General features: G+C 40.6%; 2 protein-coding genes across 4 annotated transcripts in view; both read left to right on the top strand.

Annotated features, from left to right (window-relative positions):
- The first annotated feature begins 12,666 nt into the window (after positions 1 to 12,666).
- zpld1a (zona pellucida-like domain containing 1a) lies at positions 12,667 to 42,177 on the top strand. The gene is made up of 10 exons (XM_028594523.1): positions 12,667 to 12,772; positions 13,114 to 13,334; positions 14,151 to 14,332; positions 16,225 to 16,297; positions 16,769 to 16,866; positions 25,441 to 25,521; positions 25,623 to 25,794; positions 30,679 to 30,781; positions 31,240 to 31,279; positions 41,199 to 42,177. Exons 1-10 carry the CDS (start codon positions 12,667 to 12,669, stop codon positions 41,362 to 41,364), a joined length of 1,242 nt encoding a protein of 413 aa, XP_028450324.1. The 3' UTR covers positions 41,365 to 42,177.
- A 17,423-nt stretch (positions 42,178 to 59,600) lies between these two features.
- The window catches only part of alcama (activated leukocyte cell adhesion molecule a), a 78,209-nt gene continuing 66,872 nt past the window's right edge, over positions 59,601 to 70,937 (top strand). For 2 of the 3 annotated variants that reach the window (XM_028594983.1, XM_028594981.1), the window contains exon 1: positions 59,601 to 60,733. In XM_028594983.1, the coding sequence (XP_028450784.1) occupies positions 60,676 to 60,733 (58 nt within the window). In that variant the 5' untranslated portion in view covers positions 59,601 to 60,675. The remainder of the gene's footprint in view (positions 60,734 to 70,937) is intronic. The other variant, XM_028594982.1, reaches the window with a different exon arrangement.

Here is a 70,937-nt window from a genome sequence, read left to right as displayed (position 1 = left end):
ACTACCGCTCTATGTAATGCTCTTGGAACAGCACACTGATATTACATATAATAATTAAGAAATGTAAACTCTGTTTCAAACTTTGACAAGGTCAAGCATTTTAAATTTGTGTTAACTGTATGCATTTTGTGTCAAAGCAACAAGAAATGTGTTAATTTTATAGCCTACACAGACAGATGTTGTGCTAACTGTGTTAAGAGTTTAGGAAAGTTGTTAAAAGTATTGAAAAAAGTGTCATAGCGATTGTGAAAAACTGTAATGCACACTAGCATAACGAACTGTACTTCATTCATTTAACTGGGAGAATACACATGAATAAGTCAATGCAAAATGCGTCAGCAGTAAGCAAGACTTTAATCACCATAGAAATAAAATTATTTCTATGAGTCTAACCTACATGAAACTTCGTTATACAGTTGCTAATTTTTAGATATTGTTAATTACAGTTTTTTCCGATCACTATGACAATTTTTTCAATACTTTTAACAACTTTCCTAAACTCTTAGCACAACATCCGTCTGTGTAGGCTATACATTTAACACATCTGTTGTTCCTTTGACACAAAATGCATACAGTTAACACAAATTTAAAATGCTTGAACTTCTACACACAAGCTCAACCAAGACCAAAACAAAAAACTTTTTACTGACTAATTTGCAAATGCTTTCACACTGTATGTCAGAACAGATAACATCATGTTCGAAACCTAACGTATAGGCTAAAGTGAAAGTGAACAGCTGTTCACAAATAAACACAAATATACCCCAGTGTGTTAGTGTTTTGTATGACATTGGGCTATGATTGACTAAATGTTCCTGTTGGAAGAGAACATGTGTTAGTGTTTTGGAAGAATTATTTGATTTTGAGACATGTTTGCATTATTTTGGTAGACATAGTGTATTGTGTTTGTGAATTGTTGTATTTTGAAAATTAGTGTTAGAGTTTAATTTACAATGTGAGATTTTGAGCATGAAATTAACTGTTTTGTCAATTGTGTGTTGTAGGTGTGTTGGTGCGTTAAGAGTTTAGGAAAGTTGTCAAAAGTATTGAAAAAATTGTCATAGCGATCGGAAAAAACTGTAACGGCATTTTGCTGACACAAAGTTAAAGGAAATGTAAACCTGGATTTGCAGAACAAATTTTAAAACAAAATTAACATTAGCATGTTTTACCATAAGTGGCTAACGTTACACACAGTTTACACTGTAACTTCTGATAAATGTACTTTACAATATTACTCCCCATATTTGTATAAGGTGAGCAGATTTCTGAGACAAAATCCAAGGACATTTTCAGCTCATAAGCGTTAATACCTCCAAAACAGGTAATGTTTTTATCTTTGTAAACTTAAAACGGGGACACTGCCCCAGGGGCGTCACTAAACCTAGAGCTGCACTAGGGCACAAGCCTCCCTAGGGGGGTCCATGGGCATGCTCCCCTGTAAGAAAATGTTGTTAACGTTTAAATGCATCAATCTGGTGCACTTTGAAAAGAAATTCAGACAACCAGCAGGGGTGCTTCTATGTGTGGAGTAGTTTTGGAGACATGCCTCTTTTTAATTATGACATAAATTAAATTTTTAAATTTCAATTCAATTCAATTCAATTTTATTTATAGTATCGAATCATAACAAAAGTTATCTCGAGACACTTTACAGATAGAGTAGGTCTAGACCACACTCTATAAATTCCAAAACCCCAACAATTACAGTAATTCCCTCAAGAGCAAGCATTAGCAGTGGCTATTGCGACAGTGGCAAGAAAAAACTCCCTTTTAGGAAGAAACCTCGGCAGACCCAGACTCTTGGGCGGTGTCTGACGGGCCGGTTGGGGGCGTGATGAACAGTGGTGATAACAGTCACATTAGAAGTCACAGTGACTTTGAAGGTTATCGTGGAAGTTCATGTCATAGCAGGGCACATCGTGTCATACTGAGTAGTGCAGTCTCCTATACCGGATCCTGACTACTCTGTGCATAGGAACATCACAGCAGGGCGTTGCGGGATGTAACGTGGCGCTGCAGAGCACGGGTGGAGGCTGCGGATGCAGCAGGACGCAGCAGGATGCGGCCGGGAAATGCAGAGAATCGCAGAGCTAAGAAACATAAGGACTCTGGGGAGTAAACTCCCCAGAGCTAGATTAGTAACAAGCATTTCTGGGACAGGATGCATACAAAAGTAACAAGTAGAGATGAGAGAGCAGCTCAGTGTGTCTTAGGAAGGAACAGCCTCCCCGGCAGTCTAGAATTGTAATAGCATAACTTAAGAGAGGCAGGTTAAAGAGAGGTGCCTGGTCGGGCTAGAACTCTCCCCAACCGGATCGGGCTGTACTGGCCTGCCTCCCTCTACTCTCGCTAGATTATTAATTATACAGTATATAAAACTGATGACTACGAGGAGAAGCAGTGGGCCGGGTTAGGTGGACGCTTCCACTCCTTCTTCCCTAACTATAAGCTTTATCAAAGAGGAGGGTTTTCAGTTTACTCTTAAATGTGGTGACGGTGTCTGCCCCTCGAACCCAGACTGGGAGCTGGTTCCACAATACTGGAGCCTGATAGCTGAAGGCCCTGGCCCCCAGTCTACTTCCAGAGACTCTAGGAACCATAAGTAGCCCCGCATTCCGGGAGCGCAGTGCTCTAGTGGGACAATAAGGTACTATGAGCTCTTCTAAGTATGATGGTGCTTGACCATTTAGAGCTTTGTAAGTCAGGAGGAGGATTTTAAATTCGATCCTAGATTTCACTGGAAGCCAATGCAGAGAAGCTAATACAGGAGAAATATGATCTCTTCTCTTAGTTCTCGTCAGAACACGCGCTGCAGCATTCTGGATCAGTTGGAGAGTCTTAAGGGACTTATCTGGGCAACCTGATAATAAGGAATTGCAGTAATCTAGTCTAGAAGTAACGAATGCATGGACTAGTTTTTCAGCATCGTTTTGAGACAGGATATTCCTAATTTTGGCAATGTTACGAAGATGGAAAAAGGCTATTCTTGAGGTTTGTTTTAAGTGGGCGTTGAAGGATATATCCTGATCAAAAATAACTTCTAGATTTCTGACAGTAGTGCTGGAGGCCAGGGTAATACCATCCAGAGTAACTATATCTTTCGAAAACGAAGTTCGGCGGTGCGTTGGTCCTATCACAATAACTTCAGTTTTGTCTGAGTTTAACATCAGGAAATTGTGGTTCATCCAGGATTTTATATCCTCAAAACATGTTTGAAGTCTTGCTAACTGACCACTTTCATCTGGCTTAATTGACAGATATAATTGGGTATCGTCTGCGTAACAGTGATAGTTAATTGCGTGTTTCCTAATAATATTACCTAGAGGAAGCATATATAAGGAAAATAGAATTGGTTCAAGCACTGAGCCTAGAGGAACGCCATGGCTAACTTTAGCGTGCTTGGAGGCTTTATCATTAACATTAACAAATTGGGATCGTTCAGAGAAATAAGACTTAAACCAGCTTAGTGCGATTCCTTTAATGCCAACTAAGTGTTCCAGTCTCTGTAACAGGATGGTATGGTCAATAGTGTCAAATGCAGCACTTAGATCTAGTAGAACAAGAATGGAGACAAATCCTTTGTCTGCAGCAGTTAGAAGGTCGTTAGTAATTTTCACCAGTGCCGTCTCTGTGCTATGATTCTTTCTAAATCCTGATTGAAAATCATCAAATAGACTGTTGCTATGTAGAAAATCACATAACTGATTAGCAACCACCTTCTCAAGGATCTTGGATAGAAAGGGAAGGTTAGATATAGGTCTATAGTTTGCTAAGACCTCAGGATCTAGGGTGGGTTTTTTCAGAAGAGGTTTTATCACAGCAATTTTAAATGACTGCGGTACATAACCTGTTAGTAAGGACATATTGATCATATTTAGTAATGAAGTGTTTACCACGGGTAACGCTTCTTTAAGTAGCCTCGTTGGGATGGGGTCTAAGAGACAGGTAGATGGCTTAGCTGAGGATATCTTTAACATTAATTGTTGAAGGTCTATAGGATAAAAGCAGTCTAAGTATATGTCGGGACTCGTCGTTCTTTCTAGCGGTCCTGCATTTAAAGATGAACCGTTAGAAGTTGAGGGCAAAAGATGATGAATTTTATCTCTAATTGTTATAATTTTATCATTAAAGAAGCTCATGAAGTCATCACTACTCAGAGCTAGAGGAATAGATGGCTCAGTTGAGCTGTGACTATCTGTCAGCCTGGCTACAGTGCTGAAAAGAAACCTTGGGTTGTTCTTGTTTTCTTCTATTAATGATGAGTAATAGTCTGATCTGGCTTATTTTAAGGCAAAACATATTCCCCAAAATAATGCTTATGCCTATGTTTGACAAGTAAATACTGTAGTACAACCAGCAGAACACTAATTATGTGTGAGGTAAGTTTCGAGACATGACTCTATTTAATTATTAAAATACTAAATGTTTTTGCCAACTAAATATTCCCCAAAATTATGAATATGCTTATTTTTTTCAAGTAAGTGCTGTAGTACAACTAGCAGAAGACAAGTTATAATTGAGTTAAGTTTGGAGACACTACCTTATTTAATCATTAAATTAATAAATATTGTTGTTGTATCTCTTTCTGGTGTTGTAGTTTTGAGACGGTCCGTAAGCACTAGTCTTACTGCCGTCTCACCATAGACTGTATGTTAATGGGCAGAGCATGTGTGACGTCACCCATTGGTTCGTGGAGATCTGCTATGAGTCGTCGAGTTTGCCATCCTGGTTGCGGATGTGACGATTTTAGACGAGAGGGAGGAGTGAGGGAGGAGCCCTTACACTCTACGTTACGTTACACACTTTCACTGGCAATTAAAAAAATTAACATCATTCTGTGTTGTAGAAGACTTAAAACTAGCGATTTTCATTATGAAAATGTTTACTGAGGTTATAAATCAAGTGAGAAGTGGGTCACTTTCTCATAGACTTCTACAGAAACCAACCTCCTTTTGCAACCGCACATGTCGCCCCCTGCTGGAATTCAGATAGAATTCAGGTTTAAGGCACTTCCACATTTGCAGCACTTCGCCGAACCGGATGCGTTGTCCATTAATATTATACAGTCTATGGTCTCACCGCCGGGTGCTCGTAGAGACCAATGTTGTTTCTCCAGGTTGGAGGACAGCTCGTTTTGATGAAAATTTGTTTGTAGCTTGTTGTTAACCATACAACGGTAGGAAATATGCGTCATTTGTGATTTTATTACATTTTGCTGTAGAGTAATTGATCCCGGAAGTTTGAATCTGTGAATATCTTTCTAATTTTACCAAAGTTAAGCTCTGAGCAGCGCTTGCTCTGGCTGTCTTGAGCCTGCGCATGTAGGGTGCGATGATAAGTTTGGTCAATGTTTTCTCTCTTTCATTCCAATTTTGGGTCTGTCAGTCACAGTGAAAACCAGGGACATTTCCGGGGACAGCTCCAGCTGGGGACAGGTCACCAAAACCGGGAACTGTCCACGGAAACTGGGGACGTCTGGTCACCTTATATTTGTAGCTATGTATAACTGTTGACATGTATGCAATGAGCTACTAAGATAACTTTAAAACTTAGCTTACAGCTAACTTTATTAGCAGCAGCTGCAGCCAGGTTGTGATGCAAGTGGGTGTGTACAGTGTTCTCAGCTTCAGTCAGATACCTCCCTTGCTCCTTCCCAGCTCAACCATCTCGTCCATAAAATCATCACATCCGGTTGTAATGCAACCAGGATGGCGACGACCGTATCGCCAAACTCAAGGCCTCAAAGCGGCAATCCACAAACCAATAGATGCTCTGTCCACTATTTTTTCAGAACACTCTGAAGTCTCTCTTTAGATGAAGTGTATGGCTCTTTTATTTGTGATTTAGGATCAGGTTTAACCTCCAAAGCCGTACAGGGTGTGGCCCTGCCTCTTCAGAGCATTGTCTTCACTTGGCGTGCTCGGTGTTAAGTGACAGCATCATGGATCATGTTCTCCAGGAACACCTTCAGCACACCGTGGGTCTCCTCGTGGATCAGACTGGAGATTCGCTTCACTCCGCCTTGGCGGGCCACAAGAAAGATGGCGGGTTTGGTGATACCCTGGATGTTATCACAGAGCAATTTACTGTTTCTGCTGTTACTGCTGCATAGCTTTCTGATTTCCCAAACTACGGTGCGGCCTGAGGCGTGCATTCATCACACGTCAAAGTAATGAGTGGCGTAAAGAGGAATTTGCGTTAACTCATTATTATCACGTTCATTTTGACAGCCCTAGTATTTATTTATTTAATATTGAATAAATAGATTCCTATACAAATTGATCAAAAGATGCCCATGTTTTAGTTCATTCTAACACTGCTTTTCCTGTCCTGCGACAGCTATATTGTTCAGGCAGACAATACATCTTACTCTGAAGAATGTATTTGTCATGTATATAATGGCTCATTTCAAAAAGGACTACAAGCTTATACAGGGATACTCTCTGAGGGACACTGAAAATGATGCAAAGACTTGGCTACTTGTATGCATGCCAAGTGATGACATTTTAGCCAACAAAAGCTGAGACTTGCCCTTTCATTTTCTCAAACACGCAAAATGATTTATCTGCCAATCAAACTGTCAAAGAGAGATCAGTGTGAAGGCACCCAGTCTAGATTGATTCCACTCCAGATAAAGGATCCTTAGATCTTTTTCTGTTGAGAGTGATCATCACAAGTTTTATCACAGTTTAAATCTCATACCAGATGGATCAAAAGTCCAAAAAATAATCTTTGAAAAAAAATATGCACGGCATAGAAACTGCAGTGCAAAACACAATCTATGATCAATACAATATACTATTGTCTGTTATATAAGGGCAGACCTGACAGATAAAATAATGCAGTTTCTGTAATTCCATGTGATGTTAGTGTTTTGTATGACATTGGGCTATGATTGACCAAATGTTTGTTGGAAGAGAACATGTGTTAGTGTTTTGGAAGAATTATTGTTTTGGCATTGTGTTAGTGTATTATTGTATTTTGAAATTTAGTGTTAGAGTTTAGTTTACAATGTGTGATTTTGGGAAACTGGGATCCACTCGGTTTTCATCATCACTCTCTCAGCAGTCTTCACCCCAAGTGAAGGAGTTCAAGTACCTTGGGGTCTTGTTTGCGAGTGAGGGGACAATGGAGCGGGAGATTGGTCGGAGAATCGGCGCAGCAGGTGCGGTATTACATTCAATTTATCGCACCGTTGTGACGAAAAGAGAGCTGAGCCAGAAGGCAAAGCTCTCGATCTACCGGTCAGTTTTCGTTCCTACCCTCACCTATGGTCATGAAGGCTGGGTCATGACTGAAAGAACGAGATCCAGGGTACAAGCGGCCAAAATGGGTTTCCTCAGGGGGGTGGCTGGCGTCTCCCTTAGCGATAGGGTGAGAAGCTCAGTCATCCGTGAGGAGCTCGGAGTAGAGCCGCTGCTCCTTCACGTCGAAAGGAGCCAGTTGAGGTGGTTCGGGCATCTGGTAAGGATGCCCCCTGGGCGCCTCCCGAGGGAGGTGTTCCAGGCACGTCCAGCTGGGAGGAGGCCTCGGGGAAGACCCAGGACTAGGTGAAGGGATTATATCTCCAACCTGGCCTGGGAACGTCAAGCTACCTACATCAGTATGAAATCACTGAAGCACCTGTTTGACACTCTTCACACAAATCTTCAATTAGTAATCAGTGTGCAGGCCTTATAGGTGCAGCGTCTGTGTTGTTCTCTGCCAACATGGATGGAAGAGGTCTAAGACACAAGAGACTGAGTATATCAATAGTGGCTATTTCTTATACTCTACAGTAATAGGTGGTTATACTTTACTGTAATAGATTTTATTTTTATTTTCTTAATTTATTATACTCTAATAGATTTTATTTTGGTTTACATGTATTTTGTGTAATATTTACAGTATTTCAGTTTTCAGCCACAGTTTGAAAATAAGAATCAATGGAATCAATAAAATTTACATCAAAGCATTTCTGATTCTGGATCCAATTCTTTGCAAGAAGCCAAATTTGTCAACAAATGGCTCTGGCATGAAAGCTCCGTACAGTAATAGGCTACAGTGACAAGCAATGGTGTACTGATTCACACGGAGTGCTGTATTTTGTATTTTGTTGTCCACTGTGTAATGGTTGATTGGAAGAGCTCATACACTTGTTTGCAAGTTGTGTTGTTTGACGGCAACATTTTGCTTTTGTTGCAAATTTTAAAGGCACGGTTAGAGCCTTTTGCAAACAAAATGTGTTTTGACCATTTTGACCATGAGTGCCACTGTTTTGCCAATTGCGTGTTGGTGCGTTAAGAGTTTAGGAAAGTTGTTAAAAGTATTTAAAAAGTTGTCATAGCGATGGGAAAAAACTGTAAGTGGTAGCAGTAGTGGATATTTCCACCAAAACTGAGGTTATTACAGTTTTTCTTGATTGCTTTGAACTCAAACTCCACATTTTCAAAACAGTTAACACACAGGCCAAAACAGTGGCGCTCATGGTCAAAATGACACATTTTATTTCCAAAAGGCTCCAACCATGCCAAAACATTTAAAATATGCAACAAAAGCTAATTTTGCCTTCAAAAAACCAACTTGCAAACAAGTGTATGAGCTCTTCCAATCAACCATTACACAGTGGACAACAAAATACAAAATACAGCAATCAATGTGAATCAGTGCACCATTGCTTGTCACTGTAGCCTATTACTGTACGGAGCTTTCATGCCAGAGCCATTTGTTGACAAATTTGTCTTCTTGCAAAGAATTGGATCCAGCATCAGAAATGCTTTGATGTAAATTTTATGGATGCCATTGATTCTTATTTTCAAACTGAGGCTTAAAACTGAAATACTGTAAATATTACACAAAATACATGTAAACCAAAAATAATCTATTAGAGAATAAGAAATTAAGAAAATAAAAATAAAATCTATTACAGTAAAGTATAACCATCTATTAATGTAGAGTATAAGAAATAGCCACTATTGATACTCAGTCTCTTGTGTCTTGACGTTGGACCACATGGCCTAACCCTGCAGACTGATCTATGGGGCCACATGGCCTAACCCTGCAGACTGATCTATGGGGCCACATGGCCTAACCCTGCAGACTGATCTATGGGGCCACATGGCCTAACCCTGCAGACTGATTGCTAATTGAAGATTTGTGTGAAGAGTGTCAAACAGGTGCTTCAGTGATTTCATACTGATGTAGGTAGTTTCTAATAGTTAGGAAAAGATGGTTTCTGTTTGGTTACCATAGCTAAAACAATGGAGTTTGGACTACTTGAATGACATCCGTGTTAACTGTTCTGCAAAAGGGTGGGGAAAATGTGTCAATCCAATGAGAAAGGGTTAACACATTTGCAAGTGGTGTCTTCTGCTCTGCTGAGACAGTGATGATGAAAACAGAGTGGATCCCGGTTTCCTTAAGCAGGTCAAAGCAATCAAGAAAAACTGTAATACATCATCATGGATGGATTTGAGTTATTGTCATCTTAATTGACAAACTTACTGTCACTCTGATGAGTTGTCATGAGATCAAGATACAAGGACAAGGACACTCATTACTTTGTACATACAATGCATATATAGTTTGAACAGTGAAAACAAAGTGCTCAATGGGTTTGTTGTCTATATAAATGGATACAGTTCAACCTGTATTAATATAATAAACAATAAATGCAATATCAGGATTCAATTTTGCTAGTCTCTGGGGTGCCAAGGTGGCATAGTGATTGTGAAATTCAACAAAAATAGTAAAAAATAACTTAATCACCCCTAAATAAAACTCAAACTAGGGACTGAATTACTTGACTGTGTAAGTAATTTATTGGCAGAATGACATACCAACTAAAGCAAAGACATTAGTAGTCACCTCGGCACTTTAAAAAGTAGGCTTAGTTTACTTTATTGATTCAGAATGTCTCATTGAGATCAAGAGCTTTTTTGCACAAGAGCACCGCTCTACATGTAATTCACAACAAGATGAGTCAGCCATACAAAGCAGTCATCACACACACACATACACACACACATGCAAAATCTAAATATTCATAAGTACTATTAAATATATATGGGTAAGTAAGTAGTAAGTAGAACGTTAAATTATTCCCCTTCTTTTATCTCATCCTCCTCCTCGCACATACCTGCGCATTTTTCTCACTTATTCTAGTCTCGCAAAGGTCTGGCTAGTCCACACAGCATTCGGGGATGGGAGAAAAATGTGCTCTGGTTTATTGGCATTTCTTAAAACCAATCACAATCATCTTGGACGGTGCTAACCGGGAAAAGCCGCGGTGCCACTGCAAAATAGTCTTGGGAAGGAACTTGTTTTGGTGGAATATGTGTACGTTCAAAAGTTGTACGTATAATTTCCATGATTAGTAGATGTCCTCATAACCAGCCATTAACACACAACAAATGGCCTATAGAAAGCTATGCATTCACCCTTCAATGAGAACTCAGGATTTAGCCATAAGTAGAACGTCACCTGAGTGCTGTGCTTTGACAATGTCTGTTTGTGCAAAGTGATGAAAAGTTCCAAAATAGTGTCTGTGTCATGTTCTATGGAATAAGATGCTCTCAAACTGATAAGACCAACTGAATCTAACTATCAGGCATATAGAGTGATGACATGAGTTCTGGATAAATGAGGTGCTGGGGCACTCTAGATGGCTATCAGTCTGCAAGTGAAGCAATCTCCAGCTTTCGGCCAAGATTCTCATAATTATAATTTATATCTGGATTAGCAACGTCCTTAGAAATAAGAAGTTGCCATTCCCCAACTGTCAGTGCTCACTTTCCTATACAGATCTCTGAATGATTATCAGAGCATTGAAGGAACACCACTGGATGTCTTGAGCTGCGGAGAGTCACTACTGCTCAGTTTGCATTGACCGCTTCAACAAGAAGAACCTAGAGGAACATCACCAGCTTTAACAATGGATACATTAATGGATCCCAATTTTATAAAGATGAAGGCCAAACATACTCTTAATCAGTTGAGACAAACAAGGTAAGGGCAGATTACACCTGATTTAATGTGCTCTGATGATTTCAGAATAGAAAATGCAATGGCATAGTTCTTTTCAAGACAAGATGTCTTATCAATTGTGAAAGCTGATGGTGTTCTGCAGAACAGGGACCTTTGAAGCTAGTGTGAAATGATCTTGGTGATGACAAACCTCTGTGGAGAGGAAAAATACATGTGGGTGGATTTTCAAACAAGTCAGAAGTGAGTAACCAAACAAGTGCCTTTTGTTTTCCACTGGACCTAAAGTGAGAAGTTTGTTCGAAACTGCCACTGCAATGTAATTTCCATCTCATATTCCATATTCACAGGAGCCCTGTGTGTCCTCTGTCTGTTCACACTGCGGCAAGCTCGTCACATATACTGCTGTCCATATGGAAGATGGGACAGCGAGGACCAACTAATCCCTTGAAACTCCATGAACTTTGCTTTCTTTTTCTTTGCTCTCTTTATGTTGTGTTGGGAGTCCTGTGTGCAGGAATCAAAGTTTAGGGATCAGGTAGGAGGCCGGCAGCAGCTCGCAGCCCCGCCAAGCAGATTTCCTGCTGCTGTGCTGACTGAGGACTGCTGCAAACAAAGCATGAAAAGTGTGGTTTCTGGGGGCCAGAACCTGCGTGGTGGGCTCTGCACTCCCCGACCAGCCTCGGGAGAAAGGAATGGCTCAGTCAGCAGGCCAGGGCCACTGGAGCGTTGAAAAGATAATTCTCCCCCCCACCGCTGCTGGACCTCATGCGGCGTCAAACCATTTGTGAGCAGTGACACAGCCAGATTGGGCCGAAAGGATATGAGTGGGAAACTTCAAAACCTGCTCATGTTTCTGCGAACGTGAAAGGATTTGTATAACACATTCAGATTTGATGGACTTTCCCATGTTCACTCTGGACAGCCCTTTTTTGTTGACATGTTCAAATAATGAATCTCTTATGTGTAGGATCCCTTTTTTCCCCCCCTGCTCCCTAGTCCTGTTTCTAGTTGTCAGGTAGGGATGCTGTGCGGACCATTCTATCGTCTGTCCCAAGCTTATGGAGAACCGCTGACTCGCTGGCTTCCAGGATCCAGGGTGAGTGGTTCTACTTCTTGCAGAGCAACCATCTGCCTTTTTACCTCAGGCTGTCAGGAAAAAGCACTATCTGCTGTCAAAGCTAGAGACGCTAACTACAAACTTGGTGCAATTACTCCTTTAATTTAGCTGTTTCCTCAGGACTGAAAGTCTTTATCTGTGACTGACAACGATTATGTGATAACAGGTTTTCACAGAACAATGAGATGTGCACACAGAGATAAGCCATTATACTTGATGAAATAACCATAGTTACCAGCACATTATCCAACATCATTTCTTATAACTTTGCTGCCAAAGCTGCAGGTGTTTAAAGATAATTCCATGTGACATTTGTCTGCTTTGATTCTGGTTGGCAAGCATATGAAAAATGTTCCTCTGAAGTCACAAACTGTTGCGAAATAACTGAAATCACCTGGGAAAATATTCCCCTCTGACATTAGCACACTTTGAAAAGAATATCTTGTTTTTTCTCAGCAAAAATAATTAGATATACAATATGATGGATCACTTTCTGTTTTAGTTTTCTGAATGTCACATGAAGTTCATAGACTGGATTTCTTACATTAAGTGCAAATTCTTGCTCTGTTTCAGGTGCTGAAATGGAACATATATTTCTGATTATTTTAGTGTTTAGTAAGGTCTTATCATTTGGAGCTCAATTCAATGGATACAACTGTGACGCCAACTTTCACAGCCGCTTCCCCGGTGAGGAACTCAACATTATTTCTTTCAGAATTACTGGATGGAATTTACATGTGAATGTCTCTTTAAAGGAAAGTTCTCCTCAAACTAGCTACATATTCCAAGGAGGAGATGAATAATTTTGTCCACATACCAGTTCCTGATTTGTGATTTAAACAAAATGTAAGTAACTTTTACATTTTTATATCTATATCATATGCATCTGTGTGTGTGTGTGTGTGTGTGTGTGTGTGTGTGTGTGTGTGTGTGTGTGTGTGCATGTGCGCGTGCATGTGTGTGTGTGCGTGCATGTGTGTGTGTGTGTGTGTGTGTGTGTGTGTGTGTGTGTGTGTGTGTGTGTGCAGCGGAGAGGGATATCAGTGTGTACTGTGGGGTGCAGACCATCACCCTCAAGATAAACTTCTGCCCTGTCCTATTTTCTGGCTACACTGACACCGACATGGCCCTTAATGGTCGCCATGGAGATGCCCACTGCCGCGGTTTCATCAATAACAACACCTTTCCCACTGTAGTAATCTTTAGTATCAGCCTGGCAACTCTGGAGTCTTGTGGCAATTCCCTGGTGGTAAGAAAAGCAGGAATGGTATAAATAGCTTGTTTTACAGATTTTACAGTATTACTGTAAGCATTACTGATACTGAACATTGCTGATGATGGAGTTGGATTTGGGGCTTTAACTGTTATGGTTATTTTGTTGTTACAGTAATTAAGACCTATCTGAAATAATACCAATAGCTTTGAGAAAATAGCATTAAAGCTAATAAAAATATAGTTTACTGTAAAGAGTGGATAATGTAAGGTTTTAGAAATGAGGCATGCATTGTAGGCAATTCCTGCTGATAATCATATATATATATATATATATATTTTACTTATACAGGCAGAACAACCCAAACTAAAGCTGAAAACTTTAAAACCAGCAAAAAGCCTCCCAGCAGTTTGTAGAAAAAGATCAGATATGTCTTTTATGTATTTCAGCCAGCTTTCTCTTTCACAGTATCCATGTTTTGATGTTGACGAGTTGAGTTTTTCTTTCATAGGAATGTAGTCCAGCACTCGTTATGTCGGTAAAGGGACTGCTGTTGGAGCTTAGAGGCTCTGTTACGATGATGAGTGAAAAAACTATTCTAAAAAACAGTTTAAAGGGAGTTTAAAGTGAATCTCTGCTGCTCTCCCCCGTGTTTTTGCTGAGTGTTGAGCTGGATGAGGTGAGACAAATTCCTGGGGGTGCGTTCTCAGATAAAAAGCTTGAGTTGGGAATTAGTGAGGTGCTCAGTATTGGTATTGCTGATGGTATCAACCCCTGTCCGGTGTGCCCACAGTAAGAAAACGGTTAGCGAGCCAGGAGGACTGTTACCCACACTGATGTTGTTCGCTGCAGGTCTCCACAGCTCAAGGACCCAACGCTTATGGGAACCTGTCCCTGGTGCAGATTGGAAACATATCAGGATATATCGACACACCAGATCCCCCCACCATTATCAGCTACCTGCCAGGTCTGCTGTACAAATTCAGCTGCAGTTACCCACTGGAATACCTGGTCAACAACACACAGCTGGCCTCGTAAGTCTCTCTGCCACTTTTAAATGGGTTTACAGTGCTTTAGTGGGGGTGCTACAGAAAGCCATACATTGAAATGAGTACAACTTGTTGTTGGCGCTATTAGCTTTGAAAATCTTACATTGTTCTGCCCAACAAGTGGGACTAGCTAATTATTCAATATCATGCAATGCATTAATTCTGTATCAGAGACGGTGCTCATTAATCTGTAAGGCCATGTTGGAGGCTGCAGTTTGTGATAATTTGAATCATGCCAACTGGATGAACAAAATAAAAGAAACACATCCAATATATAATTAATACAACACAGTACTGAATTTCTGTTAGTTTTTCCCCCATGATGGACAAAATATAATGCATTCAGAGACAACACCACCACAAAATGTGGCCTAAAAATAACAATTACCAAGTCTCTGACACAGGGTCAACAAAACAAGACCATTCTCAGCTTCAGAAAGATTATTACCTTCACAAGGGTTTTATATTTCATCATATTTCACAAGTGTTTAAATTAGCTATGAGAAACTTTCAGTTTGTGTTGATTCTAGCGGCCCCTTTGGACAAAAGCGGTAGTGTTTAACCACCCCTACTTCGTAAAGATCTTTCTAGCGTGTGCCGGCTGATGCTGAAATGTAATGTCCACGAGAAGAAAGCATGTATTACCCACTGTATTACATAGTTTGCATTACCGGGAGGTCATATAGTTGCACTGGGACCAAAGAAAATAGTAGGTCAACACAAACACGGACTGAAAAGAAAAAGAAATTGGCTAAATCGAAGGGGGTCGTAATTTAATCTAGGCTACTGACGTACAACCACATCATGCAATCTAAAGTTATTTTATAAATGAAATAGACATATTATATACCTGTCTAGGAGGAAGAGGGCCAATTCAGAGTCAGTTTTTTTATCATTTACCATCCTGTAATTGTCTTCTGTTAAAAGCCATACCGATGTCTCTCACTTTCCCTTTTAGATTTTAGTTGTTTCTTCTTTTCTGTGATGGTCCTGCCCCACTATCAGCCATAACTAAAACAGATAACTTCTAAAATAAAATAAAAATACAATTAGGCCTAAATAAGAAAATCTCCTGCTACCTTTTACCTGGCTGGATACACTAACACAGGCTTTACCGGTGTTACACCGAAATCTGTGACCCGTCACAAATCATTTTGTGACTTTGCAGAAAAAATCTGACCCGGGCAAAGGCATTAATAAAAACTATATAAAAAAATGTCACTGTTAGTCTTATTTGCTGTTATAGGTCATATATGATCATCAGGTGGAAAATTGAAACTATTTTAAAGTTCCTTGTAGTTACCTTAAGTTATTGTGTCTCCCTCCTGTATTTAAAATGTATCGAACCAGTCACAGGATCTGGTGGAAAATAAAATCCCAGAATGTTTCATAGCCTATGTATACAATAAGGTTAAATTCAAATGAGCTACAGTAATATTGATATGAAAATAGAGATTTATGATCAGAATTTTAAATTGAAGATTATAAAATGATGTCTCAACTCTGCCCAGTATGATTCAGATATATTGTGAAGACAATGTGTATGTCAACAGTTGAATTTGGTAAAATGAGAAATAGAACTTCTTTTTTAATTTTAATTAGCACGTAAAGTAACATCTATACTTATATAATTATTTTCTCATTTTAAAAAGATGCAAATGCCAGCATCAGGCAACGGTCACTTAAAATACTGGAATCCCCTTTAAAAAGGTTCTTTGCAGCTTTGATCTTTTCTTTAGGTTAGGCAAAAATAAGCCTTGGCTTCAGCCTATTCCTTTTTCGATTAGCTACGGTGGCAAATTGTGGGAAATAATAGTTTCTTTCATGTATGTTAACTGAAATAAAATGATTCATCATCATCTTTATCTTTATTGAAGGTCAGCAGCTGCAATCTCAGTGAAGGAAAGCAATGGTACTTTCATCAGCACGTTGAATCTACTGCTTTACAATGTAAGTAAACATCAGTCGCGTCTAATAGCTGTTATTTAGCTGTTGCACTGGAGATAAAGTTATATACCAAAGTCATCTAAGTCAGCATGCATGAAGCTCTACAGCTATGTTAAATTTATCTGCACATTTTACATCTGCAAATGCATCTTCAGCAATTTCTGAGAATGATGATCCATGTGCGAGATGGGTAGGATATCAGAGGCTCAGAAATCCTTTTATGCAGCCCAAGTAGGCATCCTGTAATTGCAGAAGATTATACTCAATTTACCCCATAATTCATGTCAAACCTTACGCTTAATTCACTTGTCAATTTGAACCAAACACTAATAAATGTGGTTGTAGAAACCAGATGGTAGATATGCAGGGATTCAAGAAGTGTGGTGAAACTGAACAAATCACTCTCAACAGGATGAAAGAAAGAATCAGAAAATGTGACAAACATACTGAAATCCTATTGTGGTTTATGTACAGGACTCATCATACATTCAGCAGCTGTCCATCCCCATGGCAGGACTGACCCTGAAGACGCGGGTGTTTGCAGCTGTAAAAGCTTCTAACCTGGATAGGAGGTATTTAATCAACCTTTTGCAGTTCAATCTGACTACGCTATTTGCGTTTAGGCGGCTTGCTAGTAGCTTGCTGCTGATATTGATTGTGAACTTCTAGATGGCGGTCCTTCATATAAGTGATCAAACTGGTGGTGTTGAAGAATTTGGCACAGCATCCTCCTCACATTACTTCGACCTTGCAAGTATTGCATACTGCACTTGCGAGTCTTTTTTTTTACCATGAAAAATGTCTAGACCGTTAGTTAGCTCTAGAGCAAGTCTAGAGCTAGTTAGCTCTGCCTTACTCTGCCTCTAATTGGCCTACCCTGGTTTTCTTACTAACCAATCTCACTCCTCATGTCTAAACCTAACCAATCCAACCAACGAAGGCAACAAGTACTAGCCAGTCAGAGGCTAGGGAGGGACTTACTGCGGCTTTTGATTAGCGCTTATAGTAGCCAATAGCGCTGAATGTGACTGTAAAGCTAACCAGGCTAACTAGCTAATGGCCAACACATTCTCACTCCCATCTCTAAAAATACGGACGCTTGGTCAGGTCAACACAGTCTCACTCCCTACTCGTCAAATGTATGACGCATGGTCAAGGACCCTGGCCAGAGGCGCGGGAGTCATTTTCAGCAGGGGGTGGGGGTTGGGGGGGGTGCGCAGAACGACTCTACCTCTGCCCCCCCCCCTCCATGAAGTAGGCTACATTCGGTGCGAACTAAATGGGCACTAAATCACATGCCAATCACTACTGGTCAAAAGATTCCTTTGCAGCGGCCCGGGTTTAAATCCGACCTGCGGTCCTTTGCTGCGTGTCATTCCCTCTCTCTCTCCCCCTTTCCTGTCTATCCACTGTCACTATCGAATAAAAAATAACAAAAAAAAAAGATGAATGACTAGTCCAGCTGAGCAGGCATCAAGTATGCCTTTCCAGTTCAATAAACCAAGTACTGCCATCTGACTCACACATCACAAGACAGTGTTACAATTAATTAAATCATACCAAAGCGTTGTATGGCTCAAGACTATGGCAATATAGTATTCACTAAAAATCACCCAAGCAGAAAGCACAATAGTAATTCTGAAACGTGATTGACTGAAGATACAACAATGCCATCACACAACACAGCTGAGTGCAGGTTGCAAAATCGTCACTTAGTCAGCTGCAACTTCACAAACAGCAAAAGCCAACATATAGGCTACTGCACTTGACCACTAAGTCTCACACAGGCAATACGTCTGATATGCATGGCATTTGAATAAAGTATACAAAATATGTACATTATCTGGTCAGACGGTCACAACAGATTATATTAACCTACTCAATTTACAGATAGCATAATAGCTCTTACCTTTAGAAGTTCTAATTTCTTGTCTTTTTCTTTGCAAAGTCGCAGACCAAATCCTCAAAGTCCAGCTCCCTCAGCAGCTCGCTAACCCCTACTACACATGCGCTGCTGTGTGTTGGGAGCACTTTACAGGCAACACAACAAATGTCTCCGGTGGACAGTGATCTAGAATACACTCCCGTGGTACCGTTTCACCGTTGTGAAGGTGTCGGGTCAGTGCCTCGTTAGTGAGAGAGCGGGTCTTTCTGCCGCCAGCCTTGTTCTCCCTCCGAGATGCTGGACATTTAGCCGCCCGATTCTGAAAGGCTAATATCCCTCTGGGTATAACTTCCTCCCGGACGGTCTCTGTAATCGGTCCCCGTAGGGCAGGGCCTTCAGAGATGATGGTACCTTAGGGGCCGTTACCTTGTTCTGTAATGCTGATGACTGCCGGCCTCATCTCTGTCTTTTTCCACAACTTCGCTAAAGTGAACGTTAGCTACCGTTAGCTGTGGCTGAGTCTAGCTGGTAGAAGGCAGCAATTCTTCCAAGCTAACGTTGGCTAGCTCCTCGACATCCTCCTCTTCGTCATTCCCAGCTCTTTTTAAAAAGCTATTTATTCGCGGGACATTTTTATAGGTGCCGCTTCTTTCTCTCCGTTTTCCACACTTTCACTCGCTGATACAACCCAATCTGACCGGGGATCAGTTACAAATTAATTCCACTCTTTCAATCTCAACGCGTTCTTAGAAAGCTGATCTTGGATCAGTGCGATGTAAACAACCTGCTCTATGCCCACCCACTTTATCTTTAGCCAATCTACACAGTGCATGCGGCCTTCTCCCAATCATTACAACTTTTATTTTATTCTGATTTGATAATTATCACCATAATGATTAATGCCCATTGGGTAATACGGGCTTGATCGCAGTTTGCCAACAAGGGGTGCTGCCACCAACAGGGGGTGCTGCAGCTCCCCCAGCACCCCTACTTCCCGCGCCTATGACCCTGGCGTCAAGTTTCAACGAAATAGGGGTACCCTTGACGTTATATTTCGACGAGGGGGTCCGTCAGATTAGCCTCGTGAGACCGTCCTGATCTGGCAAGCTCCAGTTTTCCACTCCCAGATCAGTCTGGCATCTTGAGGCAGAGAAAATTTGGAGCCGTTAGCCAAACGACCGGACCAATCAGCGTTGGTTTTGAGGTGGGTTAGGTGGTGATAGACAGATGGTTTATCCAATCAGCTAACCAGTATTTTCAGACAGCGGTAGCCGCTCGCTAATGCTTTTTTTCTCTTGGATCCTTCTTTTGGAATATGGTCCGTGAACCTGAAATGGTGTCTTTTATTCCTAAATTCTCGTTACACAAATGGCAAATCTCCTTTACCGACATGTTTGCATGCTGAGCTAACGAGCTATGCTTTGCCTGCAGCAGCAGGGGCGGGCTTGTGGTTGTATTTTCCTACGCTTCGTGGATCTGATTGGTTGATTTGGCCCGTCTATCACCAACATAGGTGATAGACAGATGGTTCATCCAATCAGCTAACCAGTATTTCCGCCCCTTCCCAAAAGTTCTCCAACGGAAAGTTCCCAGATGGATATGCCGAGCAAATGCGAAGCAATCCATCTGGCGGAGTCAGGTTACCGTCAGATAGACATTCATGTTATTCCCTCACCGTCGGATATCGACGAAAGAAAAAAACACGCCCCCCGCCCCTTAACTCGAAATCTGTGACAGTTATTGGTATTTTTAGCCCAATAACCGCTGTTTTAATCAACATTATTCACGAGATATTATCATGGTTTATATGTATTTCTTTTTATGTTATTATTTCGGTATATTTCGGCCAGGTAAACTGGATTGCTTTTTTGTTGATTTATATTTTTTAAACTATAATGCTACATCTATCAACATTTATTTAGATGTTATCATTGTATTCATTTCTTTACTTTAATAATATTATTTCGGTCTTATTACCGGTGAAATATTACAGTATAGGCTAATACAGAACATTACGATATGATCCGAGCAGGAAGTATTCAAAGCCGATAGGCCTATCCCACAATGTAATGCGGCCATTCATTTCAAAGAATCGGGCAGCGATCAGCTGGTCTTTAACGCCAGGATCGCTTCAATATACATATATACAGTCAGTGGTCAGTATCACTTCAATATACATATATACAGTCAGTGGTCAGTATCACTTCAATATACATATATACAGTCAGTGGTCAGTATCACTTCAATATACATATATACAGTCAGTGGTCAGTATCACTTCAATATACATATATACAGTCAGTGGTCAGTATCACTTCAATATACATATATACAGTCAGTGATTGTGTCACCAGCAACAACACGTTGCTCAGTTTTGTTCCAGTAAGTTATGAATCATAATAACGTTTAAACGAATCCGCGGAAAACTCCGGAAGTACGTCCCGCTCAGCGGATACAAAGATAAAAATATATAATATTAGTAATATTGATGTTTTTTTCTAACGTTGTATTTGAGGAGTTAAACAATAAAGATAGTTATAATAATAAAATACAGTTTCATGTATTTGTCTCATATATTGTGTTCTCGGCCGGCCGGCGGGTGGCCTCAATCTGAAGTGGAATCAAGCCATTTCACGGCAGACAGCAGAAAGAGAAGCCGAACGAGTCCCCCCACCCACCCCGGAAGAACTACAAGTGCTCAAGCTTTGTAACAGCTTCTGTGGCGTTTCTTATGGGAGTTGTAGTTTTAAAGTATATTGGTATATTTCTCATAAGTAGAAGTTGGCAGTGTATAGTTTTGGATACACCCTGGGGGTTTTTGGGATGGAGAACACACTGGTGTCATCAGATTTTAAAAATCGAATCGTTAAATAGGTGAAAATAGCTTATTACAATATTTGACAGTGCTTACAGTAGGTAATTTGGTGACCATATCTACATGACAGCTGAGGTCCAGAGCTTTCTATAACAGCTGGTTTTATGTGTGTAGAACCTTCTGTTGCTAAATGACAGGCCTTCATACATGTACTGGGTTCAAGGTTCAGAGGTCAATATTTCAAAGCAGGAGTAATGTATGCTCTTCAGACTGACATATGTTCCTCTCCAGGTTGAGACCTTTCCAACGATGTGTTTGCTATAGTCCTACAACAACATTTTAATTTTTACACATCATGGAGACCACTTAGCAGGAGATACTTTATTGTCCCCAGAGGGATATTTGCCTTGAGTTCAAATGCTTCACAAATAACACTTGACATATTGTTTTATCATACAGCTGACATTCTTAAAATAAAAAACAACATGAACAAAGTGATATAGGCTAAACTGAAGCACATCACACAGCAACAATCTATTGCTCATCTTTCACAAACAGTGACAAGAGCAACACAACCATGCTTCATATCATGAAGCTATTGCACACCCTCAATCTCAAGCAACATTATTTAAAGTTTTAATTGAGGTAGGTCCAAATTAGGCCTATATCATCATCAACGTTTTTATAGTTTAGAAATGTTAAGTTTACCCATATCTTCTGCCAGAGGATAAGAGCTCATACTTGGCATGGAGAATAAAGATAGAGCAGACCATATTCTGTGTGCTTGCCTGGAGAGACTGGTTTCTATTCCTTACACAACCTTCCATGAGAGTCATAATAAAATTCTCTGTAATGCAGCCTTGTATAACATAAACCATCTTATTCACCGTGGGTGTCTGCTCTAAATGATAACACACACTTTCAACACGGGCCTTCCAGCCAAAGGTGCATGTTGTCCATATGAACACCATTGGGCCTATAGGAGCAGAGCCGATGGATTGGTTCATCATTTATGACCTCTGATATCCTCTGACCCAGCTCTATCTCGAGAGTTACCTCAACTTCAGTTTCAAAGGGGGGGGGTCAGCTTTTCTTAGACATGAGTAGGGGGGCGGGGGGGGCACCAAGGAAAAAAGGTTGGGAACCACTGCTCTGACCCATGTCATGACCCTTTTCTCAGCTTGTGAAATGGTTGAATGAGATGTGTGAGTTTTGTCTTTGTGCAGTAGTGCTGAGGTAGAAGTGTGCCAAAAATGCCATATATATATACAAATGTTGTATATGTATACATACCCAAACAAAGCTATATACATCTTACTCAGTGAACAAAAACCTTGGTTAAAATCTGCTTATCCTTTTAATTTCCTGAAAATGCTTCTTAAAACTAGTCCCTTCTTAATTTTGAAAAGGTAGTCTCAGTAAAGGCTACAAAGGTTAGGATGGCTACAAGCTGTAACCACGGTGATTGATATGAGGATCATCTTCTGAATATAATAATGAATATGTTAGGCCTACCATAAATTGATATTTCAAAAAAGTAATTTATTTAAAACAACTAATAATGCAGTGTGATTTTAAATCAAACTAAGTCCCACACATAAATATACTCATGTTTTTCCCCTTTAGTCTTTGCTATTAATATTCATCAACTGCAAAATTAGAAAATTGCGTTTTTAAATAACTATGTATGGAAAATAAAATAAAAAATGCTTCTCTTTGTATATAGTTTATTGTTTTTCACAACAGTACAATTCAAAACAAATGCAAATTAGTCAAACAAGCCATTAAGCTGTATTTCTAAACACTCAACTGTAGGTTTTTTATATAGTATATATAAGGCAAATCAAAGTGCTAAATATAAAACACCATTTTTTCATTATTAGTATTTTATTGTGTAAATTCTCAGGTACAACGTGGAACATTCTTTCACAGACGAGATGTGGAATTTCCACGTCACTTCCGCGGATTCGTTTAAACGTAGACAAATACATGAAACTGTATTTTAATATTATAACTATCTTTATTGTTTAACTCCTCAAATACAACATTAGAAAAAAACATTAATATTACGAATGTTAGGCCTATATATTTTTATCTTCGTATCCGCCGAGCGGGACGTACTACGTCACTTCCGGAGTTTTCCGCGGATTCGTTTAAACGTTATTATGATTCATAACTTACTGGAACAAAACTGAGCAACGTGTTGTTGCTGGTGACACAATCACTGACTGTATATATGTATATTGAAGTGATACTGACCACTGACTGTATATATGTATATTGAAGTGATACTGACCACTGACTGTATATATGTATATTGAAGTGATACTGACCACTGACTGTATATATGTATATTGAAGTGATACTGACCACTGACTGTATATATGTATATTGTAGTGATACTGACCACTGACTGTATATATGTATATTGAAGTGATACTGACCACTGACTGTATATATGTATATTGAAGTGATACTGACCACTGACTGTATATATGTATATTGAAGTGATACTGACCACTGACTGTATATATGTATATTGTAGTGATACTGACCACTGACTGTATATATGTATATTGAAGTGATACTGACCACTGACTGTATATATGTATATTGTAGTGATACTGACCACTGACTGTATATATGTATATTGAAGTGATACTGACCACTGACTGTATATATGTATATTGAAGTGATACTGACCACTGACTGTATATATGTATATTGAAGTGATACTGACCACTGACTGTATATATGTATATTGAAGTGATACTGACCACTGACTGTATATATGTATATTGAAGTGATACTGACCACTGACTGTATATATGTATATTGAAGCGATCCTGGCGTTAAAGACCAGCTGATCGCTGCCCGATTCTTTGAAATGAATGGCCGCATTGCATTGTGGGATAGGCCTATCGGCTTTGAATGCTTCCTGCTCGGATCATATCGTAATGTTCTGTATTACAGCATATACTGTAATAAGACCGAAATAATATTATTAAAGTAAAGAAATGAATACAATGATAACATCTAAATAAATGTTGATAGATGTAGCATTATAGTTTAAAATATATAAATCAACAAAAAAGCAATCCAGCTTCCCTGGCCGAAATATACCGAAATAATAACATAAAAAGAAATACATATAAACCATGATACTATCTCGTGAATAATGTTGATTAAAACAGCGGTTATGGGCTAAAAATACCAATAACTGTCACAGATTTCGAGTTAAGGGGGGGGGGCGTATTTTTTTCTTTCGTCGATATCCGACGGTGAGGGAATAACATGAATGTCTATCTGACGGACCCCCTCGTTGAAAAATAACGTCAAGGGTACCCCTATTTTGTTGAAACTTGACGCCAGGGTCCTTGACCATGCGTCATACATTTCACGAGTAGGGAGTGAGACTGTGTTGGTCAGGTGCCTTTGTCGTTGTTATTGACGCTAAAAGTCTCCTTTAACACATTTTAACTAAACACACTTGGTCGGGACTATTGGCATCCCTTTCGACGCAGTTAGGTTAAGGACAAGCTTGTGGGTTGGCTTACGTTTCCGTGACTCACGGGAATTGGAAGGTTGGGTTTAGGAAAAGGTCGTGGGTGGGCTTACGTTTCTGTGACTCGCGGGAATAACGGGACGGTTGGGTTTAGGAAAAGGTTGTGGGTGGGCTTACGCTTCCGTGACATGCGGGAATATCGGGCCTGTAAAGAAGAAAGCGGCTTCCGTGACACGCGGCGATAACAGGACGATTAAACACACGCAGGACACGAACCCCGGTCTCCTGGGTGAAAGTCCTGTGTTTGACCACCACCCCCACCAACCTCCCTACGCAGAATTTCCTATGTTAAAACACTTACTGGGGGATGAGCCTGAACACATGGCAGCTGATTGGACGAACGCGTCACATGGGTCTTGCTGCTCCCGATTTTCAAAACAGACTCTAATGGTGTCTCGTTCTGAATACGATCTCGTAATTTACGAAAGTAGTTCACCGAAACGTGTTTCTGAAAAAATTTTAAGCGATAAGCCATACAGTTGCTGAATCTGTCTGTTTTTTTGATCGACAAAGGTCAGTTTTTGAGAGGCTGCGAGCGCTATACATCTTGACCATCTCCGAATGACACGCTCTACATAAATGTAACGCTTTCTAGTCTAGAAATAACTTCAAGGCAATAATTAAATTTCCTTGCAAAACATAATTGGGAAAACAAGTAAGTACTGTAGTATATAAATGTTTTTTCTAGGAGACAGGGTTGTAATGTCACATTATAGTTCTTTGTGTCTATTGAAAACACAAAGATCATTTTGGTGGCATTCTTCTTAACACGTTCCAGGAGAGGGAGGCAATGTGCCACCAAAGTGTCTGAGTAGTCCCTTACATGATCTCATTTGCATTTATATCCACAAACAAATTTACTAATCTTTCACGTCAAATAGATGGAATGTTCTAATGGACTACTGTTACACCACACCCTCTGGAAACCCTAACGATGACCTCCGCTATGATCTTTTCTTTAGGTAACTCAACTTCACTCACAGATCTATGATTTTGTTCAGTTCTTACGTTTTTGTTGCTCTTCTTTCTAATAATACTTCCTGATTTTCCCTCCCTGAGCCAGTTGTGAAAAAGACCCCCAGACTGCCGTCTTTGAAAATGGGAAGAGCCAAATGGGCCGCTTTGCCTTTGAAGTGTTCCGCTTCGTAAAGCACAAGAACCAGAAGATGTCCACTATCTTCCTGCACTGTGTCACCAAACTGTGTCGAGCAGATGACTGTCCAATGCTCATGCCAGTGAGATTATAACACAGGACACTTTCACACGTAACATGACAAACTATTAGGATAAAATATAACACCCATATTTTCAGTATCACTCTTAAACCCATCTACAGCTTCATTTCATGAGGGAATCTTGTGACAAAGAGCCTCCAAATATCAAACATTTACTCATACACACAATCAGAAGTAGTGGAGAGTAACTAAATACATTTACTCAGCTAGTGTTCAAGTACAAATTTGAAGGACTTGTTCTTGACCATTTTCTGTTTTAGACTCTACTACATTTCTGAGGGAAATATTGTACTTTTTACTCTTTTACATTTATTTGACAATTAGAATTACTAGTTATGTTGCAGATTAAGAATTTACATGTACATATAAACTATTTTCTTATCTCATTAAATATGATGTATTTTTATGAATTAAACTACCCAACAGTATGTAAAATTGTGAACATTAGCTTTACCTCAACTATCTATCTATTAAAATTATTCTTATATCAGTAATAATAATCAAATATTAAACAAAATATCAATATTACACTTGGTCATTCTGTATGAATACTTCTACTTTAGCTATTTTATTAAATTTTGCTGTTAATACTTCTGTACTTTTACTTTTAAATAAGAATGTAAATGCGGGATTTGTAATAGAGTTTCTTTACATTGTTGTACTTTTACTTAAGTAAAGGATCTGAATATTTCTTCCACCACTGACAATATCAATTACCCAGCCATAACAATATCTGAATTAAAAAATTCTATTCCAGTATTGATTACATTAGTAATTAGTGTCAGGGTCTATACTACCTTGATGTGTTAACTGACTTGCTGAATATTAGCAGTCAGATATCATGCATTTATTTGCACATATTGCCTTGGCTCATAAAGAAAAACACCTCACCCTTCAAAGTCAAACGTGTGATCTTTTCTGCCAATTAAGAAAAATGTCAGATATGTTTTTCAGATGTTATTACAGAGCAGGCCATTTATATTGCTGCATCTTAAGTAACTCTGATTTCCTGCTCACATTCCTAAATGCTTTATTGGGGCCTTATTGACAGCAGCTGAGGGCTAATGTTTTAATCTCTAAAAGTGTTCAGGCCTGAGCAGCTGCTTGATATACAGTAACATGTAATCAGGCTGTGTTTCTTCCTTCAGTCAGTATACTCTCTAAGAAGACACTAGGCTGAGCTCTTTGGACCTCACTCAGACTGTCACCTTGAATGATGCCATCCTTCTACCAATCCTTGAAATCTTTTAACAACAAAGTCATGTGACTGACCTTTCGAGGGTTGGCTCTCCCATTATAAGAGCATCTGGGGGAACATGCTTCCTCTTCTTTGCCATACTGACCTCACCTGAGATCGTAAGTATCATAATTATGTTTGGGACTCCACTATAGTGAGTCTGTCACTTCTGTGCAGGTGCCTTGTGTTCCTGAGTGGTTTACCTGGTTTGTTGTTTTAGAGTTTGGCACATTGAGACATTGCTTTGCGACATAAGTGGTTATGTTATTAACCTTTTATCCCTTTCAGGTGTATTTGTTTGGCAAAGCTCGTTAAGCAGGTAACTTCATTAATTCCACAGATTTCCAAGTGCTGCTTTTACCTTTCTATATTTTCGAGTTGTGAGAAATTTGAACTGGCTTGCTGTATTTGGCTCGCTGTTTGCAGTGAGTGTCTTTTTTTTTCAACCCCTCCCCTCATGCGTTCAATACAGAAGCTCTGAAAAGCAAAGTGAAACATTTTTTTGGGCATCGTTAACCAAAAATAAAGTTTAACTCCTAGGTACAAGATAAACTTTTACTTCTAAGGTAGGCTGTTTTGATTGCGAGAAAGCCATGCTGAATGGAATTGAAAGTTTGGCCAAATGCAGCATAAAAGGTTTTACAAATGTCTACTGTAAAACATAATGGAACTGTGTATAGCACTGACTTGGGTTAAACAGTGTAGATGGGCTATAGAGACAAAAAAGAGCACTGTAAAAAAACCCGTTGAACTTGACAGAGGGAAATAACTAAACTTTTAGCTTCCTGAAATAATCAATGAAATAATGCTGCTGTTCCTGGTGCAAAATGCGCACAGTCTCTCTAAATTTGCCTGACAACAAATTAAGCTGTCTGCTGAGTGGAGCAGCTCTGCAGATAAACTCAGCAGAGAAAAGAACATTATAGGTAGATGCATTAAAGGCTGGGACAATCATTATAACATTTACAATTTTCACCCCTTTTTATCAGTTATAGAGCTATCCCTGTCACTATTCCATCTGTACATTTATGTGTAAATAGGCTTGGCCTGTTGTGTGTTAATTTAAGTATCGTATCAGAGGGGTTAGTCTGAGCATGTGTATTACAATATGTGTGTGTACTGTATATACGGCTGTGAGTGGTGTCGACGGCCCTGCTCTGTTAAACCATCTGGATTCAAGAGCTCTACCAGCGGAGCTCAGCAGCATAAGAACTAAATTGTATTTAAATGTATTTAGATTAATAGCTTCACAAGTTTTTATCATACAAGCATGGGGAAAATATTGACGGAAACCTTAAAATTTAAAATTTCAAACATGTCCACTTCCAAATAATATGTAATTTTTAAAATTACATGAATTAGATAAAACATAAATCTTTTCACATTACTCGGTCACGCAGGTAACATTCCACAGGGAGAACGCAAACCCAGTCTCCAGTATTTTAATCTCTATTCACATGCCGATAAGTTTCGGTATTGCGGGACGATCTAACTCACACTGGCCAACGCCCATGATAAACCAGATAAAATGCCATGCAGGTTCAAGCATAATTGATTTGGAGACAAACTTTTGCATTTTAGAGATGGAAGGAATTCTAAACAGCGATCTCCACGCACACAATGACACACACGTGAACTGTAGTGAGCGAGCAGGGCCGCAGTGAAGTTAAGTTGACAACTAACATTATAGCCTAGTATGTGCAATAAAACCTGTTGTGAGTAACAAGCCAATACTTTATCAATACACCTGTTCAACAGGCATAAACATGTAGAAAGTGTTATTTAAATCCTCTCTGACTGCATGTAGTCTCTCATCCACCACTGTTTTAAACAAAGACAGTGGGCTACTCTGCTTGTTACGAACAAGCTAAAACGAAAGTGTCTGTATGTAGTCTATTTATCTTAATATGTCAAGATTCTTGAAATTTGCCAAAGTCTTGTACTGACGTAGTGAGTAGTGAGATGTCTGTTCTTCATTTTTTCTAAACTTCACTCAGTATTTTGATATCAGGAATATGATTTATTTTGTTGACAATGTGACTATTGTAAGCGGTTGTTTCAGAACCATGGAGAACGCTGTTTGGTATTCTCTATGACTCCTCTGCAAATGAGCTGCTTCATGAGAGCTGCAGTGATGATTGTGTAAATCCTGCCTGTTGGTTGGTATGTGAAATACATGCAGTGGGCTGCACGGTAGTGTTGCATTAGTATTGTTAGTGCAAAAAAACGTTCTCTTGTTCGCTCGCTCGCTGAGTGGGAACCTAGACATTGCAGACGGGCGGTTCCATATGTTATATAGTGGACATCTGTTAACTGAGAAGGTAAAACCTCTTTGTTTATGCTGCATTTGGCTGAACTTTCAATGCCCTTTGTATCATGCAGTAAGCACTTCAGCATGGTTTTTCTCACTATCAAAACAGACAACATAAACTTTTATATATTATGTACTACGTAGGAGATGACATCCCGTACATAGGAAATAATATTTTGTACATAGGAGATAAACTGTTGGTTTTGGCCAACATTGCCTGCAACAACAAAATCGCCCTTTCAGGGCATCTATAACTGTGTGAAAAGCTGGTTGGTTAGCTACCAGTCCACGGCGTATTGGACTGGAATGTTCCATGTACTTGTTCTCGTGTTTAAAGAGTCAATGTGGCAGCATGGGCACCACTGGGTTCTGTAGTCCTTTTCGGCTGTTGGAAGTGGAGTCCTTCGTTCCTCACGACCCTGATGATACTAGTCATTCGAGATGAGGACAGTTGTGATTCTGAGTGAGATCGAAATAGATTGTAGGTTATGATTAACTTTGGATCTATCAGACCATTACCATCTCTTGTCGCTTGGAAGGGGCTGAGGAATCCCAGGCTAGAGGAGGAGGCATGTTCACCTGTATGCTCTTATAATGGGCCAGCCAGTAAGTCAAGTGACTTTGTTGTTATAAGAGAATAGGTAGAAGGATGGCATCATTCAAGGTGAAGATCGAGGTGACGGTCATTGTTCGGTCGCATAGATCATTGGTTCTCAAAGTGGGGTACGGTGACCCCCCAGGGGTCCTTGAAGGGGTTCCAGGGGGTCCCCAACAAAAAGGGGAATAATTTATTTTCACTATAATTTCATCTATAAGTAACACAATGACAGATTGTATGACTATTTTGCTCATGGGTTTCATTCACTTTCTGTAATAAAACATCTAAAAGCAAAAATTCTATCAAGTAGGGGACCCTGGGACAAAGTCTTATCAAATGGGGGTCTGTGGTCTAATTTGTGTCAGTTTAGGATCCTTGATGTGAAAAAGTTTGAGAACCACTCGCATAAAAAAAGTCATAAAGTCATAACTTACGTTCACTTTAAATTATAAATTACTAAATATTAAAATTTCATGGAGTAGAACAAATGGGAACCAAATAATGCATGTAGCATTATCTTTAAATCACCATATTTAGTGTTTGCTATTTTAAAATCAAAACATTCATATATTGCATATATAAAATAAATTCATAAAATGTAAGGCAACATTAATGGGTCATATTAACCATCCAGTATGTGTCTCCTTATCATGAGAACATGCAACACTTCAATGGGGTTTGATTCTACCACCATGCCTCTCTTTAATGGCATTGCCTTGCTTTTACCATGTTTCATAGATCTGTGGCAGCAGGAAAAAGAGAGATGTCTCACAGGGGAAGGAATCAAACGCTGCATCTGGGAATGCTGTCCTGACTGCTGGGCCTATCATCACTCGTAGTGGTAAAATTTTATAATACTCCTTCTCCTCTGTTATTTCTTTTCTTCAGTGTCTGCTTCCCACCAACCACCCTTATTTTCCTGATGATCCATTACTGTCTGAGGAGCCATTTCTTCCTACCTGAAACACAATACAGAAGCTTTTTTATTTCTTTCAAAATGTGCAATTCTTCTTCTTTGCTGTGATTTTTAACAATTCCACAAGTTGTTTATATCTGCAATGATTTTCAGAATGGATATATTGGAAGGTACTTGAGTGTGTCACATCCAAGGTTGTTAATGACAGATGGTGAGAACTTATCTGGGCGACCTACAGTAGATAGAGAGTGCCTGAAGGCATCCTGTTGGTTGACTCATGTACTGTACAAGAAATTAAATCACGGTAATGTACCACAGTAAAGTATGGGACGGATTACGCTTTATTGCTGTTACCTTTAAATACCCTTACTTTTATTTTACAGATGAAACACCAACCAACAACTCTCAACTGGGTAAGCCTTCACATTCTGTCTATGTGGAATTACACTTTTAAAGTGGTATTGCCTTTCAATAATATAAAAGGGAGCCATTCGAAATAGTCAAAACCTTCCAATTAAAGGGAAAAGCCTCATATACTCTTCTACACTATTATGTGTTATTATCCTGATGTTTGATGTATGCTCTGAGGGATTGCGGTAAGAATCATTTGACACATACATTCATGGTTTGCGTGTCGGTAAAAAGTGAGGAGTGTTGTGGGCTGTAACATTAACATTACTGGAACTGACTGAGTGAACTAAAGATTGAAATAAGATGTTATCGAACACCCTGAGTAGAACCAGATCAAGTGAAAGCGACCATTTTTTGACAAAAAACATTTTTTAGTGCTAATACTACTTAGCGTTCTCCCTCTTGAGGAGTCAAGTTTGATTAAACTGTGGTTACAAAGAAGATGCAATTAGCCCTTTTCAACAGCAGGAACCAGGGTCTAAATTAAGTTTCTTTGACATTTTTTAGGGACATTTATCCCCCAAAAAGTACCTGAACGAAGGGTAGTACTTTCTGAAAGTACAGGAACTTTCAATGTGGGATTTGTAGGGATGACTGACGCTGATTGGTCAAATTCGCACGGCGCAGCTGCTTTAACTTCCCAGCAAACATGGACGGACCCGGACGGATCAGTGAGAGTCCGATGGGGCCAGATCAAATCATATCATGACTAGTCAGATCAGGCCCAGATTATCACCCTAGTTCAACTAAAAAATACTTTGGCACTGAATTCTAACTAAGGATAACTAAGGGGGCCTTCACACCTGCCCCATTAAGTTTGGTTGAATGGCACAAGAGTTGGCTTTCCCCCTTGGTGTGGTTAGTTTGGGCTGGTGTGAATGCAGGAAAAATGAGTAAGTAATGTGTTCAAACCAGCTAGAGTTGGAGACAGACACCGGCCGCGCAGAGTGAAGAACAGACATAGTAACGTCCCTCGGGACACAATGTCTGAAAATAATTTAAATAAATTGAGCTGGTTTGACCATGGAGATGCAAGAAATATGCAGTGGTCCAGAACACAGGACCTTCTTCCTGTATTTACTTCCCTGCTCCCGGCCCAGACACATCTGACCAATAATGGGAGGGAACTTTCTTGCGTGGTTTGTAGTTAAGCATTTTGGTTTGCTTGGATTTCTTTTCAGTGTGAAATGAAACCGAACCAAGGGGAAAACGTTCTAAGTTTACAAACTCATCAACTGATTCGAACCAGAGCAAACGAAAAACATAATCAAAGTCAAATCACGTGTTTTTCGGTCTGGTCTGTTGTTATCCAAAAGCTGACTATCTGACAGCACTTGTCATGTTCCTTGTATAACATAATTTACCCAGATTAATAAGTAGTTTTTTGTTGGAAGATTTCGTGGAGAATCAAATATTCTTAAAGTGCTCATATTATGCTTTTTGGCTTTATCCCTTTCCTTTATTGTGTTATATATCTTTTTTGTGCACGTTATAGGTTTACAAAGTGAAAAAGCCCAAAGTCCCCCCCAAAGGGACTTACCATCTCCAACAGAAAACACTGTTCACCAACTGCTCCAAACAGCTCTATTGTAGTCCAGCCTTTACTTCAGAGACCAACGTGTTCACTTTGGAACACACATTATAATGCTCACCTAACTGCTAGCATGGCACTCCCTCATACTCTGCAACTACTCCCGCAACTGACAAGCTAGCAGTACTATTGGGAGTCGCACATGGAACAGAAGTGAGATGTCTCACTCTGTAGCTAAAACAGAGAGCTCAACACACAGGATGAAAAGAGGAGCTGCAGCAAATATATGGTGTTTTCTGAAAATTAAACCACATAAACCTATTCTGGTACAACCTCTAAATACAATTATGAACCTGAAAATGAGCCTAAAATGAGCATTTTAAAGTCTGAGGTTTTAATTGGTTTTCGTGCTTTTTGGCAATTTTTAAAATAAAGGCGGTTCTGGCAACACAACGAACACTTGTTTCTCCAGCCTGCAGCAGCAAACCACTTTGACGCTCGTCCGGTAAAGCTTTAGAGCACTTTAAAGTAAGTAACATTATCTTATTTTCATTAAATGAATGTTTGAATCATGCGAAAACTCAACTGGCAAGGAAGTGTACAGTATAGGCAATGTAATGTACTTAATTGAAAGTAGCTTACTAGCTAATGTGTTAGACATCTGTGTAAAGTCGATGCTAACAATGTTAGCTCGTTGGCTAGTGTAGCACTGCTGCTGGTGAACACATCATGCTGCCAGCTACACATCATTGAGAGTATCCACTTTGCCTCCCTCTGTGTGAGACTAAGCTCGAGCTAAGTCACATTGTTAACTTTCAGTTGGGTCCACTGACACCGAGGAAGAATAGCATGTAAGGTAGGCTTATAATTATCTAGCTACAGAGTGGCTGTATTTTTGAATAATGCTGCAGTAACAAGATCTCTTCACATACAGTATGGTATGTTGCCTTTCATGTGCTTATTGTATTTCCATTTCCAACAACTCCTATCAAACTGATGTGAACCAATGTAGAAGCAAATGAGTACTGTTTGTAATAGTGATTTGGATTTTCAAATCAGAATGTCAGCATAAAGTCCCTAGCAAGCTGCTGGACCTTAAGGACTAATTTAAGGAGCTGAGGGGATATGCTGTGCACTTTTCACTCCAGAGGAAAGACTCGATCAAGAACACAAGAGCCATGACACAAGGAGAAATTGGTATTGCCATTTGTGTCATCACTTTCTTGTTCTTTAAGTACATTTGCGAAGCCACAAGATTTGTCGATATTGTCTGTGTTAGCTTGCGGGTTAGGGAGGCATGCGCATCGATTAGCAATAACACCAGGTATGGTTAAAAATAGATCACCGGCGAGACCGTGCATACCTACTGTATACGACTGTAACGTTAAATATATATTTTAATCCGTTTATACTCTGCATAATGTTAGCCCGCTAGCTTGGTTAGCAAGGTGCAATCTATCGTCACTGTGTCCACGTTCGGACACCACTTGCTGCTATTGGCCATATCCGGACACTTCCGACGTCACGCGCTTTCCGGTCTTTTCGCGGTACTTTGAATTTTCAATCGCCCAAAAATGTAAGTATAATTGATTTATACCCATCAAACAATCTATGTATGAAATTTCGTATATGTACACGGACATTTACATGTCTATTTAGTATATGAAAGTGACTTTGATGAGGGAAAGTAGTAAAAACGCTTGGGCGACGCTCGGGCGGCGATCTTTCGCTCTACAAAGTTTATTATTTTTACTGTACTGCTGATATGATTTAGCGTTAGCATGAGTATGCATTTTTTTGCTAGCTTTAACACGACTCTGTCTAGGCAGTACGCTTGTCCATAAGCCCAGCAACATCACGTTTATTCATGTATTAGCTAACTATAAGTACTGTAAGTATACTATAAGTATAAGTAACTATAACTATAAGCTAGCTAGGTTGACAAAAATGTAATGTGTTTTGGATCTCAACGTTTGTAACTTAGCAACTCTTGTGTGGCTTATGTGCTTGGCTGAAAAGATAAAGAAAGTGAGTCAGAAAAGAATAAGGAATAAGAGAGACAGAAGCAGAGAAGATAAAAAAGAGGAACAGTAGAAAACAAGGTAGGCAGTGTGTATGTGTGTGTGTGTCTCTCTCTGTGTGTGTGTGTGTGTGTGTGTGTGTGTGTGTGTGTGTGTGTGTGTGTGTGTGTGTGTGTGTGTGTGTCCATCCATCCATCCATCTTCGTCCGCTTATCCGGTGTCGGGTCGCGGGGGGAGCAGCTCCAGCAGGGGACCCCAAACTTCCCTTTCCCGAGCCACATTAACCAGCTCCGACTGGGGGATCCCGAGGCGTTCCCAGGCCAGGTTGGAGATATAATCCCTCCACCTAGTCCTGGGTCTTCCCGAGGCCTCCTCCCAGCTGGACGTGCCTGGAACACCTCCGTGAGGGAGGCGCCCAGGGGCATCCTTACCAGATGCCCGAACCACCTCAACTGGCTCCTTTCGACGCAAAGGGAGCAGCGGCTCTACTCCGAGCTCCTCACGGATGACTGAGCTTCTCACCCTATCTCTAAGGGAGACGCCAGCCACCCTCCTGAGGAAACCCATTTCGCCGCTTGTACCCTGGATCTCGTTCTTTCGGTCATGACCCAGCCTTCATGACCATAGGTGAGGGTAGGAACGAAAACTGACCGGTAGATCGAGAGCTTTGCCTTCTGGCTCAGCTCTCTTTTCGTCACAACGGTGCGATAGATTGAATGCAATACCGCACCCGCTGCGCCCGATTCTCCGACCAATCTCCCGCTCCATTGTCCCTCACTCGCGAACAAAACCCCAAGGTACTTGAACTCCTTCACTTGGGGTAAGGACTCATTCCCTACCTGGAGAAGGCATTCCATCGGTTTCCTGCTGAGAACCATGGCCTCCGATTTAGAGGTGCTGATCCTCATCCCAACCGCTTCACACTCGGTTGCGAACCGATCCAGTGAGTGCTGAAGGTCGCAGGGCCGATGATGCCATCAGGACCACATCATCTGCAAAGAGCAGCGATGAGATCCCCAGCCCACCAAACTGCAACCCCTCCCCACCCCGACTACGCCTCGATATCCTGTCCATAAATATTACAAACAGGATTGGTGACAAAGCGCAGCCCTGGCGGAGGCCAACCCTCACCTGAAACGAGTCCGACTTACTACCGAGAACCCGGACACAGCTCTCACTTTGGTCATACAGAGATTGGATGGCCCTGAGTAGAGACCCCCTCACCCCATACTCCCGCAGCACCTCCCACAGTATCTCCCGGGGACCCGGTCATACGCCTTCTCCAAATCCACAAAACACATGTAGACCGGTTGGGCATACTCCCAGGCTCCCTCCAGGATCCTTGCGAGAGTGAAGAGCTGGTCCGTTGTTCCACGACCAGGACGGAATCCGCATTGTTCCTCCTCAACCCGAGGTTCGACTATCGGCCGAACCCTCCTTTCCAGCACCTTGGAGTAGACTTTACCAGGGAGGCTGAGAAGTGTGATACCCCTATAATTGGCACACACCTCTGGTCCCCTTTTTAAAAAGGGGAACCACCACCCCAGTCTGCCACTCCTTTGGCACCGTCCCAGACTTCCACGCAATGTTGAAGAGGCGTGTCAACCAGGACAGCCCCTCCACACCCAGAGCCTTGAGCATTTCTGGACGGATCTCATCAATCCCCGGGGCTTTGCCACTGTGTAGTTGTTTGACTACATCAGTGACTTCCGCCTGGGAAATCGACGACAATCCCCCGTTATCCTCCAGCTCTGCCTCTAACATAGAGGGCGTATTAGTCGGATTCAGGAGTTCCTCAAAGTGCTCCTTCCACCGCCCTATTACCTCCTCAGTTGAGGTCAACAGTGTCCCATCCTTACTGTACACAGCTTGGATGGTTCCCCGCTTCCCCTCCTGAGGTGGCGAACAGTTTTCCAGAAGCACTTTGGTGCCGACCGAAAGTCCTTCTCCATATCTTCTCCAAACTTCTCCCACACCCGCTGCTTTGCCTCTTTCACGGCAGAGGCTGCAGCCCTTCTGGCCCTTCGGTACCCTGCAACTGCCTCCAGAGTCCTCCGGGATAACATATCCCGGAAAGACTCCTTCTTCAGTCGGACGGCTTCCCTGACCACCGGTGTCCACCACGGTGTTCGTGGGTTACCGCCCCTTGAGGCACCTAAGACCCTAAGACCACAGCTCCTCGCCACAGCTTCAGCAATGGAAACTTTGAACATTGTCCACTCGGGTTCAATGCCCCCAGCCTCCACAGGGATGCACGAAAAGCTCCGCCGGAGGTGTGAGTTGAAAGTCTGTCGGACAGGGGCCCCTCCAGACGCTCCCAATTTACCCGCACTACACGTTTGGGCTTACCAGGTCTGTCCAGAGTCTTCCCCACCCCTGACCCAACTCACCACCAGATGGTGATCGGTTGACAGCTCTGCCCCTCTCTTCACCCGAGTGTCCAAAACATACGGCCTCAGATCAGATGAAACGATTATGAAATCGATCATTGACCTTCTGACTAGGGTGCTCTGGTACCAGGTACACTTATGAGCATCCCTATGTTCGAACATGGTGTTCGTTATAGACAATCCATGACTAGCACAGAAGTCCAACAACAAACAACCACTCTGGTTTAGATCAGGGAGGCCGTTCCTCCCAATCACGCCTCTCAGGTGTCTCCATCATTGCCCACGTGTGCGTTGAAGTCCCCAGCAGAACAATGGAGTCCCCCACTGGAGCCCCATGCAGGACTCCAGTCAAGGTCTCCAAGAAGGCCGAATACTCCGAACTCCTGTTTGGTGCATATGCACAAACAACAGTCAGAGTTTTCCCCACAACCCGCAGGCGTGGGGAGGCGACCCTCTCGTCCACCGGGTAAACTCCAACACAGCGGGCGCTCAGCCGGGGCTTGTGAGTATCCCCACACCCGCCCGGCGCCTCACACCCTGGGCAACTCCGGAGAAGAAAAGAGTCCAACCCCTATCCAGGAGTATGGTTCCAGAACCGAGACTGTGCGTAGAGGTAAGCCCCACCAGATGTGTGTGTGTGTGAGAGAATTGTATTTCCTTTACAGGAGCATCAAGCCCAAAGAAAAAGTGGATATAGAAATTGCCACTTTGGTTGAAGGTAAGTATTTTTGTGTCTATGTAATGTGGCAATTTATAGATTTTGTCAACCTTATTATAAAACAAGACATGACATGCTAACCTAATTTTGAATTTTAATGTATTTCTAACAAGAATGTATGTGCATTTGCAGATGCCCAACATCAGGCAGATGAGGAAGAGGGAGAGGAAGACCAAAAAATGGACCCAAGAGGCAATGGACCAGGCCAAGCAGGAGGTGGAAGCAGGCAGGCTCTCTCTACGGCAGGCAGCCATGAGGTTTGGGGTCCCTAAGTCCAGCCTGAGTGACCGAGTCAGCGGAAGAGTGGCCTCCGATTTTTCCATCTGTCGGAGGTCACTCCTCACCCATGCAGACGAAGACTCCCTGGTGGAGTACTGTCTGTACTCTGTTTTACCATAAGTGGCTAGCTAACGTTACAGACAATTTAGCATACATGGTAACATCAGATACATTTACTTTACAATGTGACTCCTCTTATATGACTGTGGGACAAAACCTTCTCTTACCTTGAATTATGTATGCTAGCTTTCAGCAGAAGTTGCATCCAGATTGCCAGTGAACGTGTGTAACGTAACGAAGGGTGTAAGCAGCGTTGCTAACTCAAAAAAAATAAAAAATACAGTCAGATACCGCCCAACTGTCTACGGCTAAAAACGTCACATCCGCAACCACGATGGCTGCGCCCATAAACGCAAACTCGACGACTCATATCAGCTCTCCACAAACCAATGGGTGACGTCACACATGCTCTGTCCACTAATATTAACAGTCTATGGTTGATTCTGAAAGCAGTGGCGAGATCTCGGAGAACACAAAGCAGGGTTCAGTTCAAAATCTTTTAAACAGTGTTGGTCATCTTTCTTTAAAAAAGTAATTAGTTACAGTTACAAATTACTTAGTAATTGATTTAGTATCTCAGTTACCACATTGTAAAAGTAATTAGTTACTCAGCAAAGTAACTGTGACGTTATTTTTTATGTTCTATAACACTATTACGTTCTATACCATCTTTAACGTCAAAGATGTTTATATTAACTGATTGATGTGTTCAGCTCGGCCTTGGTCGCCTGTTGCTGACCCGAAAAATCGAATGAATTTGGGCTTGGGGTTGGGTTAGCAGCAGCAACAAGTGTCATGTTAGCATGTGTTGATGTGAGGTGCTTCATAAGATTTGAGTTGCTTGAGGCAGACGTGGATGAAGTCTTTTTTCCTGGGCATAGCGTGCATGTTACATAAACATAAAAATTCTTGCCTTTAATTTCAATGAGCGAGAAGTTGTGCCAGTACTTCCAGTTCAAGAACGCTACCTTTGAATTTCCCTAGCTCGTCGCTGTCTTGTGTTTAGTAGTAGTCAGAGCGTGCAGTCATATGCAACGGTGTCACATAAATAAATAACAGATGAGAGACGCTTTGTTCAGAGTTTCCACGGAATGGAATGTAACATATTTACCACATTGTAACAACGATGTATGAGGTGTCTCTGAAATGGATAAAATCCACTGACATTCAACACTGATATCCACAGATTGCCCATCTGGTGTGAGTGGGAAGGAAATCCCTGAGAGACTGCCAGACAGACATATGTATGTATGTACAAATAATCATACATTAAATTCAAGTTCATTATGAAAACTCAATATAAATAACAAATGCAACATAAAAACCATCAGTCCCACATCTCGTGATTGTCGTCCTGTTGCTTTCCTCTTGTTCTGTGTTTTACATTGGTTATCTTTATGCTATTTTAGGTTGTTCAAAAACATTCTGATGGCAAGGATTTACATGAAGGGAACCAAAATCAAGATGGCCTTTGGGGCACCGATCCCACCCACCGTTGACTTAAGCGCCCTGCCTCTTATACTGTATCTCCAACAGTTTCATCTGTGCACATCAGTTCCACCCTCTGTAGAAACTCCTGGATGGACTCATCCTCATCACCCCTCACCTCTCCCCTTAATACGTATTGCAGTGTCCGTAGATTGAATGCAACATTTTTACCTCTTTTTTTATTCTCCTCATCTGCTAAACACGTTGAGCCTTTTTTGTGGTTGCTTGCATGTCTTGTTTAGGAGGTATCGTCCCATGTTGAGTCTTTTGTGTTCCCACTTTGAATTTTATTGTATAGTTTTGTATCACTCTGACAAACTCCAGTATTTTGCCACCAACTGGCTTGACTCGTGTTGCCCCTATGTGTTAAATGTTCAAGTTTAAATCATGTTAATTGTTCAAATTTATTTGGTTTTATTAAATACATATTTTCACAATCTACTGTTAAAAATGGCTGAGTTAAACATATAAGTATTTTAGAAGAGAAGTTGTCTATATTGCCTTATTTCCTGCTTTTAACTGGTTCAAACCTTATTTGTCTGACAGAACCTTCTCAGTACTGCTTGGCAGCTCAATATACTCCTTTTCTCACTTTACATGCTTTCATTTGGTCACTTAATGCAGAAACATGTGTCCTATCACTGTTATGCAGATGACACCCAGCTGTATATACCAATTATTTCTAATGACCCAAATAGACTAATTTCCCTGCATTATTAACTTAATAAAATTAAAGACTGGATGCATCAAAATGATCTGCAACTCAATAATATCAAAACAGAGGTTTTACTGATGAGTCCACTCTGTGTAACTGAAGCACTCAACCCCCAGCTAGGTTATTTAGCTCCGTATGCCACACACTCTGCAGAAAGTCATATTTGACTTAAACCTTACCTTTGAAAAGCAGGTAGAGACAAGTCATTCAAACATGTTTTCTACTATTAGGAACCATTTTTCTAGACTCAATTACTGCAACTCCTATTTATTCCTGCCTCACTCTGAAACAGCTTTCACCGCTTATTATTTTTCAGACAAAGCTTTTCTTGCAAAATGCCGAATTTAATAGTTGATTTTTTCACCTTAGTCTTGCTCTGGATTTAAAGTAATGTTTAATTTATTCTAGCAAGGCAAATTAGTAAAAGGGAGAAAGGCAATAAGCCAGATTACATAAGGATGATGTCTTTCAATGACGTTCAGGACTAGGCCAGATCACAGCCGATACGGGGATGATATACGTCCTGGAAAAGACGTAAAAATCATCTTCATGTAAGCTGTGATCTGGCTAACAACTAGCAACAATAACAAGAAAAACAACCAATCACCAATGGATGTTGCTGCATAGGGCTGTTGCATTCAAGGTGAAGAGGAAGTATTGAAAAGGTGGTAGAAATATGACCAGATTTTTTTTTTCCCTTTGTGTTTGTGCTGCTCTAGCCCATCTGAAAGCTCCAGTGTTTCAGATGAACACAGTGACGAGCGCGCTCATCTCGGGCGTGATCATCCTGGGTGTCATGAGTGTTTGCTTCTTCATCTTCTCCCTCACCCTCCTCAAAGGCAAAGGCACTCCTGTCAACACCCTGTCTGGACTCCGCAACCCAGCCTTCAACTGAGCACCTGAACCCAACTCTGACACTCCTCCACAACCGACAATACTAAGTGATGGGCAGACAACCTGATGGTTGTGCATGTAGTCATTTTACAGGAGAATAAAAGCTAAATGTTGATTTAGAAAACTGTTAACAGGTCTGTACAATGTGCATTAGTGTAGAATATAACAGGACTTTTTATATGTTGTTCTGTACTCTGTGTTTCAACAATTGTGGCAGGCTAGGCCTCAACCTGCAGGTAATTATTTATCGTGCAGCTTTGACCCACATAGTGGGGACACTCATAAATTAATTCAATACCTCAGCTATAGAGCTTTCAATTGCAGGGTTTATAATTGTAGGTAGAACTCGCACTTCCTTCGTAGAGGCCAAAATATTAGAACACTTCATTGAAAATATAACTTGAGAGAATGAGGGAAACTGTATACAATTAAAAGTTAAAACCTTCGATTAAGTAATTAAGTGAACTAACAGAAAGCCTCAGGCTTGGGTGTTAAGCTTAAAGTTTTCTTGACATAAAATCTAACTTTTAAAAGTATATTTATATAATAATTGGAAAATCTTTAATTTATTAATATTGCTACAGTCTTAATTGTCTGTTCTACCTAAATATGTACTTCATTCACTCTTGAAATAGTTTATATATGTAATGTGGCAGCAATAAAATGGTTGTTTGATTTGTACATGTACCCAATGTAATTGTGTATAACTTTTCCAAACTGTGTTCTTAAATGCCATTGATGATCTATTCCTAAAATGTACAAATTGTGTACAATTGTGCATATTGCAAATATTTCATTTTGACATGTGATTAAAACTTGCCCAGTGTCATATTTCTAAACATACAGTATGAATTTCCTCATAAACCCTACTGGAGAATTTTAGTCAACGCCAATGGGGGACGACAATGAGGTCATACAGGTTGTCAGTGCCTTCCAAATGACCCATATGACCAAATACAATTCATATGTATTAAAAATGCAATAGAAGTTGGAAGGCTAGTGTCTGTATGGAATGTAGATTTGTTAAAGTATGGAAAAAGTATAAATAGGATAAGAATGTGCTGCAATATTTCTTGAGTACTGTTATAATCACCAACAATTAGAGAATAAAATTATTCATAAATATGATTTATCAACTCGCAAATGCTGTGAGTTAAGTCCGATATGTTCCCTTTGTAATCAAAAATTATTGGCATATATAGGCATGTTTTTTGAGTGTCCGAATATTAATTAGGGTCATTCTAAACCAAGCTTTGTATGTCTTTCCATTATATGTGATATAATTTTAATCAGTATTTAAAGTGGAAAAGAATAAGTGCCAGTACTCCCCCTATTCACATGTTAGTGTGTGTACCGGCCGGGATCAGTCTGGATTCAATGATCAATGATCCAATATCATTGATGCAAAGTGAAAAAATCCATACATACAATGTGCCTCTTTTTTCTTTCTTTTTTTAAAGAATAGTTTGTTGAAAATCTTTTATACTGGAAGGGCAAATCAACCGTTGGAGACATATCCCGCTCAGATTTCACTGTGCTCCCATCTACCTGTGTCTGTCTCTGTCATCAGCATTAGTCCAGTGCTTACTCAATCTCTTAAAATATGGAAGCAAATTAGAAAAAAAATTGGGCTGCACAAATCTTTTACTCTTGTCCAAATGATTAAAATCACCATTTTAAGCTATCTATCATATACTCTGCATTTCAGTTTTGGTTAAACAGGAGCATAACATCATTTAACTCCATGTCTTTTGCAGACCGGTCAACCAAATTTCAGCTAACACATCTCACCTTGTTTGTTCATTTCTTTCAAATTAGGCATTTTATTCACAATATCCCATTTTCCAAGTTGCCAACAATCCAAAAACATTAAAGTGATGGTTCGGAGTAATTTACATACACTTCTGGTGTACTTACAAACTTTCCAATCCATTGTTTAATGAGTACATAACCTATTTGTACTAGTGTAGAAGTTTGGTATCATTTCGGGCATTATTAGTGGGGTCATTTACGAGATACAAACCTGGGTCCATTAGCCCCTGCGCTAAGCTATTCAAAAAAAAGCTTCTGGGTGGGTGTTTGGCTCGAGGACATGGTGCAAAGGACCCTAAGGTGAAATTACTCCGAACCATCACTTTAATTGACACTCTCCGTAGTGTAGACCCCAATCAGAAAAAGAATATCTATGACTCCATGGACTCTGTCAGCTCAGTTTTCTACTATCAAACTACAGAAGCTTCAGCGCAGGATCGTTAGCATAGATGACGACCAATAGGGCAACATCCTTGAACTAGTCCATAGGTCTTCTGTGCCGACATGGGCTCATTCAATACACTCAATTATACACAGAATTCATTACAATAACCACAGATTGTCAAAAATATATCCAACATTAGTGATGCCTGTAACAGATGTGGTCAGTCCCCTGCAAACATTGTTCATATGTTCAGGTCATGCCCAAAGTTGACAAACCTTTGGTTCAGACTATTTGACACAAAAGTTTACAATGTAGTGACAGATAAAGTAAATCAATATCCTTTATTATCACACAGGTGAAATTATGCATCCTGCCAAAATTCTTATCTGAAGATGTTGCCAAGCTGCAGGAAAATCTATTGTTGTAAAACACATCTGATCTTGGAAATATGCTCTCAAATGATTCTTGATGCTCCAGATTATGCAGAGCTGAATGCATCAGAAATACAGCACAATTGTCTCTTCTGTCTGGCTCAGATGACTGAATCTGGTGCCAGATTTGTGTGCTCTGTAAGCACTAGGGGTGGGAATCACCAGAGGCCTCACGATACGATATTATCCCGATACTTATGTCACGATACGATATTATTGCGATTTTAAAGATATTGCAATAGTCTGCGATATATTGCAATATATTACCTTTTTTCCAACTTCAGATTTTTCCCAATTTCAAATGATGTCCCGAAAGGACAATTTTGTCAACATCTGTTGTATCTAAAAATATACATTTCTCTGTTTGTTCATCACACTTCAGTTTTATTGGTGCAAAATGTGATTGTCAAGCAGACAAACTGACCAACACATATATCATAAAAGATCGATACTTGGCGTCTGTGTATCGATACAGTATTGCCAAGAAAAATATCGCGATACTATGCTGTATCGATTTTTTCCCCCACCCCTAGTAAGCACCTAGACAAGCCTGGTATTCCAGCTTCTTGCATTATTGCGTCGATGAGCCTGTGCTTTTCTAAATAAGGTGATAGCTGATGCACCACCACAAAATAAAGACTTTTTAAGAAGTGAAAACTGGAGGGAGATATTTATTCATGTGTAAAAGATTTTCTTTTTTAGGATGTAGGAAGTAACGGTTTCTGTAATGTTATATTAATTTGTTTTGACAGGTACATGCACTACTCCAGTCAAACCAGTGCCGCTTGTAAAAGGACCTGCTTACATAGTATATCTGGTTGGAAAGCAAACAATGGAGGACATCCCTGACAACACAAACAGCCTTTACATATGGCCTCTCAGGTGTGGTGTCACTGACAGGAAACAATGGTGACATTGCGCAACAGTCATTCCAACATTAGTTTTAATTAAAGGTCTAATATGTAATAGATGTACTGTAATAAATCCAAAAATGATATTAAGGAAACATGCTAAGTTGAAATACTATCTTTTCTGACAACAATGCTAATGCCATTTCCGTTCCGTGACGGAATTTCTGTTTGTATTTTGGCCTGTGTGTTGTTATCAACTGCCCAGTTTGACAGCCAGACCAGGATGCCAGATATACCTGTAAAAACGTAAACGGCCCTGTCCGTTCATGATATGATATCCTCCTAAATGAATTATGCTTAGAATGGTCTGAATCGGAGAAAATAATTCATCAACATCAAAACTTTAACTACGAAAACTTCCCAGCAGGTGTCGCTGTACGGCATTCAAAGCTACAAAACCTACCGTCTTGATGGTTATCCATGGCAGTGTGCAAATCATGGTGTTGGCATATGGCATATAGCAATCATAGCCTAAGTAAATGTTATGAATTTGAATGTAGCATAATCACTGAGTATAGTGATAGATGAGGGGTCTATCCACACTCTGAGGGCCCGTAGCTGAAAGGCTTTATGGTACACTTTAAGGTTGGGGAGGGCCAGGCCTCCTGTGTTCGTGGTACATTGCAAGGTACAGTATTTTAGCCTAGGTTGTTTACTATTCCAAATATACTGCCAGATTACGGTATCAAGTTTCTTCAGTAAATTTATTGGTGGGGGTAAGGGGATCATTGTACTTAAGAAGTAAATACGAGGAACTATGTTAATTTTAACAACAGCAATCCTAGACCGTATCGATGCCGGCAGCGCAGACCAATTAGTCAGATCCCGTTACACTATTTAGTATAGTTTCATAGTTGTCTTGGACAACTTGCTGTAGCGATGCATGAATGGTGATGCCCAAATATGTAATTTTGCTTTGGGTTGGTATCACTAATAGCTGATGTCACCTGTTTGTTGTTCAACAGGAGCAGATTAGATTTATTTCAATTGATTTTATAGCCATATATTGAGCCAAATTCGTTAAAGATCTTAAGGACTTTTGGAACAGAGTCCTCAAGGTTAGATATGTACAGTAAAATATCATGTTATGATACGATCTAACGATATTGAGTTGTTGTTGGATTTAATTTGGACATTACATATTTTATTTTGTACATCTTGACATGTTACATATGTCTACCAAGTTTCGTGAGTCTACGTTAAACACACTGCAGGGGCTCAATTTTCTTAACTTTCTAGGGGGCGCTAGCGAGCCATTTTTGTGCGACTATTCCCGAAACCCTTAAAATACGTAAATGTTCACCAGACTTGATGCGGCCGCCAAATTTGGTGAGTTTTTGAATATGTTAAGCCCCTCAAAAAGCCAATTCATTTGACGGGAAAATAACAGAAAGAAAGAAAGAAAAATAATAATAATTAAAGCTGCGAGCAGCGATGGACGGGCCCTCGCGCCTCTGCGCGCGTCGGGGTTACCGGCGGACGCCGCTCCTTGCGCCGTGCATTCGCGCGGCACTCAGACGCCGCGAATCGTCAACAATGAAAAGGGAACTCCCCGCCGAGTTCAACGATAGCTCACACAAGACTCTATGTCATACAGTTCATTAGCTGTGAAAGGGGGCGTGGCTAAAGCGTAGGGGGCGGGTCCAACCATCACCAATTAAAAACGAAGCCTCTGCTGAGATGAATGATACCTCACACAAGACTCTACGTTAAATGGGTCAGCATGTATGAAAAGGGGCGTGGCTTAAACATAGGGGGCGGGCCAAACCATCACCAATGAAGAAGGAAGTCTCTGCTGAGTTCAATGATACCTCACACAAGGGTATACCTTAAACGGTTCAAATGTTATGAAAGGGGGCGTTGCTTATGCATAAGGGGCGGGCCAAACCATCACCAATGAAGAAGGAAGTCTCTGCTGAGTTCAATGATACCTCACACAAGGGTATACCTTAAAAAGTTATTATTATTACCGTTTTTTTTGACTCTCAAGTAATTATAGTCTGATAGAACATTAAGAAGAAAAAAAAAAGAAAAAAACACCACCACACCCACACCCCCCGTCCTGAATTTTACCCATTCTCATCTGGTCACCCTAGACCTTCCTGTTGTACTTTCCTCGCCCCCTGAATAATTGCTTGGCGGTCCTGATATCTTAGACACCTTAGAATCAGCGTGCGTGTTGCTGTCCCTTTGCTGTAGATTCTGTGTGCTCTGTCAATTTCGATGGTAGCCCTGTTCTGTTGGCAACTGTTTTTGCAAAAATCCAGGACTCTGGCCTTTCCAGGACCCTGGCCATGGCCTCCTCCATACATAAATCCGCGTTAGCATCCAAAACCTTGCTAGCCGTCGCCATGCTAGCGTTGTTGGCAGAGTTCTTTGCTCGGTTAAACTGCAGCGGGGTCTGCTTTTTCGCTCCTGCAGGCATTCCGCTAACTTACCGTGGTGACAAATCAAAGGACTGGCGTCAAATAAAAAGAATAGACCTGGTTTTCAACCAAAATACGGAGATAGGGCGGAAAGCTCTTGTCTCGAGCTGCCATGCAGTTTGTCACGTGATCTCCGTATATCAATTTTTTCAATGTTTTTGTTTCCTGTTTTTTATCCCTCTCGTGAATGACTCCGTCGACGTTCCGGAGACGTTCCACAGACGTTCCGCATCCAGTGGAAATTTCCGGTTAGGTTTCCATTAAAGTCAATCTGTGTATTTCCACTGACTGCGGAACGTCTGCGTCCCTACTCCGTCCCAGTTCCGTCAGTCCGCAGCCCTCCGGAGCAGATTCAAAATAAAATACACCGTGCTCATGGCGGATCATATTTCCCTGCACTACACCTTGAAAACACAGCACAGAGTCGTTTCCCCTCTTGTCCTCTGAATGGAAACAAACTGTTGTTGGTTTTGTGGTTCAATTCTACCTGAATTCGTGAGATCTCGTTGGGTCCTCGTGACTACAGCTGTCAGTCACGGCAACAAATCCGGACCCGGTGGGTATTGACGGACAGCGGAGCACGCAGCCGGCACGCAGCGGAGCCGGTCCGCAGCCGTTACGCATCCAGTGGAAATCCCCGGTGACAGTAATGCTGTGTGAGTCCCCTCTGGTAACCTCTACCGGGCCTGGCACAAAAAGATATGGAACCCTGTGACCCCACGTGCCTCCAGGTATATCCAACTCTTGGGGTACAGAGTCACTAACCAATCTTTTCATAATGCAGACATGGAGCTGTTTGTTGATGGCTCTTGCTCAGTGGACACAGGGGAGGATTTGCTAGAGTCTGCTGTTGTTACATCACATGAAATGCTGTTAAATTGTAAACTTCCATCTCATCTATCTGCACAGGCAGCGGAGTTGTTTTTCTCATAGAAGCCTGTGAGTTGGCCTCTGGTAAAAAAACAAACTTGTGTCCACTCTGCTAGACGCTATTTTGCATCCAGCTTCAATCTTGTGATGAAATGCAATGCTCACACTAATAACTTTGACCCAGTCTCTACAGGAAATGCTGCTGCCGACACTGCAGCTGTCTCCGGCTTAAGGCCGTTTTAAAGTCGGCATAGCCGAGCTATGTGATGTCAAAATGACGTAGATCTTGCTGGCGCCAGAATTTTGAGTGTGCGTCCAGAGGGCGTCTCTCTTGTAAACTTACTGGGTTAAGATGAGTTATTTTATGGTGAATGAAAGGCTTGATCCGACAAAGTAGGTCATTGAATCAAATCGAAGCACTGACATCAATGCTGCTGCCAGTTCTGCCGTTGTTTACCTTTTTCTTATTCTTCTAATCCGTAGAAAATTCGGTAGCCTTTCCTCATTCCTCATGTTCAGGAGAAGACTGCAACTAGTGTCGCGACCACCACGTGCAAGTATAAACAGTTACGACACACTAGCACTCGACAGGTCGGCTGCGGCAATTATACCCCACGTTTTACACTTTGCCTTACAAATGTCTTTTATCCATGCTGACATTAATCTTCACAATGACGTTTCTGTTTTACAAACACTTTCTAATAATAAAATTAAAAATGAAAAAGAAACATATTAGAAAGGATCCAAGACATGGGACATCAAATAAGCAATTTGGAATTAAAGTGGTGATCATATTCTAATCCTGTATGTATATGTACTTTGTGAAACAGAGTTGTTAAGTTGTTATTATATTTCCACAGTCCTGGACCAAACTCTGTCCTCCAAGATGACAACGCTCGCCCCCACAGGGCGGGGTTTATCAGAGACTACCTCCAGAATGTGGGAGTGGAGAGGATGGAATAGCCTGCCAGCAGTCCTGAACTGAGCCCCATTGAACACTTGTGGGATCAGATTGGGCCTGCCGTTCGTGCCAGAGTGACCAACACAACCAGGTTGGCTGACATGCGACAAATGCTGGTTGAAGAATGGGATGCCATCCCACAGCAGTGTGTGACCAGGCTGGTGAGCAGCATGAGGAAGAGGTGCCATGCTGTTGTGGCTGTGTATGGTTCTTCCACACGCTACTGAGGCTCCTGTTGAAATGAATAAATTGTTACATTGCCAATATGTCTTGTTTCTTCAAACTTCAATCATCCAATCCGGCAAACACCAATGAGTCAATTGCAGAATAAGCTGTTTGGCATTGGCAAGGAGAAGATTTGGCAAATCTTTCATGGGCGCAACCCACATACTCAGCGCTGCTGCTCATCCCACAAATGCATTTTCAATGAAATGCGTTGGAAAGCATTGCAAGCTGTTTAGTCAACTAAACAGGCTTTCCAACGGTATAACTTTTATTGCCAAAAAGCATTGTTACCACAGAGAATTAATCCGCCAAACACAAATTTCCTTACTTTTTGTTTTAAGTTATGTACAGTGGGGGAAATAAGTATTTGACCCCTTGATGATTTTGCAGTTTTGCCCACTTACAAAGAATGCAAAAATCTACAATTTTAATCATATGTACATTCTAACAGTGAAAGACAGAATCCCAAAGAAAATTCCAGAAAATCACATCATATGAATTTATTAAAATTGATAACCATCTGATGAGGAAAAACAAGTATTTGACCCCCTGGACAAACAGCATGTTAATATTTTGTAGAAAAGCCATTATTGGCCAGCACAGATGTCAAACGGTTTTTATAGTTGGTGACAAGGTTTGTGCACATTTCGGCAGGGATGTTGGCCCACTCCTCCCTGCAGACAGCCTCCAAATCATTCAGGTTCCGAGGTTGTCACCTGGCAACTCGAATTTAAGCTCCCTCCAAAGATTTTAAATCGGATTCAGGTCTGGAGACTGGCTAGGCCACTCCAGAACCTTGATGTGCTTCTTCTTCAGCCACTCTTTTGTTGCTTTGGCGGTGTGCTTAGGGTCGTTGTCGTGCTGAAACACCCATCCTCGACCCATCTTCAGCTCTCTCACTGAGGGAAGGAGATGTCGGTCCAGAATTCCACGATACATGGCCCCGTCCATCCTCCCCTCAATACGATGGAGTTGTCCCGTCCCCTTGGCTGAAAAGCACCCCCAAAGCATGATGTTGCCACCACCATGCTTGACGGTGGGGATGGTGTTCTTTGGGTTGTACTCGGTGTTCTTTGCCCTCCAAACATGACGAGTTGAGTTGAGGCCAAAAGTTCTATTTTGGTCTCATCTGACCACATCACCTTCTTCCAGGCCTCTTCTGAGTCGTCCAGGTGGTGAATGGCGAACTTCATGCGGGCCTGTACATGTTTCTTCTTGAGCAGGGGGACCTTGCGTGCGCTGCAGGATTTCAATCCATGACGGCGTGGTGTTTACCAACCGTTTCTTTTGTAATTGTGGTCCCAGCTGCCTTCAGTTGATTCATCAGTTCCCCCCTTGTGGTTTTGGGATGATTCCTCACCGTTCGCATGATCAGGGACACCCCACGAGGCAAGATCTTGTGTGGAGGCCCAGACCGAGGGAGGTTGGCGGTGGTGTGGTGCTTCTTACATTTCCTGATAACTGCACCGACAGTTGATCTTTTCTCTCCAAGTTGCTTTCCGATTCTCTTGTAGCCCATCCCAGCCTTGTGCAGATCAACAATCTTGTCCCTGATGTCCGTAGAAAGCTCTTTGGTCTTGCCCATGGTGGCTGCTGGTTGTTTGGGTGTTGACAGGTGTCTTTCATACAGGTATCGAGGTGAGGCAGGTGTATTTGATGTAGATAATTGGTTCGGATTGGGGCTGTGTCTTAAAGAAAGACTAACTGGCTTGTAGGAGCCAGAATACTTGCTGTTTGTCCAGGGGGTCAAATACTTGTTTTTCCTCATCAGATGGTTATCAATTTTAATAAATTCATATGATGTGATTTTCTGGAATTTTCTTTGGGATTCTGTCTTTCCCTGTTAGAATGTACATATGATTACAATTGTAGATTTTTGCATTCTTTGTAAGTGGGCAAACCTGCAAAATCAGCAAGGGGTCAAATACTTATTTCCCCCACTGTATGTACAATGTATGTAGTTACCTTCCATCCCTGCCAATTTGACTGTTGTTACTCTGTGTTTTGAAGCTGGATTGCCAACTTCAGCAATTCTTCCGCTTGACTTTCATCTACATGACAAGCTTTGTTTGACTTTTCCTGGCTGAAAATAATAGGATGGAATTTCCAATTCAGTTCTGCTGAAAACTGCACCATGGATTCAAAAGGAAACTCTATCAGCAAGATGCTCAGTTACTGAGAGGGAGAAAGAGAGTGAAGTTGGGGATCGTACAAGAAAGGATGACAAGAGAATCATTGAGACTTTGAATCTGCCAGCAAGCAGATGTGGGCAGCAGTGAGACTTCAAAGTAGAATACTCTCTTTCTCTGCCTGTGTCACACACACACACGTACATGAACACATAAACAGCAAACGTAATAGATCAATAATTATTTTTTTATTGGGAATATCTTACATTTTATTGGTACAATGTGTTTCATGTCAACATGTTTTCTTCTACAGTAATTCAAACCAGTAGGAGGCACTTTGATCATTTGTTTGTGCCCAGTCAGTTTATGTTATTTGTCACCTGCTGAATAACTATGCCTGCTATACAGTATATGTATTACACATAGACTTAAACTCCCCAGTGTGTGTTGAAAATTCAGGCTTTTAATTAAAGCACTCTGCTGGGCTGGGGGTTTATATTTAAAATGAAAATCATTGCTCACCAGCTTAATTGGTTTGTACTTATTAAGACTAAACTGTGTAGCAGGGGGCCTCGCGGTTCTAAGGGGTCCCAAGGGAACAAAAACATTTAAAGTTTTAATATAACACAATTAACACAAGACTAATCCCAAATATAGAATACAAAAGACTGTAATCCCAGTTAGAGAGTGTATCGTCTCTGCATAGTCTTGGTCCACAGTAATCTTTTACTCATCTGTTCTGTTGATTGGGTGTGCCACAATTATGGACATTTTAATTTTCTTAATGTCTGTCTGAGGAGCAAGAGGTAAGCGAGAGGTACAAGTGAGGCAAATATGAAGATGCACTCTCTGTGTATCGGTTAATTGCCCAGAGCCAGTCCTGTCCACTAGATGTCACCAGTAACTTTCTATCGTCCGTTAACCACCCAACAGCCCTTTTATCAGCTGCCTTCCTGCACAGCTGCTCCTTATTTACTCTTCAGCTCCCCTGTACATGTGGGCAACCGTTTCCAATATTTTGGGACCAGTGGCTGATTCACAAAGATAGACAGGCTATCTAACTTAGACTTCAGATAGACATCTAAAATGATCTGTTGCACAAACTTGTCTAGTTAAACCTGAATTAAATTGGACCACGTTTCAATGAATCTTGGTCAAATTAATACTTTTTTCAAACAAAAACATGGCAAAAACAGTTTAGATTTTGGCAAATTAAAAACACTGTCAATGTCCTCACTGATCAGAATTTGCAGTGTGTTTGAGACACTGGAGTTAAATGGAATATTTTATATATTTTGTATATCGTATTGAATATTGGAGTGACATTGACTGTATTATGATTTGTAATGTGTTGGGGACACTGGAGTGTAATGGATTATTTGTTGTGATTATTGAATTGTCAGGAGCTTGCCTTTTGTCTGTATGCATTTTAGTTGGTCCTGTTTATTCTATAACATTCGGTTATGATGTTGAAAGTTGTAATGGTTGCATTGTCACTATGTAAAGTCTGTTTAAATAGGTGCTGCAATGCTGTAGCTAATGGGGATAGTAAAAACTAAAGTAAACTGCTTTATATTTCCAACGGGCTACTGCGCTCTCTCCAAAGACCTGTTCCTTCCACAACATTGTTAGAAACCATACATTTTTAATTTATTTTAAGTTTTTTATATTTCTTGCCACTGGTCAGCCGGTGTCACAGATTGTTACCATGAAAATAACTTTTTAGTCTTTATTTTTGTGAAACTGTCTAACCAGCAATTTGACTAATGGGACAGCAAAATTAAGACCGGCCTGAAGACCAGTCTAACTAGGTTTGTGAAAGCGGCCCCAGGCTGCTTGCTGTTATCAGTTTCCATTACCTTTTTGGATTGCCTGCTTGGAAGAGTGAGGCTTCCACCAGCCTCTGTGAATCACCTTTTACCTATGGTCACACAACATTTACATATCATTACAATGAACATGTGTTATGTGTTTTCCTGCTTCAGGAACAACATCATTTACAACAACGATTGCTTACACACTGAAATAAAAAGTATTACACAATTATCAAAACCTTACACTCAAGGAGCAAAACATTGGCCCAGATGTGCATCACTATAAGCACAATGTCAGCCTCACATGTTTTGCAAAACAATACACAAAGTGATTTGCAAAACACTAAACACACTTGTATACATTAGACACAGAAGTATATCATGATGTCACTTCCTTGAAATTCCAAAGCACTGATTGTCAAATGACCACACCTATGAGCCGACCTGTGAAACATAGCCATCAGGTGCGCAAACACATGATTTCTTACAGTAAAGAAAACAGAAGTTGGATAGTTTAGAGATATGCATCTGCTCTGACAAAGCCACTAAGAGTTGCTGAACAAAAGTAATTTTTACTGTACTGTTTTTATTTTTAATGGTGTATTTTACAGTAGTAATTTAGCAGTTGTTAGTTTAAAACATACAGTAACAACCTAATAATTAAATGAAAACATAAGTCTGGTAATATTCAATATTTTTCTTATATATATTTACATTTTATTTTAGATTTTTCTGTCAACAAATGACTCAACAACATCCTGCTGCCAGGAATACTCACTGAGCCTTTTTTTTTTTTTTTTTTTTTTTTTTTTTTTTTTTAAATGATGGGCTGGTTAAGTCAGAATGTATAGTGAGAGCACAGTGATTCCCAACCAGGGCTAGCTGTACTCCAGGGGGTACTTCTGCTGTTGCCAGGGGGGCAGATTGTGTAAGAGTGCTTGAAAACTAGATAGCGAGTGAGCACAGAAGTTTTAGGTAGCTAAAAGTAATGACTAAACTGCTGAAATAGTTAGCTTAAAAACAGGTGAAATACTTAGCTAAAAGTAATGGAGAAATGGTTCAAATGATTCGCTAATAGCAATGGATAAGAGTTGAAATAGTTAGCTTAAAGTATTGCATACGTGGCTGAAAGGTAAGCTAAAAGTAATGGAGAAATGGCCTAAACATTCAGCTTCCCTCCAAGTTGCAGTAGAAGTAGTATGCAGTGGTGGAATGTAACTAAGTACATTTACTTAAGTACTGTACTTTAGTACTAATGTTGAGGTACTTTTCTTTTCATGCCACTTTCTACTTCTACGCCGCTACATTTCAGAGAGAAAAACCACCACTGGTAGTATGATTGCTGACAAAAACAACCTAAATATTGACCATTTATATGTGTTATATATTTGAAACATACATTGGGAACTGATGAAGGGGTAAGTGAGTAGATCTGATATGGCTGTGGGGGGACCTCGGACAAAAAAGGTTGGGAACCCCTGGACAAGCATGTTTTTTTTTTTTTCTTTTTATGGGACTTTTGATAAATGACAATAAAAAAAAAAAAAAGTAGAATTATACACAGTGTGAGCTGTATTCTTGTAACACCCTCCGCTAACTCTTATCCATGGCATGTAGCCTACAGAGAACGGCCTGCATGGCTGTTGGTTCCCAACTACTGTTCAAACTATGTAGTGGGGCCACTGACCACTTCCAGTTCACGTCTATGCTGGCTTCAGTGACACTATTGCCTTTTTGTTTCAAATACGCTTATAACTTGTGACACATTTAGGAAACAAGAACAAGCTAATTACAGTAATAATAAAATAAGCATTTTGACTCGGTGGTTGTCAAAAACCGTAGGCCTATTTCCCATCCTTCTTTTGAGTCCCAGCTGCAGCTTATCACTCCCTCTCTACTACTCAGTCTCTACCTACTGTAGCTCCGTACCCTAAGATACCACAATTTCTCTTTATACAGAATGCACTGTTCCAAAGCTGAACAGCGAAGTGATGTTGGGGTGAGTGTGGGTCTACACCTTACTACAGTAAGAATGCTAATGTGTTGCATGCAGATTTTATTTAAGAACATTGTGCCTAATGTAAAGAATTGTGTGTAGTGTTTTGAAAAAAAATGTGGTTTAGAACTGCAATCTGAGTGCAAAGCAGGAAATGTGATTGCATTTTAGCAGAATTGGTTCAGGGGGTTGGTGCATGAATTACAGATTGAGGTCATTGTGTCTCAGAGACAAAATGACCACAATCTTCTGAACATAGTCACACTGAGAAATCCAGAGAGAGTTGTGTGGCGCTGATAGTCTTAATTAGCTTCGTAGCAACTCATTTGACAATGGCTTGAATGTAACAGACGTTCATTAATATCCAAAAGTTACGCACTAAAGCTTTAAACTAATCCCAATCGTTTTGGGCGGTGCTAAGCACCGGGCAGAGCCCCAGTGCCTCTGCAAAATAGCCTCGGAAAGGAACTTGTTTTGGTGGAACATGTGTACGTTCAAAGGTTGTTTTAGTCGTGCAACAGAAAACTCAGATTGGACAGATAGTCTAGCTAGCTGTCTGGATTTACCCTGCAGAGATCTGAGGAGGAGTTAACCATAGTCCTCACAAATCCACCGGAGGTTAGAACGCCAACACAAAGAAAGAGGAAGGGAACGCAACGGAGCAATCCTGGAAGTGGAACGTCATGGATATAGACTACTTTTTAGTAAACGGAAAAAAAACAGTCACTCAATCTATCGTGAGAAATTCACATTCTCAACAAAACTAGTATCCGGTATAGCCATGAAGAGGAACAGTGACATAGGCTTTTCTTTGGAAAACCACAAAAGAGGGTGAGCTGAAAAATATGTATATTACCAGCTGGTTCCATAGCTGTATTTCTTTGGAGGATTCTTATATTATCCACCCACTGTTCTTTATGGCATGTTCATTTTGTTATAATCAAGCAAAAGAAAATGAGAGAGGAAAAAAGATAGTTGGCAGCAGAGGAGGTATAGAGGTAAAAAAAGGATCAACTTAAAACTTTAGTAGGCAACAGCCTACATTCACCTACCCAGGAGATGAGAGAATAGATTTTTGGAAAGTATACAAAACAATGGAATAAAAGTATATGATTACTCCTTACTAACACGTAGTCTGTACTACTTCGGTAAAGTTAAACAGAAATTGGCAGATTCGCGGGTTTGCGGTTTAATAAATCTTAGATGAAACGTGTTACTTACACAATAGGACCGTAGGAAGGTAGACAACAAGCTACAACCCGGTTTTCATCCGAAAGAACCGTCTACTTATGTGGATGAATACAATGCATCCCTGTGAGCGTTATGCTTTCAGCCGAGCGTCTAAGGACCTTCTGCAAAGTGCAAAACCAAAAGTAGATACAAAGATAAAATTCAACAGCTTCACTGTCATTGAGCCTAGCTCTTCCAAAATCACTCCACACATCTATGGCCTCCCTCTGAACATACTACACCCGCTAAGTTTTGAAAATCTGACTCTGCCTATTTATAATGTATTTTAATTTGGAAAAATGTCAATACCGTCAATGCCATTGAGTCTAGCTCTTCCAAAATCACTCCACACATCTATGGCCTCCCTCGGAACATACTACACCTGCCACCTTTTGAGAATCTGGCTCAACCTATTTTTTATGAATTTTTTTATGGGATAACATCCAATAGCTTCACCGTTAGTGAGGCTTGTGCTTCCAAATTTACTCCACACATCTGGGGCCTCCCAAAAAACATACTACACCTTCTTATGTTGGAAAAGTAGGCTCAGCCTATTTTTTTATGAATTTTTATATGGGATAACATCCAATAGCGTCACCGTTATTGAGCCTAGTGCTTCCAAATTTACTCCACACATCTGGGGGCTCCCTACCAACATACTACACCTTCTTTTGTTGGTATAGCAGGCTCTGTCTATTTTTAAAGAATTTCTATTGGTGATAACATCCAATAGCTTCACTGTTATTCAGCCTAGTGCTTCCACATTCACTCCACACATCTGGGGCATCCCTACCAACATACTACACCATCTTATGTAGGTATAGCTGGCACTGTCTATTTTTAAAGAATTGTTATTGTAGGAAAATGCAAAAGCTTCACTGTTATTGAGCCTAGTGCTTCCACATTCACTCCACACATCTGGGGCATTCCTACCAACATACTACACCATCTTATGTAGGTATAGCTGGCACTGTCTATTTTTAAAGAATTGTTATTGTAGGAAAATGCAAAAGCTTCACTGTTATTGAGCCTAGTGCTTCCAAATTTACTCCACACATCTGGGGCATCACTACCAACATACTACACCTTCTTATGTTGGGAAAGCTGGCTCAGCCTATTTTATATTATTTTTTATTGTGGATAACATCCAATAGCTTCACAGTTATTGCGCCTAGTGCTTCCAAATTTACTCCACACATCTGGGGGCTCCTTACCAACATACTAGCCTACACCTTCTTATGTTGGGAAAGCTGGCTCAGTCTATTTTTTATTTTTTTATTTTTTGGAGAAAAATGCAATAGCTTCACTGTTATTGAGGCTAGTGCTTCCAAATTTAGTCCACACATTTAGGGTCTCCCTATCAACATATTACACCTGCTAATTTTTGAATAGCTGGCCCAGGCTATTTTTTATGAATTTGTATTGTGAAAAAACTCAATACCATCAATGTTATTGAGTCTAGCTCTTTCAAAATCACTCCACCAATGTAGTGTCTCCCTATCAACATATTACACCTGCTAATTTTTGAACAGCTGGCCCAGGCTATTTTTTATGAATTTGTATTGTGAAAAAATTCAATACCATCAATGTTATTGAGTCTAGTGCTTCCAGATTTACTCCACACATCTAGGGCCTCCCTCTGAACATACTACACCCGCTATTTTTGGAAAATCTGGCTCAGCCTATTTATAATATATTTTAATTGGGGAAAAATGTAATGGCTTCACTGTTATTGATCCTAGTGCTTCCAAATTTACTCCACACATCTAGGGTCTCCCTATCAACATACTACACCTGCTGTACCTATTTTTTTAAAGTAAGTGCTGTAGTACAACCGGAAGGGGGCTTTGTATGTGTGGAGTGATTTGGGAAGCACTAGAATCAAAAAGAGTGAAGCTATTGAATTTTTCACAATAAAAATACATAAAAAATAGGCTGAGCCAGCTTCTCAAAAAGCGGCGGGTGTAGTATGTTCAGAGGGGGCCCTAGATGTGTGGAGTAGATCTGGAAGCACTAGACTCAATAACATTGATGGTATTGATTTCTTTCACAATAGAAATTCATAAAAAATAGGCTGAGCCTGATTCTCAAAAAGTGGCAGGTGTAGTATGTTCAGAGGGAGACACTACATGGTTGGAGTGATTTTGGAAGAGCTAGACTCAATAACATTGATGGTATTGAATTTTTTCACAATAAAAATACATAAAAAATAGCCTGGGCCAGCTATTCAAAAATTAGCAGGTGTAGTATGTTGATAGGGAGACCCTAGATGTGTCGACTAAATTTGGAAGCACTAGGCTCAAAAACCGTGAAGCTATTGGATGTTATCCACAATAAAAATATTTAAAAATAGACTGAGCCAGCTTACCCAAAATAAGAAGGTGTAGTATGTTGGTAAGGAGCCCCCAGATTTGTGGAGTACATTTGGAAGCACTAGGCTCACTAACAGTGAAGCTATTGAATGTTATCCACAATAAAAATATTTAAAAATAGACTGAGCCAGCTTTCCCAACATAAGAAGGTGTAGTATGTTGGTAGGGAGGCCCTAAGTATGTGGAGTGATTTTGGAAGAGTTAGACTCAATAGCATTGACGGTATTGACATATTTCACAATATAAATTCATTATAAATAGGCTGAGTCAGATTTTCAAAACTTAGCGGTTGTAGTATGTTCAGAGGGAGGCCATAGATGTGTGGAGTGATTTTGGAAGATCTAGACGCAATAGCATTGACGGTATTGACATATTTCACAATATAAATTCATTATAAATAGGCTGAGTCAGATTTTCAAAATTTAGCGGGTGTAGTGTGTTCAGAGGGAGGCCATAGATGTGTGGAGTGATTTTGAAAGAGCTAGACTCAATAGCATCGACGGTATTGAAATTTCTCCAAATAAAAATATATTAAAAATAGACGGAGTCAGATTTTCAAAACTTAGCGGGTGTAATATGTTCAGAGGGAGGCCATAGATGTGTGGAGTGATTTTGGAAGAGCTAGGCTCAATGACAGTGAAGCTGTTGAATTTTTCTCTTTGTATCCACTTTCGGTTTTGCACTTTGTAGACGGTCCCTAGACGCTCGGCTGAAAGCTGAACGCTCACAGGGATGCATTGGATTTATCCACATAAGTAGACGGTACTTTCGGATAAAAACCGGGTTGTAGCTTGTTGTTTACCTTCCTATGGTTAGATAGAGCTGCCTATTGTGTAAGTAACACGTTTCGCTTATGATTTATTGAACCGCGAACCCGCGAATCTGCCAATTTCTGTCTAACTTTACCGAAGTGTCTGTACTCCGTAACATTACTTAAATCATCTAGGATTTTTGCTTCAAAATAGTCAGTTTAGCTGTTAAGGTTCTAAACATTTCTTCTGGGGGGAATGCCGCCGAGACCCCAAAGCCTATACTGTATATGGGCAATGGTCTGAAACTAGAGCACAGATAACATGGCAATCTGTTTGGGAGTGGGAATCTATTCATGAATAACAAGTTGATTTGCAGTGTCTTAAACTACCCCATAGTCTGCATGATGCATCATCTCAACCAATAGCCTAATATTTTGTCATTCATCAGATAAGCCTCCTCCTTGTTCCCAGAATGATACCGAGATTCTTCTGTGTGATTTGTCTTGGTGATTTCTGATTTGTGATAATACTGTCCTGTTGGCAAAAGTTGCTGTAGTCTACTTTACATGCCTTTTATTGTTTCGTGAATGCCTCAAAAGCTCTACACTTCCACAACGTCATATCAGGCTACGCTGAACAAAAAACAGACTTTTAACTCTAGCATTTGAGGTTTAGTTTGCTGACCTTCACGTGCTGTCGGAGTGTCCATATTTCCGACAGTACCTCAAGGCGACATCGACAGGAGCAAAAGCCCCAAGCCCCTGGGAACTTCCGTCTCCTCCTCCTCCGCCTCCTGTCCTCGCAGTCAGCTCGCTGGATTTCACCTGCGCTCCCTCACCGAAACTGCTTGGTATGTTTCGAACTTTCCACGCCTCTTCCAAACAAGAGTGACATATCTGCTGGCCATATTTGTACAGCTCAGACCGACTTCAACTCCTCATTTCTTAAAGCTCACCAGAGGTATCCACAGACCCGTAGCCTTCAGTTTCGGTTTAAGGATGGACTCCGCTGCCTACCTATTGCTGGCTTTCGTGAGCGCCGGGACGCTTCTCCAAGGTAAGCCAAGTTATTTTATGTAGTAACAATACCTTTCAGAATAGTTTGGACACGATATACGGTGTGTGGTTTTACATAGGTAACTTAGTCAATAGCCTTTAGCTGCTGTAGCCACGTTATGTGTTCTTTAACGTTACTAGTATGTTGGCGGTTATAGCCTGAATGTTAGCTTAATACCTGCAGGGTGAAGCAACCTACACCTGAAGTTACCGCTCTTGTTTTATGACTGTGTAGTAGGCTACCGATGTGTCAACATGTATATGCTACTTCTTTTTACGCTTGTTTGGCTGTAGTGACAGAATAACTAGTAACGTTACGTGGTGGAAATCCATCATTGGTTTCGAGGGCTTTCCCAAATGAAGAAATTTAGCCATTTTCCGTTAAAAAAAACTAAAAGGAAAGTGTTGGCGAATAGGCGCGTAGATAAACTAAAAGTCTGTATCGTCATAGTATCTCTCGGCCTATGGATTCATTAAGAGCTCTGCCAGCTTTAAATGTTGGGCAAAAATCTTCCTGTAAATAACAGGTGGGCAAACTGAATACAGGTGGGTTTACCATCCGCGATCCTCCTAGCCTCTTAAAGCCAACTCCCTGCCCAAACAAACAGCCCCCCACCCCGCATCGCTCTGTGGAGCAGCCATCTGATTCCATGGAGCTGGATTTGAACCCTGGGCTTTGTTTCTAATTAAGGATGTGGTTGGTTGAATTCCAAGCCTCTGTTTGTGTGTGTTAGGTGTGGCTGTTGTGTGTGTTTATTATTGGGTGTGTTTGAATGGGTCTGAAGAGGCCAGAGATAACACACTTCCACATCAAATTACTTTGTCATTCAAGTCAAGTGATCTTATGTGTTTTCCCTCTCAAGGACTAAATGCTGTGGACTTGTATTTGAATTGATTGTATTTGACTCTTGTGTGGGATAATGTAACTTCTAAGAAGAGTAGGCCATAAAAAGCAACTGAACATTCTCGTTAAATTATACTGGGGGGTACAACCTGGAGCATTTCAAAAAAGCCCCATGGGGCTAGCAAAGCACTATTTTGGGAATCAGTGGTTTAGCCCTGTATAATCTCTGATGCTGATAGGGAATGGCTTTTCTTGTTGAGAAAAACAGGGGCTGGGCTCTGAAAGAGTTCAAACACTATCACCAGCGCTGGCACCACAGACTCACATTGTCTTGTGTCACTAGACAGGATAAGTCAGAATAGATATCCTCCCAGCTCTTATCTCTGAGTTGTGTCTGTGTCACTGGCCATCTCTCATCGTTCACAGAGCTGCTCTTTGTCAGGGTGACTGGAGGGTGGGTGGCTGAGTGGGTGTGTGTGGAGGGAGGGGGTGATTGGTTCTTGGTGTACTCACTACAGCCAGGGTCACCATCTCCATCACTTGATGATTCTGGCCTGTCTCTGGATCAGTGACTTCACAGGAGGAGGGAACACTTTTTGGGGGGTGGGGTTCACATTTCATTCATGATAAAATCCATATTTATCCTCCACATGATGACAGATATAAGCACACTAGATAGCAGCTGAAGTCAGTTTCCAGCTTGATCTGTAGCATTCCTCACATCAAAGAGGGAATGCTTTCAAAGGGACTTTCAGACTCAGAGGTTTGAAGCCATGGGAGGCTTTTCAGGGTGACTTTAGAGTGGTAAGCTGCCAGCGCAGATGTGAGGGGGTACTGCAAAGTGTGGGCTGTTGGAAAGAAATGTAGAGGTGATTGGTAAACACTGTTTAGAAAAGTCATCATTAGTGACAAATAATTGCTTTTTAAGAGAACAGGTTTTTCACATTAGGAGTGTAATGCAATTGAATTAAGAGCACTTTCACATGATTCAGTAAGGCCCCCTGTGTGTTAGCAAGCATTTTAGGTTGAAGTGGCATTTTATCTCTGCAGTCATTTGTAATAGTACTATAGGTAATACAAGAGCCATGTGGCTCCAAAAATTTGAACCTCAATCAACAAAATGACCCCTTACCTTCAGGACATGCATAGGCATGCATGCAAGCACACATTCCTGGTTAGATTACTGCCGTATGTCTACCTCGTGATTATTGCAGCAGAAGTTAAAATGATTGTCACATGATAACTTTCTAGAGTTGTGATAATGTGTCTCATAGTAATATCAACCACTGTGCAGTGTTCGGTGTCTTATAAGCCTTCAAACTCATGGATCTTTTACTCAAACTGGACTTCCTGGGTCATATTTTATGACTCATTGGTAGGCTACCTGAAGCAACACCAACACAGCCCCTTGCTTTGTTTTTGTCTGAACGCCCACGAAGCAATCAGTACTCCATAATAGAGATCTGAAGTCCTGTCCACTTTTATAAGATGGCCTTTCTTCGACTAACCTCAGATAGTGTAGGTCTGCTGTATTTCTCTTTCATTTTCCTGTCTTAAAAGCTGGAAAATAATAGTGTGGTTTTATTTCCATTATTTTGGCTAAAACTGCAAGGTCCTAAGATTTTACTGTTCAGTAGAGCATTAGAGAAACTGTTTAACTAGAATAAAGATCATTGACAGAAACTTTCAATGATGAAGCAGAGAGAGTGTGAAGTAGTAAGCAGAAACTCACCCTGAGGTGAGGCGGGACTTTGGCTCCCTGTTGCAGGCCAGATTGGTTTTAGAGTTGTCACTCTTCCCTCTGTTGTTAGTATCACAGACCAAAACTCAATTATTGCAACAAAGGGATTCTACTAAAAGATAAGTTTGAATAAAATGTAACTGTAAGTTTTTAATTTTGTCCTGTTTCCGGCCAGTAAAGAAAATCTAAATGATTATTGCTGTAAAAAAAAAAAAAAAAAAAAGTCCTGCTACTTGCCACATATTTAGTAACTACCAGTTATTTACGCACTTTACAAATCTACTAAATGTTGCCAGATAAACAATGAATTGTCCCAGTGTCTTAACCATCTTATTGTACTAGCATTATTTAAATGTACCATTTTTCATTCCAATCACAGCACTTTTCTCAGAGGACTCAGCCTAGAGCTGGGAAATATGGAGAAAATCAAATATCACGATACTTTGACCAAATACCTCAATGTCGATATTGTAGGGTTGACTTTTGGTGCTTTCACAAAAATTGTACACAATTAGACTTTAGATAATGAATCATCAGTAATGTGGACATAATGACTAAGTGGGTAAAGGCAAATAATAGAACAGCTGTCAGCCTGGTAAATTTAGAAAATGACATCACTTTACTGTAATGCAGCCTTTAAAACCAGGAACACTTGTGTCAAATCATGATATTACGATATCCCAAATTTAAGATGACATCTAGTATTATACTGTATATCAATGTCGATATAATATTGATATATTGCCCACCCCTAACTCAGCCTCCATTACAGTACCTGGTCCTTTGCTGTCGAGCTTTGATCCTTTTTGAGCATGGATTATAATTCATTCCAGTTAGGCTGTGATTATATTCTACACAAGTGCTTTGAAATGGACCAAAGTACCCTATCCTCAGGTTGTGAATAATAGGCATATAGGTGAAGCTCCCCTAAACCAAACTGTCCTCCTTAAAAAAAGGGGTAGATAAGATAATGGGTGTGGTATGCCGTTGTACTTTTAGTTGCTTTAGCTCGGGGGATGGGATTGTTTGAAATGCTATCACCAACTGCCCCGACCTGTAAAACACCTCGTCTTTTTCTGGAGGGAAAAAAATACCTTTGTGGGAGTGGGTGGTTGTGAGGGAGGGGGAGGAGTGTGCGTGGATATGTGAAGAGAGAGAGAGAGAGAGAGAGAGAGAGAGAGGGGGGGGCAGCTACCCTCAACTGCCTTCATCCAACAATCCCAATAGCCGATTTCTGAAAGGTCACAGTGTGTTTGAAGAGCTGGCTAAATCTTTCTGTCCGATGGCTTTAGTTTGATCTGTTATTCAGAAAGCCCTGTTCAGCCACGTCACATAAACATCCCATAACTTGCTATTGTCATGTGAAAGGGGTTAAAGGTTTTCAAGGTTTCTCTATGGGTCCATCTCCCATGAGCTGCTGGTGAAATTATTTAAAAACCCTGAGTGACAGTGTTCTAGCTAAACGGAAGGCTGTTTTAATTCAATTCTTTAAAAAAGCTAAGGCAGCTTGGGATGTCATGAAGATAATATCACCAATCAGAAGAAATGTTGGTGTTAAAATGTGGTCATGGTATGAAGTCTACAGTAGGGTAATGCATCAGTGATTCAGCGCTACAGTCTTCTTACCAGAGGGCCTGATTTTCTCACTCGAGCTGGATTAATGTTTTAGTCAGCAGCCTTGACAGGCAAAATGTGGATCTTTTTAATTAACTGAGTTGTTTTTCCCTCATTCGCATGTGAATGCAAACATACTGTTGAATAAATAAAGATCTGGAAAACACACATGGAGGCTGAAATGCAATCAGCAAGCAAGATGATTTTGCACACAGCTTCATTATAAACTCGAACTTCATAACTTTAACTTCTTGGAAATGATTTTCCTTTCCTTTTTCTGCATTAGAAATAATTTAGATTCTGTTTTTATACAGAATTATTAAAAGTTGCATTTTACTTAAAGCAATACATGGAAACTTTTCATCTTCAATTAGCAGCAAGAAGATCTAGTGTAGGAGATCAGGTATCAGGTAAAGCTCACAGAGCCATCATGTTTGCCTGGCCAAGCGGTGAGGCTTTATGACAAAGCACCATGAGGTAACCTCTCACCACAGTTTCATAAACTCACAACACATAGTATGTTCATGGCACACTGTGTTCAGTGGCACCTATTTATGTTTAGGTGAAAGTACAAAGTACTAGAGCAAAGTAGGGGTGCACCGATCCGATATTTGGATCGGGTATCGTCACCGATATTGACAAAATAGCTGGATCGGTGGATCGGAAAAATTAACAGATTCACTCCGTCGCAGCACTGGGACCCTTGTTAACTGCGTACCCTTTTCATTCATGGTAGTAACTTCATAACACAACAATTGATAACCCACAACTAACTCTCTTTAAAAGGATAAAACACCATAGCATATAACAATTTGAGACAAACAGTTTCTAACACTAATAATTTTACATTTACAAATGTAGCTACACCACCGAATGGCATGCTGGGTAACATTACAGCTGCTACCCCAGCTAGCCAGGTAGCATAACAGTCTGTTAAGCTGGGAGAGGCTCCGGTCGCTACTACACATTCAAGAACCGAGAAGAAAGTTAGCTAGAGGATGAAGAAAGAGCGGAGATACACCAGAACAACGTGTGCTCAAGAGAGGAGCCGTCTGTTGTTCCCAAGTTTTTTGTTTCTAACAAATCTGACATAATTTAGCCACTGTTGTTGCCCGTCGCTCTAACGCAGGGGTCGGCAACCTTTTTGATATGAAGTGCCCTTTTCAAAATTTCTTGTTTATTAGTGTGCCATGTTAACATTAATTTTTTTTATGACATCACATCAAAATGTAATATCCAGGGAATCTGTAATAATCAGGACCTTGTAATTATTATTATTATTATTATTATTGTATATTATTATTATGGAAACATGGTTTTAGTATGCAGTCCTGATTGGTGGAAAATGGGCTGACAAAAATATCACTGTCAAAGAGCCTGAAGCGAAAAGTTGTGGAAAAGCCCAGCTTTAATGACGAATGGACTGATAAGCAGGTCCTGTATGCCTCATTTTCAATGAAACGATGCTGTGGCAAAATAATAATAACCCAACCAGCATCATTATCAAGAATGAAGAACACGAACATAACGATTGCGTCATTCACATGCATATTAAGTAGCCACATGTATTTGTTTTGGTCTAATAATGCATCCATATTTACCCGGAGAGGATGGTTTCTTCAGACAGCTTAAGTTCATAAGAATTTGTCCAAATTTCAAGATTCCCTGCAAACTAAGAAAAATAGACTACAAACCGACAGCTTTTCTTTTAGCTTGTTTTGTAAAAATTCGCTATTTGCAGAGTAGAGCTGTGTTTGCGTAAAACAGCGCAGTGGACTAGAGTGGACTGAGCAGACCGAGCAGATTGAAATATCGCTTTCTACATGTTGATGCCGGTCTACACAGCTGAGTGCACTGATAAGTATTGACTTTTAACTCACGAAGGTTTAATTGTAGCCTCCTTACAGTAACGAGACCAGCGTTAGTTCATCTGCCCCAGCGGCCGTTGGTAATCCTCTTTGTATTGTTCCCAGTCAGAGATATGAGTCAATCAAACTACCGTAAATAACAGGTCGCGCACAGGCGCCGATTTATGTTTTCCTCCGTGGGTGCTCACAAGCGCACACAGTTTAAAAAAAAAAAAAGTAGTCAACAATATTTGCATTTCAGAACCTCAGGAAATGGACAGCGGCCGACACGAACACACACGCCGTAAAGTAAGCTAGCTTTCAACTCAGGACAGCCCACTTCTCACAGATAGGACCGGAGATGAGAAGTTTAATTATAAATCAATGCCACCGACATGACCAATCACACTATGACAGACGCTCCACTTAGCACCACCTGCAATGTTTAATATTAAATTAATATAAAAATGAACTGGCAGTATGGCACACGTGGGTGCCCAGTATTTTTCGTGGGTGCTCAAGCTCCGGAGCACCCACGGTATCGGCACCTATGAGGTCGGCAACTGTGAACGTTGTAATTTGGCATGTGGATGAGAGAGTGCTTCAGCATTTCAACCATGATTTCAACACATCAATAACTCTCTTGCACACATATTGCCAGCGTGCCATTGGTTAAGGTCCCGCGTGCCCATGGTGGCACGCGTGCCTAAGGTTGCTGACCCCTTCTCTAACGTTACTCGGCCGTGCTAACGTTAGACGTGTCACTTCAAGCATGCAGCGGAGCAACATTATGAACGCAATCCACCTCCGGTCCCGATACAGACTGTTGAGAAAGACGGGTTCAGAGCAATGATTAAAACACTGGATTTAAGATGTCTTGCTTCGATGAAATATGTCCGCCAACCTGCTAACGATATTCAAACAGCGGAGCTCCGTTCACTCGCCCACTACAACAACACTAGCTACAACCTAGCTAACTTACCTGTGGCCAAGGTAGTGTTTATACAACTAGCTTACAACTATTTAGTTTTGAAAGGGAAACACAAAGTTAAAGTTGTTTGTATGTGTATTCATTCGATTTGAGTTTATTTTACTACTTTGCAGTTTGCAAAATACAAATAGTTTAGCTTCTGTAACTGTTTCATGGATTCCCCTTCATATAACGTTATTGTATAATGTCGTGGAGCCAAACCCTTCAGTAATAAAAGCTTTTAGTAAACATGATGACATTAACATGTTTTTGAGATATTCTATGTACTCCTGACAGTAGAATAAGCCATTATAAACCTATATAAAGGTGGCTCATTATTATTTATTTAAATTTATTTTAAGAAGTTTGATTACATTATATTTTCGATTTGAATGCACAGTTCTTTTTTAAATAACAAATAAGAATTCAATACATTACATCTGTTATTTTGTCTTAGTTAGGAAAGTAATGTTTAGTTGGGAAAGTCTGGTGCCTTTAGTCACCTTTAGTGCCTTTAGTTAGTAAGGTATAAGGTGGAAGGTATACAGTTTATTATTAATTCAGCAACGGTAGCGGATCGGTATCAGGTATCGACAGATACACAAAGCCCTGGTATCGGTATTGGGACTGAAAAAGTCGGATTGGTGCATCCCTAGAGCAAAGGGAGACTAATGATAGAAGAGAAAACCGAAAACAGAATCAGGCCATCTTGACAATATATTTGCTCAGTGGGGATTAATCTTCTCAGTCCCTTTTGTCAAGGTAAGAAGTGTGTCTAATGCTGGGGCCTCACATCATGCTAGCTTGTGTGTCGGGCAGTACAGTGGGCTTCCCCCGCTGCAGTTTTCAACAACTCCCCCAACAAAAAAATGCACCTTACTCACCAAAATGTCCAGAATCAACCAGCAACAGTAGCTGAAACTAAATGAGATCATAGGTAAACCCACACACACACAGACACGTGCAACTTCCCACATGAGGCAGTATGACTCATGTTGTCCTGGTGAGTGTCAGGTTGTTTCCATTCTGTAATGATCTCATAGTGACAGTCATTTTTCAAGTCCATGGAACTGCATCAAAACAAGAAGTGAAACGCTGTGTTGATTGAAATTCAATGAAGTTTACCTTGCCCAGAACAAACTCTGTGGGGAAATGCTCACAAAATGAGGCAGCAGGGAATGAAAGCAGTTCTAACTTAACTTGTGTTATCATGCTTATGCATTCTGATTGACTCCGTTGTTGACGGTCAAAACAAAAGTCAAGCAGTGTGTTCTCAATTTAATCTTAGGACTTTTGTTTTACCAGTAATATTTTTTTTTATCACTGGTAGAATTGTAAGATTAAAATGTCTGCTCATTGATGGAAGAACTGTCCCTGGGGACAGGATGAGTCTTATTTCCTCTGCCAAGCTCAGGAAGACTTGTTAAAAATAACCTGGGTACTGAGGGGTTCTTAGATTATCTATTAAGGAATGTCATTAGACAGTAATAGGGAGTGACAGGAAAGCTTGGTGGCTGGGGGTGTGGGGCAGTTCAGTTTCCATTTAAAGGGGAAAAAAAAGAAAATACTAGAAAGTCCCAAGCTGATGGTGTTGATGATTGGTAGCAGAACTCATAACCATAAAAACTTTTTGCACTAAAGCAGCGTGAAGAAACATCTGTTATTCTATTACCTTTCTGCAACAAGTTTGGACCCTGCTGATGGTGATCGGCTGAAGAAAGCTCTTGCCTCCCACCGTGTCTGCAACCGTTAAATGGAGTCGTAGCTCAAAATGTAGCTCAAAATCCTCAGGGAAATCTACTTTCTTAATCCACCTGGAACCACACCTGTTACTGTACATGAAAATTAAAATGAAAGTTTTATCATCAAGATTGTTATATTTTTAATTGGCGGTCAAAGGAAAGCTCATGAATGCGGTGTTTAAAAGATTTTTTTTTTCTGTATGCGTGCGTGCGCGTGTGCCTGCGCGTGTGTGCGCGCGCGTGTGTGCATGTGTGTAATTAGGGTCCTGAATACATGAGTTTGGAATGAGCATACGGTGCACAGAAACTATTATTTATGTAGGTAAAAGATTATTCCTACCCAGAAGCCCCAGAGAGCCACTGAGAAGCTCTGTTAGATACACTTTAAATAAAAGATAGAATAAATGTATTTGCAATGTGAAGCTCACTTTGTAGTTGCTGAATACATTAGCCAACTGGTAGAGAGAAGGTGTGGAACTGAATGTGAAGACACTGATCTGTTCGGAGGGCAGGTTAGGCGCACAGACCAATCTGGTGAATTTTGGCTTATATTCTGTACTGAAACTAAACCTGATAGTGAGGACTGGGACAAACTGTGACTTATTGAGCTGACATACAAGTCTCCACCCCTTAGCTGAGATATTTGTACGACTCAGCTGATAGCTGTTGTTGAACAGAATAAACCTCCTGGGATCCTGTTAGATCTCACTTAAAACACAAAAACATCAATAGCCATAATGGATGCCTTCACTGAGATTGTACTCCTATGACCAGTGATCATTATTGCAGCCTTAGATGTCAGTTAGCCGTGTGCAACTGAGAAGACCCTAAAAGGAACCAGAGAGGAAAAAAAGCTCTTTTACCACTGAGTTGATGGAGGTCTGGAGAAAAACCAGTCAGCAGCGCTGCCCTCCCTGGAGATTTCTTATGCTTTTGACTACAGCTGGCTATTGAGCCAAAACTGAGGTAAAATTAACTTAGATGGGATTTATGGGAACAAAATAGCCTGGCCTACGGTCATAGACCATTTATTAACCATCTGTTTATCCAATCAACATTAGAAAGATGAATGATAGCCCAACAAAGTCCATGAAGGAAAAGAACACTGCCGGAGAACTCCAATCTATGAAATCCACACTGAGCAGCACAATAGTGATTAAACATTCTGTACAATGGAGAAATATGAAAACACCAAATTTTAAGTTTATTTAAATATTTATCACATACTTTCCCAAACATTTAACAGTTACCTTTTGATACCACACAAACCACTCTTCACACTGGCATGAATTAGATCCACTGCACAGCACCTATTTAAACAGAAAAAATGTCACGTTTAAAGCTGGTTGGCCAGAGTTGAGTTCTCATTAAAACTATGACTGGTGTGTTACTGCACACTGTTACTGTTTTTAGCCTGATAGCCCTATAGCATTATGACATGAGTATG

The sequence above is a fragment of the Perca flavescens genome, chromosome 13, assembly GCF_004354835.1.
Source record: "Perca flavescens isolate YP-PL-M2 chromosome 13, PFLA_1.0, whole genome shotgun sequence".
In the NCBI taxonomy this organism is placed as follows: Eukaryota; Metazoa; Chordata; class Actinopteri; order Perciformes; family Percidae; genus Perca; species Perca flavescens.
This window is presented reverse-complemented; position numbering and strand designations above follow the sequence as displayed.

Excerpts from the sequence above, each read along its gene's own strand:
- zpld1a (XM_028594523.1), top strand. The coding sequence starts at position 12,667 with ATGGAACATATATTTCTGATTATTTTAGTGTTTAGTAAGGTCTTATCA. Across the intron at positions 16,867-25,440 it reads GCTTCTAACCTGGATAGGAG|ATGGAATGTTCTAATGGACT; the intron begins GTATTTAATCAA and ends CACGTCAAATAG. Across the intron at positions 30,782-31,239 it reads GCCTATCATCACTCGTAGTG|ATGAAACACCAACCAACAAC; the intron begins GTAAAATTTTAT and ends TTTATTTTACAG.